Source organism: Myiozetetes cayanensis, unplaced genomic scaffold, assembly GCF_022539395.1.
Source record: "Myiozetetes cayanensis isolate MyiCay16 unplaced genomic scaffold, myiCay2020 scf1, whole genome shotgun sequence".
Classification (NCBI taxonomy): domain Eukaryota; kingdom Metazoa; phylum Chordata; class Aves; order Passeriformes; family Tyrannidae; genus Myiozetetes; species Myiozetetes cayanensis.
Genome location: NW_026086604.1, coordinates 33990409 through 34062497, shown reverse-complemented (window position 1 = coordinate 34062497; position 72089 = coordinate 33990409). Strand labels below are relative to the sequence as shown.

At 39.7% G+C, this 72089-nt stretch overlaps 1 long non-coding RNA gene across 1 annotated transcript; it reads left to right on the top strand.

Moving 5' to 3' along the window:
• Nucleotides 1-31287: 31287 nt before the first annotated feature.
• Nucleotides 31288-71797, top strand: LOC126638839 (uncharacterized). Its single transcript, XR_007628701.1, has 6 exons — nucleotides 31288-31484; nucleotides 37996-38713; nucleotides 62287-62411; nucleotides 65868-65989; nucleotides 70240-70338; nucleotides 70956-71797. It is a non-coding gene; the product is annotated as an uncharacterized LOC126638839 (long non-coding RNA).
• The last annotated feature ends 292 nt before the right edge of the window (nucleotides 71798-72089 follow it).

Here is a 72089-nt window from a genome sequence, read left to right as displayed (position 1 = left end):
TAAAGAATTTAGGATATTAATTGCTCAGAATTACATCTTGGATTACTAAAATAGATGGGGTAGGAAGTATGTAATCAGAAGTCGAACTTATTTGAATCAAAGGCAAAAGTTATGCTAAAGCTAACTCCAAAAGATTTAGCTGCATGCAGATTTTGTCCATGTCTTTTGAATTTCTTTAATTAAATAAATTGTGTCTCACTGTTGTGATGCAATCCTTGTTAAAGATCACAGTCACGCCAGTGCAGGCATCTGTGTTCAAACATGGGCTCTTTTACAAATTGTAGAAGATGCACCAGTTCAGCTTACTTTGCCTTGACTCCAAACCAATAATATTACACGAATTGCATAAATGAAGTTATTTCCATGCTAGTCCCTGGCACAAGCAATCTTCTAGCACAACAGCAATTTCTGTAGAAAAGATAAAGATCATCTTTGCAGAGAATGAAGAAGATCCAAGATTCAGTGAGCATCAAACGCCCACTTGCATTCAGAGAGCAAGGAGCTTCTCACTGACTTTGCCTCCTCCAACCAGCAGGACAAGGTGTGGACTCTGGGGAGGTCTGTATGGAACTGTATGTGAGTTTATCTTTTTCTCTCTCTTTAATACCTGCATGTGCAAACACGCCTATAGGAACTGAATATTCAGAAATGTTTTCTTGTAAGTAATTAAACATTTGATGAAATTGTAATGCATATGCTTGCCTTAAAGAAGCAATGTCAGCCATAGGCTATATGCCTTATTTTGCAAATGGAAGACACTCTCTTCCAAAAAAAGTCCCCAAAAAACTAGCCTGGACTAATAAAATCTGTTGGAGAGAATTTTCTGAAATTTTGTTGAACTTTGCTTAATTCAATATTTTTTCATTCTTTATCAAATGCTAGTAATGCTATTCTAGGCAATGCACATGAATAGCCAAACTTCAGAACTTCAACTTCTGCCAATTTTTATTTTCACTTGGAATTGCTACTTCTCCTCAAGTGGAGGCATAGGTGAAAAAAAAATCCTAGTATGAATTTGCTCCCCCAAATTTCATAAAATCATTTACACAGCAAAATGAATCATATAAAGAAGCAGTAGAAATTCGGGAGAGTGGGGATTTGAAAAGTAATGAAAAGTCTCCAAAAGGTGTTCAGTCAGCTGCATTTGTTTTTGGTAGAAGCTTTTCTACAGCTGTTTGGTCCATCTTGAAAACTGTGTATCTAAATCCCTTAAGTCCCTGGTTATTTGTTCAACTACAGTTCATACAAGCATCCACACTTCAGTTATATGCTCAGACTCATGGACATGCTAAGTTCATGGAGATTCAGCCATCATGGTTTTTTCATGGTCCAGTGGTAAAGGCGCGGCGCTATCACCGCCGAGACCCGGGTTCGATTCCCGGTCAGGGCCACTCCCGGGCAGGTGGGGCTCGTTAGCCCTTAAAGGCAACCCACCTACGTCCTAAGGACCTCGCTGCCACCGTCCAAGCTCGCTTGGCCCCGGCAGATGAACCTTAGGATTAAAGGGTGGGCTCAGTTCCGCGCACACTGTGTCTCACCTAAAAAATCCAATGCGCAGGCTGGAAGGTGTAAAAGACCTTTCCCGGATCTTCGCTCGCGAAGACTGGCTGTTATTGTTAATTCACACTCAGTGAAACACAAAAACTCTGAGCCAACATGGCTGCAAGTCTGGTCATCACTTTGGGTACCCAGAGGTCAGAGGAAATGTGAGCCAGTCATTCACAGTGTAAGGTGCATTTTCCCCTGGACAGTGATTTCAGAGCTCACTTAAAGGGCAACCCACCTGTCAGAGTGCAGGGCAGTGGTGGATTCACTCGTGTGAGACCCTTTCTGTATTCCCAGCCATTGAACTACATTGAGTTAGCACCATTTTACCTAAACCAATACCCAGCTCCACGTGGTACTGCCTGAACACACAAAACCATCTGGGGTCTGATACGTATCATACTTGAGACTGCGTGAAATGCACTGCCCCACTCTTGCCCACATTACTTTAAAAAAGGCTTTTTCAATGCCAATTATTTACATGATAAAATATCTATGGCAATTTTGGAGCTGTGGAGAAAGTAGCTGATGGGTAAGATTAACAGGAATTATAAACATTTTTAGATAGAAGATTAGCTCCCCCCCCCCCGAATGTATCTCAAAGTCCAAACCTTTCTTTTTCTTTTTTTTTTTTTTAGCAGTTACTGTTTTGTAGCCAATTACAAGCTGCTTGTAAATTAAATTGTCAGCATCCCAAAAATATACAGAATTTAAACTATCCCATGAATGAGTCACTACCCTTGTGTCAGACTGGGCTAAGCAGGGTGGGTAGGTAGAACTGCTAACCTCTCAGTCAGACCACTGCTCTGTGAGCCATCAGTGCCAAGTTACTCCTGATGATTAATTCTGACTTATAGAAATATTCTTGACCTTGACTGCAACTCTTGGATTTTGTTTCTTATTGTTGTATGTGCATGGGGTTGTTTAGTTTGCTTTTTGGTTTTTTTTCCTATTTTAACTTTATATCATGTTGATTTGATTTTGGATTTTTTTTTTCATCTAATAAGAAAAAAAGGAAAACCAGTTTGAATCATGTGTCCTGTTGTGGAGACCAAGTTAATTAAAATCCTGATGTATATATACAGCTGATACTCCTCACCCTAATGAAGAACATTAATTCTAGAACATGTGTGGCTGTAGTCACATTGCTACAAATTACTGGACTCTTTCCTTTATCTGTTTCCAAGAAAGTCTCCCCCGGTTAGTTAGGAAAAAAGAAAAATATGATGCCTTAGTTCTAAGCAGCATAAATTACATGCATCAATCAGAGGAAGCTTAAATTAAAATACACATTTGGCAAACAAATATGAATATGTTGATCTCATCTGTGAATCAAAATGATTTAATGCCAGTACTGACCCCCCACTGATCAACATGAAGGTCACTGCAAACTGCTTGATTCTCATTGAGAAATGTTGTTGTGTCTGTTAAAGATGCAGTTTCATACATTCCCTAATGCTCAATCTAATTGGTAATTCCAATGTAGCAGAATTGATTTATTTTAGAAAGAAAATACAGAATTCATTTTTTTTTTATTTATGTAATCCAAAACAGATAGCTAAATTAAAATGTTAAAAAAATACATGTGGTGTATGGGTCTGGGCTGAAGGCTTTCCAATGTGTTTATGATGTTTTCCAATCTAGAGGAATACTATTTGTTAAACAGAATGCTACACCTTTCAGATACCAAGTGATCGTAAATCAGTCTTCCCTTATCATCCTGTTCATGCTTTCTGGCTATAGGAATAACTAGTTGTTTAACTCAATTATCAGACAAAATGTTGCTCTGAATGGATAATCCAAGGCCAGCTGGGTTGTCACTGCTCTCAGAGGTCTTGCGAAAACTGATGAGTAGGGCAAGTGGTTTTATGGAAAACTTGAACCAGTCTTTGCCTTTTATAATGTTCTTGCCTGCAGTTAAAATGTCTTTGAAGTAGGGCTGGAGAAAGTCATCATAGCCCCAAGGTAAAAGGCAGTGGGAAGGAGAAGGGCCACACCACGGGGTGATGGCACACAAGTACAGGAGCTCCTGTCACTCAGTTTTGGTGCAGTCCCTGATGGGAGCAGAAGCTACAGGGAACAACATCAGAATTCACCTATGGGGACAAAGTCCCCAGTGAGGCTCAGGGGAAGAGGTCAGTCCAGGAAATACATCTTTCTGCAACAGACCCAATGGATAGAACTCATGATGTTTAGATACATTCATGCACGTATGGAAATGGGGTTTTCCCATAGGTATGAATGTTTTTACATGGTCGTTTGTGAAAAATTGCACTTTCTATGTAAACATTTCACACCTCTGTAACTGGGGACTACAGCAGTGGTGAAAGCCAGCTTCTCAGTTCTGCTAAGAAACAGAGTCCTTTTTTGGCTACAGTGTGAAATTATGACTTTCAATATCCAAGATTAAACATTTTTCTTTCTTATATAATCCTTGCCAGTCTCTCTAATTAAGAATTATTTCCATCAGAGGATTTTTTTCTATTTATTTTCCTCTTCTTCTCTATATGGAGCTGACACATTCTCCACTGATATTCAATAATCAGGTCTTAACTTCTAAAGCTCCCAATAGCCCATCTACAGTGTGAAAATCTGTTAAAGCAGACTCCAATTTTAACTATTTACTGGGAAAAATCAGGAAGAGACACCTTAAAAATGCATCTTGACAGGAACAGATCAAATGTTCACTAAGGAGAAAAATAATTTTGAAATTATTGTTCACCTTGAACAAAGCTTAATTCATGAATCTTTGGCATTTAGATGAGAAGAAATAAGAATTCACTCATCTTTTTGTTTAACAAAATAAAACCACCACAAGTACTTGCTACTGCAACGTTACAGTGCAAGCCATGAATGAGCTGTTTGGATTTTTGAGTTTATTTAGGTCTCACTGGCCTTGATGAAATTCTCAAATAAAGTATTGCGGAACAATGAGGGATAATACTTTTAAGCTTTTCCTACCACATAAACACACACTACATAATATAATAAATGATAAAATTATGAGAACTGCATCTTTCTCTTTTCTACTTTCCCTTTGCTGTCTTAGGTAGTTTCTTTCCTTAGTCTATCAGTCAAAAATCCCTGAGCAGTCAGAGGTAGCTTCTATCATCAACTGGATATAGAAATATTATGCCTCTTTCTATAAAGAAATGATTTTGTCATTATCAGCCCTTCATACCTTTACATAGAAGTTAAGTTGGACTTAACTCACTCTTTGAGTGAGGCATCTTTGAGTTCTAGGGATTAAAAACATTAATGTTTGCTTTGGAAGTTGGAGAGCAGGTAACTATGGCTCTCAGGGTGGTCTCTGGAACCTGGTTGCAGACCAAGGCTTGTTGTAATAGCAAGCCACTGAAACTGTGGACTTCATAACTAAAAGTCCATTGTAGATACACCTCAAGCAAGAAGTAGATACACATGATATGCATGTCCATCCTGCACTTTGAGGCAGAAAGACTTTTCCAATGAAGAAATCAAATACAAAAATCCAGCTGTTATGACAGAAGTAAGGCACTGCTGGACCCCTTCTTCACACCTCCAGTTACTTCATATTAAAGTCTGCTGGGACAAGGGCAAGTATCACCTTACCTCATTACCTCAGAATATTTCAATGTCCATAAGTTCCAGCACTTTTGACAAACCTGAAGGTCATGAAAATTATGTAAAGGAACAATGTCCTCATCTCAGTTTTGATTAAAAACAGATATCATAAGTGCACATAATGCACTTTCCAGCTCTGTGTCTTCGAAGCCAAAGCTACCCCATTACCAAGCTGTCAGAAAAATTTCAGCATTGATGTTTTTAGTCAAATTTCAGACCTCTTTCAAAACAAGTTTTTTTATCTTTATTCGGAAGAGGAAGAAGAAAGGCAGATTTTATCTGTTATGATATCATTAATTATATTAGCATTACATTAGTAATTTTTTGCTGAACAAATGCATCAAAACTAAGATCCCTTTACTCAACAAATTCTCTTTTGGATGAGTTTCGACATGCTTTCTCTTTGCTATCATTCATAGATTTAGTCAAGACAATAAATCCTCACAAAATAAACATTATCACTTGCAACATTGATGGATATTTATTTATCAGTAAAGAGGAACATTGCTCTTTTAATATATGCAGATTAGCTCCTAACTGATAAACAATTTCCCAGCTTTGCAGCTAGAACTGGTTGATCAGAAATAGATATATGTGTCTGAGTGACTTGACCTTCATCTATTGATCAAGGGTAGTTGGCAAGAACTTAAGTAATAGCGTTCTTGGCTTCGCACATCACTTTCATATTGATAGGGTGAATTGTTTCTGAGTCCAATACTTATCTGCTGGTGAAATACGGGAACATATGAATCTAGTCAGTCACACCCAAAATATTGTGGAAACTAGAAGCAACATATGTAGTTCCTTGAATTTCTCCCACTGGTATGGAGCATTTGGAAATGCAGCAACTCTTTGGAGAGGCTCTTGCTCAGTATCTAGCTAATGTGTGGCATCCCCTGCTACAATCTGGAAATTGCTTAAACTATTGGGGAAAATCAGCTGGGTTCTGTGACAACACAAACTAAAATGAGTCTCCCAGCTAAAGCTTCATTCCCAAGCCTTTTAAAATGTCTCTTGTTAAAACTACAAAGGCAAAATGAACTCATCTTCCTAAGTGCATTAAAAAGAAGGAAATCGGACCTCTCTTCCCTTGGGGTGCAACATATCCAGCTAACAAGGGTTAGTCATCTTCCTTCACCTTCATCCTCAAACAGACTGCTCTGTAGAGTGCTTTTGTGCATTGTTGAGGAATAAACAAGCCTTCAGCATCCTGCCTGGTACCCACGCTGCATGGTGGAAGAGGAAGAAATGCTCACTGTAGAGTTCAGCTTCTTTCCCCTTCCTGTCTCTTAGCAGAAGAACATCACCCTCCTTCTTCGAAATATATAGAAAATATTTTTATTTGGTCCAATCTATCATTGAATACAAATCAGGGTAAATAGCTCTGCAATGGCTCTACAGCTAAGAACTATTATCTATGTGTTTTGATCAGCTATAACAGTGATGGTCTGTAGACTGCAATTTCCTGTTCTGAAGTGCTAAAACTTATGAAAATAAACTCCAAAGCTTAGTAAGCATCCTTTAATCAAATAAAATTGTCAGTATGAATCTACCTATGCTAGCATAACCTTATAAGAAATGTTCGATGGTAGTTTTTTTGCGCTGTGAAATTGAAAACTGCAGTACACTTCAAAACGTGAGGGATAAATTTGATACATCAGTGATGCTTTGTGCTTATTTTTTCCTTATTTGTACCCTTTTCCTTCCTTTCTGTCTGTTTTGCAATGTTTTCTCATCCTTCTTTGTGAAATCCTCACCATTTTAATTATGTCTGTTTTATAAAATCATGTCTAATTAGAAAATTTTAAATTCCTCATTACAGCACATTCTCATGCAGAACTTGAAATAGGAGTGATTATGAACTATTCTAATAAGCACCAGATTTGCACTCCTTAAAAGACTAGAATTGTTGTTTATGTCTGTATGCACATTAGTTTACTTCAAGATGTGTTAGATTACATTAATTATGTTTGCATCTGCAACAGAGAACATTAACGGTCAATGCAAACCTCATTCCTCTGAATTTTTGAAGAGTTTTTTTTTGTTTTGTTTTTCTTCTTGACAACATGCATTTGTCTCACTGGGAAAATTTAAGAGGGATGAGCAGATCTTACTGCTGTTACCTGCAAGACCACTGTTTTCCACTGTGCTGCAGACTAATTGTAAATACCTGCACCTTTTGAAGAAGTCTGTAAAAAAGTTGTGATTTTGCAACTAGCCATACTTTTATTTCACTTCAATCCTCATCTGTCTCAAAAGCAGGCAGATATATTGCAGCAGTGTCCCCATGTGGGCTTCTAACAAAACAAATGGGACCAACTGAATTTTGGCTCCAGTTTTGATGAAAATAAATCCTTGCTAAGCAAAATACAAATAAATGGTTTTGATAGTTTTTAACCAAAGTGATTTATGTAGGAATTGAGAGAAATAACTGTCAGCCAGTATCTGGAATTAGCCTTCTGGTGCCTCTATTCTGTCCCTGCCTGCTTAGTTCAGGCTGCACAAATTCCTGTAGCTAGCAGACATAACCCTGCTGTTATCAGAGGCAGTGTGTCCCTTATATCCACAGATGCACATCAGGCATCCCAGCTGACCTATGGACATGGTTTTCACAGACTTCTAAGGCTGGCCAAGTGTAGAGGAGAATGCAATATTAAGTGGTTAAACCCCAGCTCCTTAACACTTGGTATAAGTTTATAAACAGACTCGAGACATAAGCAAAGAAACTTGCTTTATGGCTCATGAGAGTAAGTACATCTTTTCAGGTCCTTCTAGCCTATGGCCAGAAACAAAAGTACTGGGTAAAGCTCTCAAATTAAATTTCTTTTCTATTGTTTAGTATTTCCATGGTGAGATCTTTATATTGCAAATCATACCAGAACCAATCATTCCACTGAAATCAATGGGTTAAGTTACAAAGGAACTTGATGCTCAGAGGATCCAAGAGCATAGCAGTCTAAACCTTAATTAGCACCAAAGAGTTTATTTAAATAATTTTACCATATTTGCTTCTTTGTGAAACGTCTGTGGTCAGACCATAATTCCACAACATTTATTTGTTATTCAAAGCAATTTGATGAATAATTCTGCTCAGTATATTGTGAATATTCAGGATTTGAAACATGAACTGTGATTGCTCTCCTAAATCAAGTGCTGTTTTACTATTCCTTCGGTGAATGAGAGTCTTAGAATCAAGTGAATGACTGAGGGGGAAGGGATAAAAGAGAATTAAATGTGAATATTATCCAGAATTTGCATAAATTAACTCTTATGGTGGGCACTCTTGCCATGGCAAAAGCAAACTCATTTATGAGAAGCAAACATAAATGGCAGGCAGGCTTATTGTTAAAATACATGTGTTCAGCAATAGTACATGTAACCTGGAATTCTACTTTTTAGTTATTAGATGTGCTATAGCTGAAAATTTGATGGGAAACAAAAAGGGGAAAAGACAAGTAACAGGTCTGAGGAGGCATTAAAAAGAATTCTTGCACAGGAATTCTCTGTAGAGTTAAAATCAGTTTAGGTATTCCCCTCAGGCTCTGGAAAACAGACATTGCAACATTGCACTCAAGAACTTCAGTGTTTTATGTGAATGCAGATATATACAGGCTCTAAATCATAGAATCATAGAATCAGATGGGTTGGAAAGGACCTCTGAGATCATCCAGTCCAACCCTTGATCCACTATCACCACAGTTACTAGACTATGGCACTAAGTGCCACATCCAGTCTCATCTTAAAAACCTCCAGGGACAGAGAATCCACCACCTCCCTGGACAGCCCATTCCAATGTCTGATGACCCTCTCTGTAAACAATTTCTTCCTAATATCCAACCTAAACCTCCCCTGGCAGAGCTTGAGACCATGCCCTCTTGTCTTGCTGATAGCTGCCTGGGAGAAGAGACCAACCTCCACTTGGCTACAACCTCCACTCAGGTAGTTGTAGAGAGTGACAAGGTCTCCCCTGAGCCTCCTCTTTATCCTCCGGGCTAAACAACCCCAACTCCCTCAGCCTCTCCTCACAGGACTTGTGCTCAAGTCCCTTCACCAGCCTGGTTGCTCTTCTCTGGACCTGCTCCAGCACCTCAATGTCCTTCCTGAACTGAGGGGCCCAGAACTGGACACAGCACTCAAGGTGTGGCCTCACCAGTGCTGAGTACAGTGGAAGAATCACTTCCCTGGTCCTGCTGGCCACACTGTTCCTGATCCAGGCCAGGATGCCATTGGCCTTCTTGGCTCACCTGGGCACACTGCTGGCTCATGTTCAGCCTCCTGTCAATCAGCACCCCCAGGTCCCTTTCCACCTGGCTGCTCTCCAGCCACTCTGTGCCCAGCCTGTAGCGCTGCAGGGGGTTGTTGTGGCCAAAGTGCAGGACCCGGTACTTGGCCTTGTTGAACCTCATCCCATTGGAATCAGCCCAACTCTCCAGCCTATCCAGATCCCTCTGAAGAGCCCTCCTGCTTTCCAGCAGGTTGACACCCCCAACTTGGCATCATCTGCAAATTTGCTAATGGTACACTCAATGCCCTCATCCAGATCATCAATAAAGATGTTAAACAGGACTGGGCCCAGCACTGATCCCTGGGGACACCACTGGTGACCTGCCATCTGGATGCAGCCCCGTTCACCAGCACTCTCTGGGCCCGGCCCTCCAGCCAGTTCTTAACCCAGCAGAGACTGCCCTGTCCAAGCCATGAGCTGCCAGCTTTTTCAGGACTGTGTTATGGGAGACAATGTCAAAGGCTTTGCTGAAGTCCAGATAGACCAAATCCACAGCCTTCCCCTCATCCACCAGGTGGGTCACCTGATCATAAAAGGAGATCAGGTTGGTCAGACAGGACCTGCCCTTCCTAAACCTGTGCTGGTTGGGTCTGATCCCTTGTCCATCCTGTAGGTGCTGTGTGATTGCCCTTAGGATGATTTGCTCCATAACCTTGCCAGGCACTGAGGTCAGGCTGACAGGCCTGTAGTTTCCCAGGTCCTCCTCCCAGCCCTTTCTGTGGACTGGTGTGACATTCGCCAACTTCCAATCATCTGGGACCTCCCCAGTGAGCCAGGACTGTTGGTAAATGATGGAGAGTGGCTTGGCGAGCTCTTCCGCTAGTTCCCTCATCACCGTAGGATGGATCCCATCTGGTCCCATAAACTTATGAGGATCCAAGTGGCTCAGCAGGTTGCTAACTATTTCTTCCTGGATAACAGGGGAGGCTATTCGGCTTCCTGTCTCTGTCTACCAGCTCCAGAGGCCAGCTGTCGTGAGGACAGTATGTCTTAACTGTTGAAAACTGAGACAAAGAAGGTGTTAAGTACCTCATTCTCTTCCTCATCTTTGGTGACTATGTTCCCCCCATGTCCAACAACAAATGGAGGCTTACCTTGCCCCTCCTTTTGCTATTGATGTATTTGTAGAAGCATTTCTTGTTGTCCCTAACAGAAGTGGCCAGACTGAGTTCAAATTGTGCCTTTGTCTCTCTAATTTTCTTTTCTACATGTTCTAACTAAATTCCTAAACTCTTCACGAGTAGCCAGCCCTTTTTTGCATAGTTGGTAAGCTCTCCTTTTTCCCCTAATTTCCTTTAAAATCTCCCTGTTCAGCCAGGCTGGACATCTTCCCCGCCAGCTTGCCTTTCGGCACACTGGGACAGCCTGCTCCTGTGTGTTCAGGACTTGGTTCTTGAAGCATGTCCATCCCTCCTGAATATCTTTGTTTTCAAGGGTGGCTTCCCAGGGTACCCTCTGAACTAGTCTTCTGAGTATGCCAAAATCTGCCCTGCAAAAGTCCAGGGTAGAAGTTTTACTGATGGCCCTCTTTGTGTTCCTGAGTATTGCAAACTCTATTATTTCGTAGTCACTGTGCCCCAGACGGCCTCCAATCACCACATCTCCCACCAGCCCCTCTCTGTTTGTGAAAAGCCAGTCTAGCAGGGCCCCAGCCCTGGTATGCTCATTTACCAGCTGGAGCAGGAAATTATCCTCTATACACTCTAGGAATCTCCTAGACTGCCTTTTCTCCTCTGTGTTGAGTTTTCAGCAGACATTTGGCGAGTTAAAGTCACCCATGAGAACAAGGGCTGGTGATTTTGAGACATCCACCAGCTGCTTGTAGAACAATTCATCATCCTCATCATCCTGATTGGGTGGTCTGTAACAGACTCCCACCAGGATGTCAGCATTTTGGGCCTTTCCTCTGATTCTGATCCACAGGCGCTCAACCTTATCATTACTGACTTCAAGTTCTACAGAGATGTGAGACTCTCTAACATATAGAGCCACCTCTCCACCTCTCCTACCTTGCTGTCCCTTCTGAAGAGCTTGTAGCCATCCATGTCAGCACTCCAGTCATGTGAGTCATCCCACCACGTTTCTGTGATGGGGACTACATCATAGCTTTCTCACTGCATGATGGCTTCCAGCTCCTCTTGTTTGTTACCCATACTGTGTGCACTGGTGTACATGCACTTCAGCTGGGCTGCTGATATCACTTCTGACTCAGGCTTTCCACCCTTAAGCTCATCTCTGAAGAGCCTGGTTTCAACCCCCTCCCCTTTCAAACCTAGTTTAAAGCCCTCTTGATCAGTCCCGACAACTTATGGCCTAGAGTAATTTTGCCCTTGCTAGATAGATGAAGCACATCTGACTCCAGCAGGCTAGGTACCATGGAATTTGCCCCATTGGTCAAAAAACCCAAAATTCCACTGGTGGCACCAATCCTTTAACCACCTATTGATGAGTTTTCCTACTCCTCTCCTCATTCATCCCTGCTTCTGCAGGAACTGAGGCAAACACTACCTGTGCTCCTGTCCCATTAACTAATTGACCCAGCGCCTTGAAGTCCTTCTTAATTACCTTGGCACCTCTGTCATTAGTGTCATCACTGCCAGCCTGGACCACCACCAGTGGATAATAATCAGAGGGCCAGGTTAGCTCAGGGAGTCTCCCTACTAATATCCCTCACCTGGACCCCATGGGAAGTAATAGGGGTCGAGATGGGATTCCTTTACCTCTTCGATCAGGGACCTGTTTCCAATCCCCTCCATCTAGTTGGTTTGCTCCATCTGCCTGCTGGCAGGAGGGGCAGGGCTTCACTGTCTCTTGCTGGACTTCTTTTGGGGGTCGAAAGGGTATGACTCCACCAGTCAATTTCCTTTTCACCCTCCCTAATACTTCTTAGCCTCTCCACTTCTTCCTTGAGCTCTTCCACTAAGCACAGCCAATCATTCACCTGCTTGCATCGTACACAGGGGGCATCTCTCACACTGTCCTGATGCCAGGCTCAGCCAGAGACCTGAACAGCTGCATCCTTCCTGGGGTTTCTGCCTAGGATAGCACACCCCCCTGAGAGCAGCAGTAATGGCTTTTGCTCGCTTGGAAACTATTGCTGGCCACAACACCTACCTCACAAGCCACCAGGGAGAGCTGGGAGAGTGGCTGGGCCCTTCCTGCTCACCCTGCCTGCATAAACTGCCTCACAAACTATGACCTGCACTCCCTGGAGCAGTTTAAATCTCCCAGAAGTGAGCTCAGCTCCACCCCCTGGTCAGCTAATTAGGCCTTGCAGGGCAGCTGGGCCCTCAATTAGGAAGAGAAAGTGTAAAGCACCAGGAAGATTTTACAGGTGTGTTACCTGAGGACTCTGGCAGGTATGGCCCCACAGCACTTGGGCCCTTCATGTGGGTCTATATGACTCCACCATGCTGGGGTGTGAGGACCCTGCAGCCTGTGCATCCTCACAGCTGTCTTGTGAGCTGGGAAAATGCTATCCTTTCTACTTTACCGGTAGGCAGAGAAAAAAAAAATTACTTAAATAGGGTTTCAGGAGTCTGAAGCTAGGAGAAATTTATTCCTAAGTCAAAAGCAAATCCATTAATCACAGAGATATGAACTATAGAACCTGCTTGGGCAGGAGAAGATACTGTGTCTGAACACTCACCAGTTTGATGTCAGGAAATAAGCAAAAAATGGCCAGATCAGACTCATTTGTAGTTCTTGAGCTCACTGTTAAAGCCAGGGCTGTATGAAACACGCTACTCTTTTTTATTTCTGTAGGACAAACAGGTGGAAAAGCTGATTTATTTTTGACTCTTTAATATTCCTTTTGGAATGTCCATTAACATATGACCATTTCTGTGCTGATTGTGGCCATTTTCCCGAATAGTTGGATCCAAGGAGCAGATGGCACAAGAGGGCCACAGCTTTGTCAGGACATGAGGAAGGCAGGAGACCAGGCACTGCACTTCTGTGCTAAGGGAACACAGGGGCACCACCCCCAAACATATGTCACTCATCATTGCTAAGTCACAGATGTTTTCCCCTTAACCAGGAAGCCCTAGGTTAAATAAGTAGCAGCATGGTAAAGGCTCTTCTGCAGATTCCACCCTGCTTCTGGGAAATGAAACTATTGAAAGACAGAAACCGTGTTTAACTGTGTCTGAATAGCTTGGTTTTGAGGTGGTGTTCAAGTGTCTTAGCAGTGGGTAGGGCACAAGTCCTCAGTCAGGATAGATGCAATATAATAATAATGACAATAAAACCCCAATGTCTGTCACACATCGGAAAGATAGACTGCTTCACTACATTTCTCATAGCAAACATATCAGTAAAGGTATTCAGGTAACTGGTGGAGTGACACAGTAAATGGTGCCTAAGAAAGTAGGCATTTCTTTTTTATAAAAATCCTGCCCTGTCACAGGATTTGCCTACCAAATCCAAAAATCCCATCTTGGAACCCAAAGTTCCCATTCCAATTGCCTAAAATTTGCCTACTCAAATCCCATTAAAAAAAAAAAAAGTTCAGAAAGGGGAATGCTGCAGCTGTTCAACAGTATCTCTTTTGGCACAGTGCAGGAAAAGCAGGACAACAGTGCTGCGATGCTCTATCCAGGCTGGTTGCCGGCATTGCTCCTCACAAAGCCCGAGCAGTAATCTTTCACTTCACTTTAGATACTGGTTATTAATGTTAATTTAACAGTAAGTTTTGGCAGTGCCAGGTGCGAAGAGGTTTGTCACTTGTGTGAACAGAAGTTGTGGAGTTTGGATTAGGGCTTCCTTTCTACTTGCTAAAACGCCGGCAAATATTGATGCGAGGGCTGGGGAACAGGCTGCTCATTGTGAGCTGCAAGATCGGCTTGTGCGGAGCTGCCACAGGGATTTTCTCTTCGTTTCTAGCAGTGGTGCTTCATGCTGAGGAACAGTGTTTGCTCTCAAAGTGTTTTCTCAAGTTCAGTATTATTACCTCCACTGCCAAATTAGCTGTTTGCCCAAAGTCATGGAGCGGGCAGCTTTCAGACTGTGAGGAGTCTCTGGTGATGCCTGTGCTGTGCTACCTGCAGACAGCACTTTTGTCCTGGATATCCATAGGCACTACATACACAACACTGAACATTCTTTTCCTTCTTGCTTTCAGAAAAGCAAAAGGAAAATAAGACAGAAACTTTGCTTATAACTGGAACCAGGATTTCAAAGTCAGAAGCTTAAATTTAGGGTCCTGAATACGAACTGGGGCATTCAGAGGAGATCCTGAGTGTCAGAACTTCCCATGGAAGCCCATGGTACCAGAGCCCTGCAAAACATGCTTCAGACTGGATGTGGCCCAGAACTGTTTGCACACAAAGCTTCATATGCTTTCAGAGCACATTAAGGAAACAGCCTTCTCACAGTTTAGATGTGATTTACGGTCAAAATGATGTGAGCCACAGAAAAAGGTATGACCAGGTAGCAAGTCCCTGCAGCAAACCAGTGACTGTGGGACTGCTGAGGACACAGAAACTGAAGAAACATCTCTGACAGCCTTTAAAATGTGTTACATGATGGTGCTTGTGACCCTGCCTTTGCCCCAGGCTATGCTATAGCTGCTAGAATTTCAAATCTCTTTCAGTGAAGGTTGAGTGGTATCTGGGCAAAGAAAAGAAATAAATAGGTTTGGACATTCCACATTTTCCATTTGGGGAAAGTTAACTTTCCTCAACTTTTGTTCCCCTTGGTTTATTTTATTTCTTTTCCTTTCTAATATTTGAAAGGTGGTTGTTTTTTTTTTCACATTTAAAAAGTCGTATGATTACTGCTATCTCTGGTTACAGAATGTCAGGTTACAGAAGCCCAGTGGCTTAAAATGACTTCATCTGTAAAGGGTGGAAACTATGACTTTGTTATGGTTATAATACTCAAACATTTCAAGTTCTCATTAGAATCAATAGGGGCATCCACATTATCTGAGCATACTATATAGTAAGACCTAAACACTGACTTTGAAGTTGAAGGTAGAAGTTTTTGTGTTAAAAGCCAGATGTGGCACAACCAACATGACAGTGGCAGAGAATATCTTCTACCATATTCTGATTTAACCTTGTTCCTTTTGTCCACAGCTTTGGTTTTTGTTCCATTAAGTGTTCTTGGTAGATGTGTGTGGAGAGGGGGCAGGAGGCTGGAGGGAGTGTTTTTTTCCTTTTAACAATAATATCCTTCGTCCATAAAAGATATGAAGCAGAAGACTGAACAGAAAATCTAGCTATTTTATTGCCCCAAGGCATTATTCATTTTCCTGACACATTATGTTTTTAATTAAAATTGCACATGAGTTAATTAAAATGTTCATTCAGCTTTTTTTTTTTTTTTTATTTTCTTGCATGGGTGCCTTGTTACTCTCCCAGCATTTTAGTAGAAGGCTGTTACATTTCAACAAACTGCTGGCTTTATCAGCTCAGACTTCTACTGACAGACTGTCATGTTCTCTACACCTTTTTATCTCAGATGTTCTAATTTTTTTAAATACCTTCTCTAGTGTGGGGGTTGTGTTTTTTTACAAAATATTATTATTATTTTGCTACCAGCACCTTCCACTAGTTGTTTGAGCTTAGGTTTATTAAGGAGACATTGTCAGGAATGGGCAGAAAGGTTTCACAAATAGAGGTCACAGAAGTGTTATCCTACAAGAACAGGGAATATTGTCAAAGCTCACTCTTATGGAAACTGCTCAGATTAATCTGTAATACAAGTACACACTAACTTGGGAAGCAACAGTAAAGAAAAAGAGCATTCAAAGAAAATAATCCTCAAAATCCTTCAGACACCTTGCTTACACTGAAATATGTGTAATCCCTCAGATCTATCCATTACATGTACTGAATTTTTGATCACTAATTTGGAAAAAAGAAATGCTGTAAGACAGACATAGACTTTTGTCCATCTTGTCCAGTCTTAAACTCTATTTTGAAAAGATACAGTGGGATTTGAACAGTTTGAGAAAATCTTCCTTTTAATCTGAAAGTGTTCTTGGTGGTTTATTAGGAATAGTAAGAGAGATTTCTTAGGCTGTGGACTAGTAAAAGCTGCTTTATTCAGTTTTCTGGGAATTTATTTCTATGCTTAAAATTCCCAAGTCATGAGTGGAAGTCTGTCCTGGCTTCATAACATGCTGAAATGCAGTTACTTCCCCCAAGCACTGCCAGAATTCATTTTGGGAAGGGACCCACCATAAAAAATGTTCTCTGCCCCAGGTGTCAACCAGCTTCTAGAAAGGAATAGATTTCACACATGGGTCATCTCTGCATTCCACAGAGGTTGTAAACATAAATGGTGCACTTGTTAAGAGTTATCCTTATTGAGCATCGCAACTTAGAAAGGCATATAAGGCCAGTAAACTATAGCAGGGGTAAAAGATAGAAAGCGCATAAAGCAAATGTTTTCTGAATAGGTGTACAGTAAGCTGTTGTGCCTTTGATGAAGCCTTCAGATCTTGCAGAAACACATCGAAGTTTGTCATTAACATCTTGCATCCCGGCTGCTGAGCCACCACGTGCATGGACAAAACGGAGCTTTCAAGCTAAGATTTATGTTGTGTGTAAGTGCCACGCACGCCTTCTAACAGCAACACTGAAGCCAAGTTTAAAAATCAGACCTCAAAACAACAGCTCCCACAACTCAAATAGAGAAGGAGGGATGGGCTGAGAGGTTCAAACTTTCATCTCAGCTAATATGCATTAGTGCCATTTGCTTTTTTCACACAGCATGAGTTAAGGACAGACTGTCAGCTGTAACTTCGAGCTTCCTGGATGCTGTCAGCTCATTTCACAACCTTCATATTCTTCATCTTATTGAAGTGGAGCTTTTTACATTTTATTCTTTGACTTCTCGTTGTATCTTCATAAGAATAATGTGATTTTGAGAGAAGTGTTGAAAGGTTTGAATGTGGTAACTAAACATTTACAAAAGATCTTTAGCCTGAAATATGTAAATATATTTCTGTCAGTGGTTCAGATAGCAGTGTTTAATTTTGCAGAAAAATTGCAAAGGTTTCTTTTTATTTTTTTTTCTGAATTTATGTTTTGATGAAAAGCACTTCAGGAAGTAGAAGAAATTATTTATTTTTAAAACTCTCTTAATATGGCATTTTAGACATTTTGCAAAGGGTGTGAAAGATAAGGTTACCAGTCAAGAATAATGTTTTACAACATCATTACCCTGATAACACCCAAAGCGACTCTCTTTGAATCATATAATTTGGTATATATCTATATTGTGAATCAAATAATATCCTCCTTGGTTATGCTAATTTTGCTGTGCGATATTTATTTAGGCATCAAGAACTACTTCACTGAAACTCAGCTGAGAAACCTTATTGCTTTCCAAAAGATCAAGATTTGACTGGTTTGGTTTCAAATATAGCTTGATATTTCATTTGTTGTAAGACTGTACTTAGTTCACAGGCTATGAAAAATTTGCTCCTTTATTACTCTGTATTATCTACACATTGAGCAGAAAAGAAACCCCAAAATATTTCTTTTTAACTTTTATTGAAATTTCACATTAGTGGAAATTTTCTTGAAGAACACAAAAACAGAGAGGGGGAGAATATACCTCATGCCTGTTGTACACGTTGTACCTTATGCCTGTAAGCACAACAAAAATGGCCAGTGGCTGGTGCATTTATCACCATTGCCAGGCACAGGTTTGGGAAACCTTTACTACTGTGTAGAGTTCTGGGCCCCAAGATTTAAGAAGGATGTGAAGGTCCTTGAATGTGTTCAAAGGAGGGCAGCAAAGCTGGTGTGAGGGCTGGAAGGCATGTGCTGTGTGGGGCAGCTAAGGACTTTGGGCTTGTCTAGTTTGGAGGAAATAAGAAGACTGAGGGGTGATCTCATTGCTCCCTCTTGCTGAGAAGAGGAAGTGAAGAGGGGGGGTGAGGATCCCTTCCCCCTGTACCCAGTGATAAGACGTGTGGCAATGGTTCAAAGCTGCACCAGCAGAGGTTCAGACTTGACACTGCAAGCATTTCTTTATTGGAAGGGTGGTCAAACACTGGAACAGGCTTTCTAGGGGCATGGTCAATGCCCCAAGCCTATCTTCTTGCCTACCACCACCACTTGCGTCTCTTAGAACGCTTCCATCAGCACTGCCTCCGTAAAATCCTAAACATCCACTGGACTGACTATATGACCAACACGTCTGTCCTTGAACAGGTAGCAGTCACGAGCATTGAGGCCATGCTGCTGAGAACACAGCTGCGCTGGGCAGGGCACATCTCCAGGATGCAGGACTGCCGCCTCCCTAAGATCGTGCTCTACGGGGAACTTGCCACTGGCTACTGCAAGAGAGGAGCCCCGAGGAGGAGATACAAGGACTGCCTGAAACAATCCCTCAGCCTTGGCCATATTGATCACCACCATTGGTCTACCCTGGCCTCCAATCGGGAGGCCTGGAGACACACCATCTATAACGCTGCTGCTGCTTTTGAGAACACACGCAGGATCACTCTCGAGGAGAAAAGGCAACGCAGAAAGAATTGCGTCTTCTCGATATCACCTGGGGAGTCTTTCTGCTGTGCCTTCTGCAACCGGACTTGTTTATCTCGCACTGGCCTTTTTAGCCATCAGCGCGCTTGTAGCAAGCGTGGGTAGAGCCCCTCTCAAATCTTCGTTCGCTAAGCCTAGCCATGATGATCTTCTTGCCATTACCATTTTCCACTACTTTCTGACTTGTGCTGTAGTTTTTTTTTTTACTTTCCTGTCTCTATTCCCTACTTTTACTACAGTCTTCTGGTCCTAGTAAATCTTTAGCCCTTCACAGGCTAAGTATCTGTCCCTACCACAAACACCTGCGTAAAATTTTTACAGATAAGTATCAGTAAAACTGAAGCATTTCGTAGTGTTGCATTATTTTTACCAAATGTTTCATTTAGGAATATTAAAAGGCTCTAAAGATACACTGGAATGAAGTAAATTATTTCCTTCAGCACTTTTAAACACCAGTTTGAATTTGTGGGTTTGTAATAATTAGTTCTTCTTGATTTACAATGTTCTTTAACACGAGTGAAAATCATTTTTAAAACAAAGATTTTATTCAATAATTTTTTTTTTTTTTTTTTTTAACAGTTCATCATGCTACCAACATTACAAAATCACTGATTTGGAAATGGCCTGGAACATTTTTCCAACATTTTAAAAGGACTCTAAAATTAAAAAAAAAAAAAAAAAAATCCCTTTTCTCCTTATTTTTACACGCTGTAATCTGGGTACCTTGAACTTCCCACACAGCATCAACCTTTTGTGCTTTCATGTAGGAAAAGTCAATGTTTAATCATAAAAGAGTTTGAGAGTCTATATTAAGAATACAATCTAACTTGGTATCTGCTGTTTGAGATCCTGCACGCTATGAATTTCATACAGTAGGAATTAAAATCTGGTATAATTTCATGACCCATATCACCTTCTCCCTCACAGACTCCAACTGTGTGAAGTTATTTCCATAAAGAAATGTGGGGATATTGTAGGAAGCAAACTGGATTTACCAACAGTGCAAAGCTGTGGTGAATATTACATTTGAAGGCAACTCCTCTTATTATAGATATGTTTAACACTTCCTGAAAATTCCCTTCAAAAAAGTAACAGTAATTTTCATCAGCTCTGGGAAAAGAGTCATCAAGTATCTCCAGGTGTAATGTATTTTTAGTAGAACCACCCAAACTGTTAGCCACAGTTGTGAACTCTGCTGAGGAAGTCTCTCGGCGCTGCAGTGGCAAGCTATCTGCCCACAGGCAGTTTGAGTGCTCCAGATAGAGGTGCAAGACCTTAAAAAAAAAATCTAAAGCCATGCCATAAACAGTAAGCATTTTTAAAAATCATTTTTCCCCAGTTTGGAAAGGAATGGAATAATAGAAAGAGAAACAAACTGTTCTGAGAAAGGAACAGCCTGAGGAGACCAGCTTTGCTGCAGGGTCATTGATCCTCCCCTGCTCTACCTCTCATTTTCTCACGTAGGCGCTTACCTAATTCTGGACCTGCAGAGGCCCCTTGGCTTTTCTCTGCTCATGCTCTGCCTCCCTCACTCCCTTTATGCTTTCCTAGCAATTCCCAGGAAGTTGATTTCCAATAATCACCTAATTTCCTGCATGAAGTGGCACAGGACGCCCCAAGACTCCCATCATCTTGCATGACCACTTTTAGCATGCTTAGACTTGTAAGTCCTGCTGCTTTCTGCCCTTGTAGACACAAAGGTTAACCGAGATTAAGCAACTTTTCTTAATTGTCAAACTCCAGCCATGAGACTGGGAAAAGAGGATTTATAAGAAGGACATTTACAGCCCTCTCATATTTCCCACCATTGTGGGGCAGATCTGAGATGAGAAGTCCAGACTGGCTCCAAAAGCTGAGCTCTGTCAGAGCAGACTCCTTCTACAGATAGTTTCCTCTCCTAGAAATACAGGAGAATAAACGAGTAAACAAACAAAACTCCAGCCACCTTGGACACATTTCCTGCATGCTCGAAGATCATCCTGCCTAAGCACAGTAGTCCTGACAGCCCCTGGCCAGGCCACAGCAACACCATCCAGGCCTGCTGGAAATGCAGCAGGTGGTAACCTCTGCAAGGGAGATAAAGACTTGGAAATGGCAGTGATTTGTACCCTATGGAGATAAAGCAGAGTCACTGCTAAGAATGTATTTGTTTGCTTTTTTTTTCTATTTGTTCACTCAGCTTGAGTAAAGCCATTTGGGGAGCTTTTTGTTTGCTTTTTTCATGTTACTGCTCTCATTCTTCAACATTATACAAGACTAAAACCTTGCTATGTATGAAAATATGGAGCTGAAAGCTCTTTTTTTTGTGCACAAAGAGTGAGAGTTCCACTGTGCAGACTTGCATCTATCTCTACCTATATGAAGATGCAGCAGGGCCAAAGCAAAACTGTCACCCCTTGAACTCTCAAGCTGGCAGTACAAAATGGGTTTTCTTCTACACTGACACAAAGTGAATTTGTAGTTTCTGTGTATATATTTTTATCTTTTTACTTCTCAATAAATATGGATGGTGTCAGACAAATAGAGAAATAAGGCAATAAAATATCTAAATTTCATCTATGTATAATTTTAAGGCCTTTACTGCATTTCTTACTCCCATTTATTCCCCTCACTCATCAGTAGGTGTAGGTAGCAGGTTTACCTACTGACTTGCCAGTTGTATTTGTTCAACAGCTCTAACTCAATGACATCATTTATTAGAGAGATAAATGAGAGCAATTAAGCATCATGGCCATAACCTGGTGAAACTTTCTGCAATGAGAGCATTATTAAAATGACAGAGTGCTTGTCTGTGCCTGCCCAAGGTGTATGATTCAGCCTTTCCCCTTTGCCTGGTGGAGTGACCCCCAGCAGCACACCTCATGTGCATTGTTTCCATAGGGCTATATATAACCTCTCCTGTAAAATAGCAATGTCAATTGATTGATGTCCATTTAATTTTTAAGAGCCATCTTCCACTATGTTATTTAGAGTTAAACAGGACAGCTATTAAACATTACACTTTGGTTCATGTTTGTTAAACTACTCACTTGAATAACCTCCTCAGATGCTGATAAATGGCACCTTCAGAAAGAATAGCTGTTACTTTTTCACATAACATACTGCTGTTTAAGGCTTCTTATAGTATATCATGCTCACAGTCTCACTCTGTCATTCAAAACCCGAATGACATTTTATTAAAACTGTGTTTCTTTTTAATCCTACCTGGCTAATGTTTCCAATAATTTTTAATACTGGGTTTGGGGGAAGGAGGAAAATTGTCCTGAGGAGAAGAAACTCCATTCTGCCAAGCCAACTCGTTAGGTTTCAAACTAGGGCTTGTTTCCCTTAAAAAATTAAGTTCTCTGATTTGGGCAGAAAAGTGGCTGTAGAAGAAGTGCAGAAAGAAAAAAACAGCTGAAAAAATATGACCAATGAAGGAAAAAAAGTAGGAGTAATACATGGAAAGAGAGGTAAAGATGGTCAAATACAGCCTGAAGAAGAAGAAAAAAAAAACCAAAAACAGAGAGAGAGAGGAACTAGAGAAGGTGCTCTGGACTTCCTCCAGTATCACCAGGTTATAGGACTGAGCTGTAAGACAGCAGCCTTACCAGTCTGAGGCATCCCTGCTTGCTCCTGCCTTCCTGTAGTAGGGATGTGATCTGCAACCCCCTTGCCAGGAAACCCTATCATCTCTCATGGGACATGATCCCCATATGGGAGCCCTGTAAGGCTTCTTGGGAGTCCTGGTCTGGCTGCAGACATGCTATATATGTATAGAGCACACACAAAATGCATATAGATGAAGCAGCTGTGATGGCAGATCCTTGCCCTTTTCAGATGTCATAAAGTAAATGTATTGCACAGGCTGTGATGTGGCTGGCAAGAAAATGGAGACGATGTCACTCTACTCTTGGATCCAAATGCTTCATTTTATAGAGCATATGATTTACCTGTGGTTTGTATCCTAGCGGGCACTGCCCAGAGCATGGTGCCCAGCAGCCTGTTTCCAACATGATTCCATTGCCAAAAACGTCAGGGAGGTTGAAATGGGAGCCAGGACCAGTGGGGTAGTGCAAGCTGAGGCCAGCTGCACCCTGGCCCCCAAGGGCTGCCTGGGAGAGGAAACCTGAAGCAAAGCATCATTTCTGAGGAATCTCTTCCAGGTGTGTGAGGAGGGAGACAACCCTGGGGTCTCAAAATCTGAGAAGAAAAAGAGGCAAATTAAGGCTGGTTTTGAAAAACAGAGAGATATCTACTTTGGAAAGATTCTGCAGATATGTTAAGCAGAATTTAGAGTAACCATCCTCTTCCTCTGAAATGCTGCTCATTTTTCTAGATGTCAGGAAATCCTGAATGCATTTATTGCCACCCTTTCCATCCCTGCCAAGCCTGCAGCAGTGGTGAGCCTGTAGTATGAAGGTGCAGAGAAAGATGGAAATTAATTAATGCTTTATTATTTAAGAGTGTCTTTAAGAGTTGTTCACAGACTTGAAAGGTGTCAAAGCTTAAGGAGAAAACATACAGAGGGATGCTGGGGAGATGTAATTTGTTTACAATGCCAGAGAAGGCATGGAGAGCAATGGGATAGAGGCAGCCAAGGTATGTGAAGTAAAGAATATATTTTTATGTGCTAAAAATGTGCCTAAGTGATGAGAAGGATACTGCTGAAACAGACACAAAGTTAAGCACCTTCAGAAGGGATATAAGAATAACCATGCCAGGTCAGACCAACAGTCCATCTAATTGGCCTCTGACATGTCACAGCAAGGTTTAGAAACCAATATTAAGTCATCTCCTGCACTGGAAATAATGTCCTACCCAGGATGAGCAGGCAGTCAGGGTGTTTTGTACTTTAAGATAGGAGTACTCATACTGTTAGGAAATAATTTATTCTAATGTAATGTGACTGAATGGTCTCAATTTCCACAGAAAGGTTTTATACATTTACTGAATCCTGCTGATTTTTGGCTCAGTAATATCTGTGAAAAGAGTTACACTAGTTGTCAAGGAGTTACATAAAGACAACATTTAACTTTCATCACTGTTAAATTATCTGCAATTCAGTTTCATGTATTGTTCCCATTTTATGCTTCTAAGGAAAAGTATAGAAAGAGTGGACTGACACGTGTTTATGGGGAAAATGTTGCTTCTCTAACCTCCACTTTTCACTTACCCATCCAATAGTCATCTTTCTCTTCAAGGAGCCAGAACTTCTTTGCTGTCTATGGTCAACAGTTTTCTTTGCTGTCAACTTAAGCCAAATAAAAAAGCAAACTCAACCTTTGTATTTCTTGACAGGAGAAAACCAAGATGGCTGTGGTTTTTTCTGTTATCAAGGATGCTAGCCATGTTTACCATGTGATGCTATAAAAATGCACAAACCCATAATATCCATCCTTACTGTTTCCTGGATGAGATGATATACTGGAAAAAAAATGGATTCTACAATGAAAGCCAACATACATGGTCTGTATTTCCCCAAGTGTATCTGCATCTTTTAAATCAGACAGCCACTGGCATGAAATCAGTGTACCTGTGTCAGAGATGGACAGATTAATACAGAAAACATCTTCCTTCTAGGGAAAAGTATAACATATATATTAATTTTAAGTTTATAAGAAAGTTCTCACCTGGTTACTTCATCATACCCTTTAACTTTGGATGGTGCCTGTCACATCTCACTTGACCTGCATTATAGATGAGTTCCTAGTCCTCACAGACTGGGGAAGTTTCCACTCTCACCTGTGAAAAAGTTGTAAATACATAGATGCTGAAGGATAGGTACTGCACATGGGATACCTGAGTGCCCAGATTTAAAATGGGGTTGCTTTTTTCATCTAGACATCCTTCAGCTGAAAGTTTTCTTCTTATTGCTGTGAAAGAAAAAACAAGTTTGGATTATTCTTTTTCAAAAACATTGATAATGCGAGCCCAGGATAGGATGATTTGTCAACAAATTATAGCACAGGTTATTTCATAGAGAGTTTATTCAATAACAAAATTTCATATGCTAGTATCAAGCCATGACTTTATCACATACATTTATCTTGCAGTTAGAATTTGTCCTGCACAATGAATAGATTTTCATTAAAAGATTTTAAATAAACCATATCTTTTCTCATTAACAATGAAGAGAAGTGGGTGTCACATTTTGCCTTTCACCTCTATGCTTGTGCATTTTGATGTAATGCAGCAGAATGCCTGCTACTATTTAATTAAACAGGAATCTGGATTAACTCCAGCTGTGGGCCATGTAATCAGTGCTTGTGTGTGTTCAAAAAGGGGTGTTTTCCCTGGCTCATATTTCATTCCGGCATGGAAATCTGCTCTCACTCAAACCTGTCCACATGCTGCAGTAAGTGATCTTCCCTCCCTTCTGAATCATACACTTAGACACCCCCCACTACAATTCTTTGAAAGGAAACAAAAAAGCAAACAGCTTGACTTGCCCACTTACACTAAGTAGTATTTAATGATAAGGGGCTTTGCTTGTTCATGGATAAATCTACCATTTATTCAAGTTTATATTGTCATGACTGTAGAATCTCTTATATTGTTTTATTCAGATTCTCTCCAGATGACTACAATTTAATTGTCTGGCGCCAATCTCTTAAGATGAATTTTAGAAGTAATTTTTAGAAGTAATTTTACCTTTCCTTAAATAGGTATATCACCATCATGACTGACAGGCACACTTTCAATTCTTACTGCTTCTCAAGGTATTTTTGCTACTATTCAAATAATAAATTATATATAAAATAAACATAATAAATCTGACTGAAGTTGCAAATCATTTTTCCCCCATAGAGGAAAATTATCACAGACCCCTGTATATGTTTGGGTGAAAGTCTACTCCACCCATAATATCTACATCTTCTCAAGTCTGAATATGAGTGTGCAAATGTGTGCACAAATTAGTGAAATGACACATCCATGAGAATTTGTGATCATATTTGATTTTCAATAGTCTTTCTGAGTATGCACTTTGCCCCTTTAGATGTCATTCATCATTGATCCATGGTGGTGCTTTTGACAGAATATGTCTCGACCAACAGAAAAGACAATTGTCAAATGATGTTGCTCATTGTTCATTTCCTTAGACTGGACATGTTTTTGCAGTAATTTGATATGGCAAGTTTTCTCAAGCTATCAGCAGAGATTCAGACTACAGATGATAATGAAAACTAAATCAGAGTTCACCATGCATAAAAGATTCTGAAACTTTGAATTTTTAAAATTTTGTAGCTTATGTGGAGGTTACAGATGGGTAAACTCAAAATGTTTGGCCTTACCACAATATTAGATTTGCTGGCCAAACATCACCTGCCAAAACAAACTAGAAATAAATAGCTCTCCATTTTCAGCAGAACAGAGCCATTTTCCCTCCCTTTTTTATTTCTCTTTTAGTCTTTCTTCCAATCCATCAGCATGAAAAGACTGTTGAATGAAATTCTCGAAAATACATACAAATATTTTAGACTTTCTGATAAATTCCCTCAAAGACATTGTAAATGGCAATTTTGATCATCACAAATTTCCTTTTTGTTGTATAGGAATATATAGTTGTACATGGCAGGATGTTTTCTTGTATCCCATAATATCCATAGTCTGTCTCTGGGGGAACTGAAATTTTAGATCTCACTTTCTTTAGTTCTTTGTTTTATTTAAAAAAAAAAAAAAAAGAGAGAGAGAGGAAAAAATTGTTCTCATTTTCTTTTTTCTTTTCAGGGTGTTATCTAATTAATTTCTTTATGTTGTTCTTCAGTGATTTTCCACCTACCCTTCATGCCAGTCCTTACAAAGAAACTAGTCATTATGGTACTGTCTCTATAACATTTCTCGTCAAGACAGTGGGTGAGAAAGTTTTAATGTCAGTCCTAGAATCTGCTCTGATGAGATTCTAATTAAGTTGCCAGTATAGAGAAAATTAGAAAATCACAGCAGTTTAAAGCTTAACCTTCAAGGAAGCTTGAGCAGATATGAATAACGTTATTTCTGAAAGACAGTGTGAGTGCAGTTGCGAGTGCTAATGTGAAGCGATGCATGTTCAGTACATCATCTTTCCACACTGTTAAGTGGAACAAGTCATAGGCAAGTGTAGGTTTAAGTGCTTGAGGATCGAAGATATACTCTTATTCTTGAAGGAAAATGTGGTGACAAAGGCAGTTTAAATGAAATCATATGGTCAAAAGTACCCCCTGTACTTTTTATTTGCCTCCAATCCAGGTCGTGGTTGGGCTGTACCTACATCATTTCACTGTTACCAACTCTCACCAGCCATAAACAACCAGACAAGTTTGTACGACATCTGAATATTTGAAGCAAACTCAGATTTATGATTACACTTCTATACAGTTTTTCATTCTGGATGGAGAGCTGTTTGTCTCAGATTTTACATCATGTTCACCATTCTAATATGTAGCAGCATATAAATAAGTTGTGGCAACTACATATATGCTTATATTCCACTCATTTGGAGATGAAGACATCTAAAGCAAACTTGAAGTGAAAACCTGCCCATCCACATTTTTATTTATTATCATTTTATCCTTCTCCTGAGTGAATAAACATTGGGACTGCTCTGTACAGATATACCTCAGTGATAACTTGCAGCTTTAACAATACTCCAGATTTTTGCCTCCACCTCTGTTTTTAATACTCCTATGGATTTCAACCAAAAAACCAGTGCAAATCAGCCAGGCAATCCCATGACAAACTCCACTAAGGACTTCACAGTTAACAAAACAATGAATGAAACATCATTCTGGCACACAGAGCAGCTTTCTGCTGTCTTCTGCCGCCTTTACGTTTTTTTTATCCCGAGTGGAAAAGCAACTTCAAAAACAAGGTGCTGTCATTTTAGCAAAGGAGAATTAGGACTGTGAAAGGATGAAGTGTCCTTGCACAGAAAGACTGCAGCTAAAATTGTATCAATATTCCTGTTATAAACTGATAAACACAGAGCTCCGTGAGGTCAAGTTGTACATGCTTGAGCTGACATGCCAATCTGCCAGCAGTCATATGGTTCTCATATGGCGACACGCCACAGATGCCAGGAAAATGTGAGAAGTTTCTGGCTCATTTCATTTCACTCTCCTGAATGCCATGTTTGCCTGCACACACACACACACACACATACACACACACAGAGTAGATTTTCTATTTTAAATAGAGCTGTTATAGCCCATGTATTCCCATTTTCTTAAAGGATATGCGATAACTCACCCAAACCGATTCCCGAGACTTCATAGCAAGACTTGTCTTGGAAATGAGAGCAGGTTTTTTTTTTTCTTACAAGCCTTCAAAACACTCCCCTAGCCATTTTTAAATGACATCAAAAGACGGAATTAGAAAAAGAGACAGACAAGATAACAACACATCATATGCGGATGCATTTTGCACTCTTGTAATATACATTAAGGGAAAGGAATCTGAAAAGTTTTAGTCGTCTCAAAATGAGACTTCTTCTAATCTCTAACAACATTAAAACAGCTCTTATTAATGCTTGAACAGCAGCAAGTATTTCTTTCTTCGGTTCTGTTTCTTCAATGTGCATTTTTGTATCAAAAATATAATGCCTCTATCTCATGGACTGACATGATAGTACATTAACAATTGTCTACAATCATATTTGGTAAACAGACCACAATTATTCATTGAGTATATAATGCACAATTTACAAATTGCTGAAATATGTATTTCCACATCAGACCATCCTTCAAGCTTTTACATTCTTTTGTGTCAGGTTCAATTGTCTTCAAGATGAATTGTTTTTCTTTTCCTTCTTATAAACTGTTACTAAAGGGAAAAGGCTAAGACAAATATAACTACAGCCATTTTTAATGGAAAGACTTGCTTCTACAACAGAGAGCGTACACTTCACTCTTGCTTCACCAATTTCAGCTACTGTGGTTTTAAATTAACTTACTTCAAACTGTTAATGGAAAAACATAAACTGGTTTTAGGCCTAATACAAGAAAACCAAAAATTTCACACTCTGTGTGTGTGTGTTTGTGTGTGTGTATGTGTCCACACACATGCAACTATACAAGGAGCGGTGATTTCTCCATGCAGGACCATGTTTGAAATTAGTTCACCCCTGGCACCTCACCTACCTTTGGTCAGAAATTCGTATTTAAGAATATTAAAATACCACATTTCTGGCAGCTTCAAACATTTTAGATTAGTCTACAGGGAAATAATTTCTGTTTTTCCAGTGTTAAGACTTTCCTCCTTAGGATCACACTTTCTAGAAGTTCAAGAACAGTAACTTTCTCATGCATAAAAAGGCTATCATTTGATAGTAATAGCCTCTAAATTTACAAAACCTGAACAAAAAATTTCAGAGAATTCTTCGTGCTCTGAAGATGTGAACAATTCAATAATAAACATTTAGATTTACTTTTTTTAATTTCCATTTACATGTCACTTGTGAATCGAGAGAGGAGGATCACCTCAGGTATTAAGACAGTAGCCTACAGTTAAGGAAAAGCAGGTTTGACTCCTTGCTTGGCCTAAAGTTTCCTGCACAATCCTGCTCCTTAATCTCTAACTAACTTCCCCCCCTTATCCCCTTCCCCAAACCTGTTAAGGTTTGGCACTTGACCTATAAATGTAGGGAACCAGGAATGCTTCTTATCTTGTGGGTTCAAATTAATGCCCTATCTGCATCCTGATGCTGGAGAAAAGCCCTTATTGTTCTTTCCAGCACCCTAGGTTTCATGGAAAAATGAGTGCAGATGCCAGTGAGAACACAGTTGGGCTTTGGTGCAGTCCCACATCTTGTCTACAGGGAGGCCGTGACCTCAGGGCAGGGCATGTCAAATACCAGAGGTCAAAGTCCACACACCAATGTCTCAGCTCCTGGCATGCCTCACGTGGATGCTCAGGCAAAAGACAAATAAAATGTGACATAAGAGTTCTGCAAATCCTGACATGACTTCTGTTACGTATCTGAAAGACAAATACTGGTTGTATTAAAACTAAACCAAACAATTTCCCTACTTAGAAAGAGAGTACTACTGGAATACCCTTCAGTAACAAATCCCTATTTTCCTGCCCTCAAACCATGGTTTTAATATTGCTTGCATAGGTCTTTCTATTTTTTTTAGGGTCTTGCCTAGCTTATCAGGCTTGTCAAGGTAACTGCCCCATAGAAATTGCTTTTAAAAAAAGGCTAGTCTCAACAGAATGATGAAACATTCCTGAAATATTGTGGCTTGAAAGTATCATCAAAAACAGTATTATGTGAAGTAAGAGTCCTCAGTACAGGTTTGGAGTTCCCTCTTCATCTTTTTCTTGAGGTCAATATCTGTGAAAAACGTCACAGACACAAACTTGGATCTACAGTCTTTTTTTAAGAAGTCTTTTTTTTTGGCCTAGTGTATTTACTCAAGGGATCCTCATTATTGCAATAAGAATAATAAAGAAGCTGAGGAACAGGACTCCAGTTTGTTTGTTACTCTCTAAAACACATACATTTGCACAAACGTTTTGGAATAAACATTTGTGTTTGTGCTTGCACAGCAATTAACAGATTGTAAATACCATCCAAAGTACGCCATTCACTTCGATTTATTGCATACACAACCCCCACTTGGATTTTGGTACATAAGACATGGGTCCTGATTAGATTTAACTTTCCTTCTATTGTTAGCCATCAGTGAGTATAAAGGAGTTCTTAAATGCAGTCAGTCTGATTTAACTCAATGTACTTCCTCTTGAGATTATATTAATGGAATCAAAACAGCAGCAGTTTCAAATATTGATTTCAGCATTGCAGACATTGTATATTGTGTATGTGCTATCAATACTATGACCTCCTCCCAGTGATCAGAACAATTTCTGTCCCCAAACAAATTAAAATATTAGAACGTAATTCAGATGGCAACACACATTGTACATGTAGCTCTATCTTAATACCCGAATCATAATTTTTTTTAACTTAATTTGTCAAGTTCATAACTATCACTTGAAACTTGCTGACAAGGAACCTGATAACACATCATATCAAATTCCATTTTACAACTGTTTCCTTGGAAACACAGGCATAAAAATGGGCCATGCACAATGGAACGAAATCAAAGAAATTAAAATAAACCTTAAAGAATTCCCACTAATCAGAAACTCTTTGCTTTGTTAAAATTCATGCAAAACCAGGGATAATGAGTCTTTCAATAAGAACATCATTGGTCCCACATTGCCATAGACCCTACTTGTTTTGGCCCTGATCCATCAAATCACTTTAACATGTATGCAACTTTAAATGCATGAGATATCCCACTCAACAGAATGAGTCATGTGCATAAGGTTATTCATGGACTAAAGAACTGCACAAGAGGTGGCTTTGTCTCCAGAGGCTCACTGGTTATTAGAGAGAGTACACACACACACAGATATATATATATATAAATATATATATATATATGCACACAGCAGACTATGCATACATCCTTGGAAGCCATGCTCAAGAATGAAAATAACATATAAAATCCTCAAGTCTTCATATACCATAAGTTATGACTTCTGATTATTTAAAACTGTGAGAAGATAACTGGATAAAGGTAGGAAGACATTAATTTTAAACAATCTGTTAATATGGGGGTATAAATTTTATTTAACATAAAAATTGCATGCCAGTTCAAAGAAGAAAAATGACTTTTTTTGTTGACCTTTGGGATTTTCTTTCATAGGTTCATAGGTTTCATAACCTATAACTTCACAAAGTGACTTTAGAGTAAGATTACAGGTCACCTGATAAGAGAACTGTGATGAGATTTACAGCTACCTTCCTAAAAATTTCCTGCCCATAAAGTTTGGTTTTGTAAATTACCAAGCAAATCAACAGTTTTCCTCCTTTTTATTGTAATCATTATGATAAAGATGGGTATGCAGATTTTTGTGCTTGCATTTGAGACCTAGCGCATCAGATTTATGTGGCAGGACTATCAAAATGTAGATATTATGCTGGCAAATGTATTCTTTCTCCAAGTAAAACAGTTACCATGTACCAGATAACATGTTAATTCTACCACTCCTAGGATTAAAAAAAAAAAAGGCAATCTGATCAGAGGCTTTTCAGAATACCATTCTTCTTTTTTTTTTCCATCTACATTTAGGTAAAAATGTTAAGAATAAAGAGGGAATTTCCCTTGAGGAGTTTATTCCATATTGTACATCAAAAAGTATCTTCTGTCTTTCTCTAATATAAGTGGTACCAACAATTCACTACTAACTGATAACAAAAACCTGGTTATTATATAGTATGTTCAAAGATTTCAGATCTCAAGATATTTTGCAAAGGAGTTATATATTACTGTCTCATTTCTACAGAGAGGAACATCGATGTACAAACTGACTTCTCATCAGAATTGTTTATTCCCCACAGATCTTAGATTTCCACTGAGGTATTTTAATTTCATAGATTTTTCAAGGATCTCACAGCAATCGGACTGTAATGGATGTCTTACTTGACCTAGGCACAGCAAAGAAGAGATGAAACCTAAGCTTGCAAAGGGAAAGATATCTAATGTAAAGAAGAAAATGGATCTCAAAGGCTGTTCAAAATGAAGCCCCTTTAGTAGCGTGAGTCCTTCAATTTCAGAACACAAGTCCTAAGACAAGGAGAGAAAATTCATAAATACTTGAATATTCACTTCTTCTACCTTTTCTCTTTCCCCATATAGAAAATAAATGTTAAAAGTACTCAACTATCCCTCACGAAACTTTTTTTTCCCAGTATTCTTGCCTCATTAGCAGAAAATGTGGAATATTTTAGTCACAATTTTGTACTCATGAGAACTTATAACCAGATATCATATAGTTGATATTTCTTTGGTAGTATACATCCGACTTTCCGGAGTTCACCTCCAGTTTTAGCAGTTTTTTCTTATATCTCTTGATGAAACCAAACCTTCCTTCCCCAAAAATCATGACTATTAATTTTTTCTTGAATCTTATCTATTCTTTGCATGGCAAGTTGACCCTTAAACTTTTGAGGCAAAGGCTATCTCTCACTAAATATTTGTAAAATGTCTGCTAGCCCTCAAATTTCCTTGACACAAGTTAATGCATAAGAATTTATAGGATCATTTCAAAACTCCAGAATATATCTTTTTTTTTCCTTTTTTTTTCTTTTTTCCTGTTGTTACGTTTACTTTCCCTTCAACAGCAGCCAGCTGCAGGAAATCTGATTTCCAGAGCCTTAGGATAAATGACTGAAGGTGTAAAACATCTCAAATTCTCTTGAAAATGAGTTATTTATTATCTATTCCCTGGGTAGAGCGGTACTCTGTTATTAATGTTCTCAAATGTTTTCATACTGCTGTTTTCCTCCCATGATTTCTGGCAAAATTCGTACATATAAGTGGAAGACTGTGTGATTTTTGTTAAAGTTAAACTTAAATCAGGTATATGTAACATAAAGAAAACCATGAAATGCAGTTGCTAGTTGTCACCGTTGGCATAAATTCAAATTGGCCAAGAAGGGACACATGGGAAAGTGTTCTTCTCTACTGCCCTCACAGTTAAATGTGAATGCAGTTTCGGTGTTTGCTAACTAAAGGTTTAGAACAGGATTTGATTGAATTTGATTGAACTGTTTTAACAGAAGTCAGTAGGAACTCTTGCCAGCTGTAGAGATAATTCTGAGAGTGCCCAGTTTCTTTATTTCATAGGACCTAATTTTACGTAAAATTTCATGCTCATTCTTGGAGATCTTCTATGAACCAGAAGATTGTTATGTTGCCTGCACAGTAGAAAAATACCTTTGTATTTCTTGGTTAGTAGTAGGTGGCAACAGCAGGCAAACTGAGGGCTCAACCCATGGATTTAATTTTAGTAGTTGCTAAAATATGGGTACATGCTTCAATGAAGAATGTGTCTTCTCACAACTGCACATGGCCATCACTGTTTATAGCAAAAGTTACTGGTACTCAGAGATAATTTTGTGTTGAGAGATGTGCCAAAATCAGCATGTATAAGCTTGAATATTTCTGGAAAATTGCAAAATTAATCCCAGTTGAATATAGGATTTAATATAGAGCTGCCATCTCCTACCAGGGACTAGAGTGTTTTTTTCTGGCATAGTGGCTTTTGGTCTCTTTCTAGTTATTTTCAAATTTTATCCTACACGTTTGTGCCAAATAAGTAAAATGAACAGTTTCAGAAGGCTTTAAATTATGTTGGTAACTAAAAGCTGAGTACAGCAGATCTCTGTAAACATGATAAGGCCTTTTGGCCTGGAAGTCCAACAGCAAAAGTTTTAGGGCTCCTGTTGGAGATTTCAATCTTTTTTTGAAACTTACTTTTATTGAGATTTCTGTTGGCCCTCTTTCCTCACCTTGTTCCTTCCTCTTCAGCTGAAACCATCACATTTATATCTCAGGAGCATTCAACATTCCCCACCTGTGTGGGAACTGTCAGCAGTGTGGGAGCTGCCTTTCACCTCCTGATCCCAAAACAAATTGGTTTTCCAAATTCTCTGTGAGTTCTGCTGTGTAATGATGTGACTGCCCAAAATTTGTAGAAGGATCTCCAGTGTAGAATAAAGTGGTGTGGACCGTCAGCAAAGAACTCTTGGTATGACATGAAAGGGAACTGCAGGCACTGTCCATGTAACACCATCAGGAATCTCCCCATGTAAAATGTAGTTAGTATCAAATCACCAAAATTACACACATACACTTTTTTTTTTCTTTTTTTTTTAAAATACACTGCCTCTCACGTCTCTTTTGTTACTTAGTTTCTGAACCTTCTTCCCTGTCTCATGGTCCTTAAGCATTTAGCTAGTCACGCCTTAGGGAGAGTGATTCACAGTGACTGAGAAAGTCAAAAGTCACTAAATTACCAAAGGAATGAAGTATTAAAATAAAATCTCCCTAAAGGTTGTTGATTTCTAATTTTATGTACAGAGAGGAGGGGCGGTGGGGAAGGTTTTGCTTTTCCCTTAATTCTGCCATATTGTCTGATTCACAGCCGGAGACAAACTGAAATGGCCATCTGGTTGATGTGCATACAAAAGGAGTGGTTTGCCAGACAAAGAAAGTACCTTTTATCATACAAAGCAATGCTTCTCCTCTTATCAGGCTTCCATTCTGTGGCTTTGGTGGAGCTGCAGGTAGGTAGGAGCAGACCCTACATACCACCCAGATGTAGCCCCTGCTGTTAAAATAGTAATGCAAGGACATAACGGTCCAAGGGCTCTGTGGTACATTCAATAACATGAAATATACTGCAATCAAACTGAATATTTTCAGCTCCTGGTTTCTGATTTTAGTTAAACCATTCTGAGTTCACTAATTTTCTCCTATCACAGGAGCAATTACAGCATTTTATGTTCAAATAATCATTAGAAATCAGGCTGGGACCACTGTGTAAATGGACCTTTCTGAATAGGGACATGTTTTTTGTAGCTATTCAATACTGTCCACAAATGTATCTGTGTCCTTTTTGGGATGGTAATTCTGTGTCCACATGCATAAAAGAAAAAATTGCATGAAAAACATCCTGGTTTTGACCAATATCAACTTTTGCATTTTTAATCAACAAACCCAAATACTTTCAAATGGACACTCCATAGTAGTTTGATTTAATCTATATTTTAGTTCAAACTGCTGATTGCAGTGTATCCACCACTCAGACATGACATATCACAGAAATTTTAAAAGAAAAATTGACAGTAGAGCATTGTGATAGCCATTCCCCTTTCATGGTGATAGCTGAACAGAGGAATGCAAGAAATTCATGTTTGTTCACATGCACAAGATATCTGCTGTGTTTATGACTTATTTTTCCCCTCTATGAGGTACATTCATTAGATGAAAGAGAGTCATATGTATGTAGCACTGGCGTTGTTGTTCAAAATCAATCCTTTATTTCAATTTTCTCATCCTCTCTTCTCCATTGAAACCTCCTGCTCTTGATACTGGACTCTGTTGATCTCCTCTTAAGGGGGTATTTCATTGCCTTTGCTGTGATGATAACTAGGGAAGTAGAACATCCCATTTCCCCATAAAGCTGTCCAGGGAACAGGAATGGAAATTGCCCTGAACTGCCAATGGAAGAGACTCCACTCCAGAGAATGGGCTGTTTGATGCTGATATTCCTGTTCTCCTGATTTCCTTTCATTTTAAATGATTTGTAAAAAAGATTGAAGCAACATGTTTCTGTAACTAGAATGAGGGTCAAAGAGATAAAACCTGCAAACAAACAAAAGGAGGGTAAGGAACGATCCCACTTTTTTAGGCATTGTTGGAAGTTCATTTCCTTGGTATATGGCAGGCATGGCAATATTATTAAATGTTCCCCAGGCAACAATTGCTAGGCTCCAAATTCTGTATTTTTATTCCAGAAAACAAAACATTTTCCTTTTACAATCAACTGTCCCTGCCATCAATACATAACAAAATAAAAGCTGTTTCATTTCAGACAGTGACTTTCACTGTATTTATGCTGTTGTGATATAAGGTCATATTAAAACAAGGAACAATCACCTTAAAGGTTGATCACAGAATACAGGAGTGTAATTGCAGCAAATATTCCAATAAGATTTTACAGGTCCAATGCATTATTTTGAAATAAATGTGCACAAAGGATGTCTTGAAAGATGTTACTGAATAGTAAGTGTCAGTCATGCAAGACGTAGAGATTTAAAAGCAGTCTTTGTATTCACAGGTCCATGACACAAAGTCCCTATTTGGAATGTGATGAAAGAACATTCAAGGACAAAAGCATTTCTGGCCCTAAATTTCCCTTCACTTCATTCAATTATCTAGAAACCTATCCTTTTCTCCTCCTCATAATATATTACTTCAAATTTCTATGCATTAAGTGCAACTTCCCTCTGTTGGGGAAAGACCTCCAGATTTCTCAGCCATGCAGAGGCAAATTTCAATTGGGCCAGGCTTTCTCTCCATTGATCTAACGTTTGTCTGTATTGAAATGTGCCGTGCATTACATGTCATGCGTTGTCACCCACTAAACAAGAAGCAAACCCATTCATTCTGCTCAAACCAGTCTCTAAAGGTGATTTCACATTCATCTTCCCACACAGGGACCCCTTCAAGCTCCTGTTCCAACAGGAGATAGCATCCTTGTAGAGGTCCACTGAAGATTGTGGTAGGGGAAAACAAACTCTGCAACAAGGGCTCTCCTCACTGTAGCTGTGGTTGGGGCTTGTCAGCCAAGTTACCTGATTTGGACTTTGCCCTCTTCACCACAGGAGCAAAGCAGACTCTACTACTCCCTTTGTGATCACCATGAGAAACAAACAGAAAATAAAATACAGTGAGGAGGTAGCCCAAAACAGAAAACTACCGGGATTTATCTACAATTTAGAGAGATCCCAGTTTGGTGTTGATTATGGCAAGTGCATTAATTTTTCAAAATAATCGAGTTCCAAAACCTTAGTGACCAAATGTCTAAATGTCTCACCGCTCAGGTTGGTTGCCATAATAAAGATGTCACGTATTCAAATGTTTTGACAAGGTCCACACAAGAACATCAAGGTTATAATATTGTATTTATTATTTTGTGCTGTTATATCAGCTCTATTTTGGAAATCGCATCATAGGAAATGCCCCTGCAATACTCAGATGTTTCCCTGGATTGTTGTCCTGGATGAACTGGACATTAGCAGCACAGTCACCTGTGAGAAGGTTCAGTTCTGGGAGAAGTTGCTCATACACCTGGTCTGCTGTGCTCCCTGTTACCACATAACAGGAAAAAGCAGGGCAACACCTTGTAATCCCAAATCAAACTTCTCAACCAAGAGAGCAGAAACCCTCAGGAGTTTACCTCCAAAATTCCCTCCTCGTTGTTCTAGCAGCACCTCTTTGTCATATCAAGGTTTTGCCACTACCTCTTTATCCAACCCCCAGAGTGCTGGAGCAGTGAAATACCATTTTGCCAGGTCAAAACAATAGGCTTACACTGGGCCATTTCTGTCACAGTCTCTTGGCACCTGTGTACTGGTGACAGGGAGCATAGCTCTCCTCCCATGCATGCAAAAAGTCACGTTGGTAGAGTGGAACAGAGGTAGCTAGTGCAAAGTCAACCTATTTATTTGTTTTGCAGGCATAAAATGTGCAAGCCAGGATGGTCAGCTGTATGAGCAAAATCAGTCAGATGGAACAGAAACCTGGAGTTTAAAATGTGACCCATGGTCCACACCTAATCAAAAAATAAAATACAAAAAAAATTGCCTTTGATAATGCTCTGTTTTACAGAGAAGTATGTGCCAAGGACTTATTCAGACCCAGTGAAGTTGTTGAAAAGACTCACTGCTGTTAACAGACTTTGAACCAGGCCAAAAGACTTTCTAGAATATTTCACGAGTAACGAAGCTAAAAATGAGTAGCTGGAAAAGCTAAGGGCGACAGGGACACTTTAAAATGTGGTGGTAGAAAACCAAACATGCAAGCGAGCAAACCGAGAAAGACAGTGACCATCTGCCACACGGAGCAGGGACGCAGACGTCGATCCACTTCTTGTACCAAAGCAGGCCGGGAAGATCTCGGGGCAGGATCCTGCGGGCGGGAGGAAGGCTGCCCTTCACTTCCTCTGTCACCTCTCAGTGTGTCCTTCTTGCTTCAGCCTGGCAATAGAACTTCAACCTGGAAGTCCTCATGTGCAAACTTGAAAACAGTTCCTTCCTCTAAAAAAAAAAAAAAAAAAAGAAGAAACCATAAAAATTAAGGACACCGTAAAAGGTCACCATAAAAAATAAGTATAAAAAGTAGAAAGAATTAGGAAAAATAAAGGAATGGATACTTTTCTTTGTCACCACGTTCAGGTAAGCTCACCTAAGACTCTTGGCTACTCACACAGTTGCACAAATGACAGAAAACACCTGGCAGGTAGCACCCTGTCTGTATGAGGGAGGAAACTGGGCGTTTCGGGCTGCTGGTGGCGTGGGTGGTTGCCAAGGAGGGACAGAGTGCTGCAGAGAGTCTGACCCCAGCAGGCTGATCCACCTTGTCAGGGGTGTTGGGATCCTTGCAGGATTGGGTCCTGAATGCCTATATTTTATAACTAGTCATGGCAAAAATGCTGTAGTCAGATATTCATACAAAACCAGGGAAACAGGAATCACTGGAATTAGGAGTAGATGTGAAATTTTTAGCATAAATGGGAAAACCCAGCATTTAATACATACCGCAAGGTTCATTTGCAGCCATATAATTGCTGTCAGCTAATGCCTGATAAACCCTGCCTAAATTGTGTTTTTATTATATCTATTTTATTATATATCTATATTTACTCTGACAAAAGTTGGACAAACTTGTCCAAAAGACTAGGGGTCCATTTTATGTGCTTGGGTGTCCAAGCACCTGCCAGCTGTTTGTCCCTTGAATTGAGGACATCATGTTTTCAATTTCCTTCAATAAAGCTATGAATCTGGCAATTTGCTGGCCTGCTTCAGCTAAACAGAAAGGACAATTTGAGAAAGATCATAGTTCAGGCTCAGTCAGACGGAAACGATTGAAAACAGAGAGCTGGCTGCTATGTTTCCCCAATGCAGCTTGCTGTCGCAGTTTGACTGACAAACTGACTTTTTTGAGGTGCTCATGCCCATTTCAGTCAGAGTTTATTGAAGGTGATTTTGATCTTCTCCATGAGGCCACAGCAGCGGCCATGCCATCTGTCACCTTGATTGCATCGTGGATTCTCTGGAGAGAGTGCGATGGCTCCTGATCATTTACAGATTGTGCTGCTTTCGCCTCCATAAGGACCACATGCACAGAGCCAGATGGTGAACATACACGCTTATTATAAGTCTTTATCTCTGTGCAGGAAGGAGAGGCACCATTAGATCTCCCTCAGGAGCTCTGCTCCTCTCTACCATCATGCTGCTCTTCAGCAAATACAGTCTTCTTCAGCTGTCATCAACCTACCTCTGAAAATTAAAAAAATAAACAATAATTCCATCAGCGCAGGCACGAGACGTACAGACGCTGCCACAAAGCAGCTCCCCCCGCCCCTTCCCCCGGCACACACACACACTCGGGCTCCTGCGACTGTCAGCGTTAGGTGGAAACAAGTTTGTTCGCGAAAAGACAGTTAATGTGCAATTAGGAGAGACTTCTTTGTGAAAATAAAGCAATGCCATCCTGGTTGTTCTTGGCACATTTTTAATTCAGCGCTTTCTCTCTTTAAAGCAAAAGCCTGAGCGCGCGATTGCTGTTTTTCCAAAGGCAGCTTTGTGTTTGTGTCTGTGTTTCTCCTGTCGGAGAGCAGTGATGGGATTCTGGTTGCCACGGGTTGCGTGGCTGAAATCTGACTGTCAGAGCTGGGGAAAGGAATGGGCTGCAGGGAGCTGTGCCGGGGCTGGGGCCTGTTGGGTGAGGGAGCAGGGCAGCCACCAGAGAGGCAATGGCAAATGCTGAGCTTATCAGTGGGCCACTGTAAATAGATTTGTTGAGTCCTCTCAGCAAAGAACGATCCTACAGTAACTCTTTGCAGAGGGAGAGGGGAGTTCTGGCAGCCTGCACGTCGCACAGACACTCACCTCAACTCATTTAATACATGTACCACACGCATGACCTCGGGTAGGGGCTGCCAGATTGCACAGTTTGAGCGTTTCTCTCTCCGAGAGTTCCGTTTTGGTTTTGCGGTTTCTGCATAACAAACACTTAATTCCTGGTAACACGGTTTTTCCTTGTTAGCTGCTGTGTTCCCACTAAGTTGCAGTTCCTCCTTTAAAGAACTGTAATTATTAAATTTCAAAATCTTAGCAGAAGAACCATTGCAGACACACATTTCTGGGCTTTGCCAAGCACAGAGCATCCTTCAGAGTGAAAACCTGGCCTACTTCCAACTACAGTGTCTTTCCTGAAGCACATGGAGATTAATTTGTTTGTTTCTTTCTTAAAAGTGCTTCTTTTCTGAAGACTGGATGTCAGGCAGATAAGATTGAGACACGAGACTGACACCTTCCAAAATGCTAAGGGAACTTGTTAAGGTCACTATCCCAGATATGGAGATAAAAATCAGGAAAATGAAAAGCAATGGAGTAAGAAAGATGAGGGTGATAGATGAAGATGTCATCAGTTACACTGATTTTTATTTGCTCTTTCTCTTTACATGTAAAAACAGGGCTCATATCAGTGTTGTCTATAATTTGCCTATATTAATTATTGGTAGAAATACTACAGTTGTTAAGTAACTTCTACTATAGGAAAACCTCAGCTTCAATATCCTGAGATTCCACTCCATTTTTCCCTTTATTCAAATAATGGGGAAGAGGAATGCATGTTTTCTTTAAAAATAGTTAATTTCTCCACAGGTAAAGCCATGTTTAAATGCTACCTTTGGCATCTCTCACAGATGATGACAAATCCTTTCTTTTCTTCCTACTTTTGATTAACTTACTGTATCAAATTTCCAATTTTGGCACAAAGCTTTTAATACTTTACAGAGTCCCCACAAATTAAAAACAAGGCTTCAAATACAAAATTAAATGAAATATAAATAAGGAAAAATAAATGCATGTGTTTACTGTATAGCAATCACAAGCTTATATCAGTTATCAAGCTTATATCAGGGCATTATATTAGTCATTCTGCACAACTGCATAGGCTACTAGCCTATGGTGTTATACTTTGTAAATTTGTAATTCCACTAGAAAATATAAGGCCTCTATGTTGGTATTACAAGGGCAGTACATAGAAAAATCCCTGTGATAAGTAGCAATTGTTTTTACCCTCTTTTGTCTGGGTCTGTCCATCCCTAGTATCCCTTCCAAATTAGGCTAGCATGTGGCTATCATGTATTCCCTCTGTGGATAGAATTATATATTGTGTTCAAAATCTCTGATTAATCTGATTAAGCTAGTGAGTGACTAATCCTTTAATCTCTTTGAGAGCACTGTTATGTCTGCTGTGTGTCAGATTTGTAACTAGTAATCAGTTAAGTAAATGCTAAAAGTTAAGCAAAAACTATTTTGGACCCACTTTAGCAGCTGCTTTTGGTTAGTGACCTTTATAGTTGAAATTGTGTGGAGAACATAAGTGAGAAGAAGAAATTGCTTGTGGTGGCAAATCTGCTGTTGCAACCATATCAGTCACTAGGACCAAGTTGCTGGTGGTCCCCTAGTCTTCAGTTAATTATAAATAAACAGGTAACTTCCCCTTTGCTTTGCTTCTTTTGCTCTGGAAAGCAAATACAACACATGGTTTCTGTGTATTTATAATTTAGAAAGGAAATTCTGTTGCTAATTAATTTCCAACTGTTTGATTTACTCTTTCTGTTCATTAAAGTTGTCATTACTGTGCTCGGTTTTGATGGGATAGAGTTAATTTTCTTCATAGTAGCTGGTATGGGGCTATGTTTTGTATTTGTACTGGAAATAGTGTTGATAATTTAGGGGTGTTTTCACTATTGCTGATCAGTGCTTACACATAGTCAAGGCCTTTTCTGCTTCTCCCCATCCACCAGTGAGCAGGATGGGAGGTGCACAACGAGCTGAGAGGGGACACAGCCAGGACAGCTGATCCTAACCGACCACAGGGATATTTCATCCCATATGGCATCATGCTCAGCATATAGAGCTGGGGGAAGAAGAAAGTGGGTGACATTCGGAGTGATGGGGTTTGTCCTCCTGAGTCACTGTTACATCTGATGAAGCCCTGCTTCCTGGGGATGGCTGAATACCTGCCTGCCCTTGGGAAGTGGTGAATGAATTCCTTGTTTTGCTTTGCTTGTGTGCATGCAGCTTTTGCTTCACCTACTAAACTGTCTTAAACTCAGCCCACAAGTTTTCCCACTTTAAGTCTTCTGATTCTCTCCCCCATCCCACTAGGGTGGGGTGAGAGAGTGGCTGCATGTGGGGGTGAGTGGGTTTAATTGCTGGCTGGGGTTAAACCACAATTGCAAAACCTTTATGTGAGTAAACACAGGCACATTTTGAAAGCTGCACTAAAAAAAACCAAAACTGTTTCACCTTAATAAAAGGAAACTGTGTGGAAGGAGATCTGGGGCAGGGGAAGGAAAATGTGCAATCTTCATATAAAAAAAAACCGTGTAGACCTATTGCTGGCAGATGTAGAAGCATCAAGTCAATATGGTAACAAGGATCAATATGCCCTCAGGCAAGATATGACTATGACAATGCTGAATGCATGTATAAATTTACCACTCCATCTAGCTGCCTAGGAATAAATTCAACGGAACCGTGCAGAGAGAAGTAAATCTTGAACCTGGTATGAAAGTCAGAGAGGTGGCCAGGGCACCAGGTGACATTCACAGGGGTCAGTGGGAATATTCCAGAGGACCTGGCCCTTAGCACTATCCTTTCTGTTGTCACCCAGGTCCACATTCCCCACAGTAGTACCCATTGGGAATGCATAAGATATGTTCAGTCTGATTTTCATGGGGGCTACATCCCAAACTGGCTTTTCCTGGTATTTTACATTTGCAAGTTATTTCATCCAGACAATCCTTTATTCCCAGACAGGCCACCTGAGTGAAGAGGGGCGTTGATTTTGTGTCACAGAGGCAGTGGAATGTTTCTTGAATGTCTCCTTTGAGTCATTTTCTTTGGGGAGGGCAGCAACTTATGGGCAGCTGAGGACTGGCAGAGTAAAACTTGTGGTGAAATGACCATGTTTGCTCACTTTGTAGAAGAGATCATCCAGGCCTGTCCAAAAGTTAAAAAAAAAAAAAAAAAGCAGACACACCAGATTTCTGTAAACTCACTTATATAATGGCTTTTCAAGGAAACCTTGGATGAGGAACATCCATTACTTACAATCACAAATAAAACCATTATAGCACTAGAGGTCTTTTATATTTTATTTTTTGAAGAATATCTTTAAATGTGGTTATTTTGCCTCAATTAAAAAAGACGGTAAGTCAAGTAGACATGAGAAATATCTAAGTAACAAGGAACATGAGCACAGGAGATTTTAGGCCAGGTTCCTCTTTGGATGCTCGAGCTGATGTCCCACAGATTTCGATGACAGCCACATTGACAGCAGTGGGAATCAGGCATACTCATCCAAGGGCATAATTTGGTCCATAATGTGTGAGGTTTGTCCAGCTTGTAAAAGCAGCAAGCAGTGTACTACAAATACTGCCTGTGTGTAGCTTACTGGGGGTTTAAATCCTCAGTGGCATTTCCTGTGCCTCTAAAATACATTTGTTAAAAATAGCAGAGGCTGCTTGACTCCGTACCTGTTGAAAGAACGGACCTGCTAAAAAAATTAAAATTTGTTGCAACAAGGTTATCCATTTAACAGGTTTCTACTTGAATAACCAAACAATCTTTATTTTATATCCTAGCTAAAGCCATGGTGTATCCACTAGAGAAAGTCTATTTTCCATCCTTCTTTCTTAAGCCTGTCTTTGCAAATGTTTTCTACCCCTGCTTGCAGCAATTTCTTTTCACCCATACAATGATAATGGCTTATGTAATTATGACTTTGTACATGAGCTGAACTCCCTATGGATGTTTAGACTCTTATTATCTTTAACCTCACCCACCTCTGTCAATGAACTCTCACCTCCATGGCTTGTTGGAGGGATCATCTGGTGGCTGAGAGGACAGCAGGGTGGTTACGGCCGGGAAGTTGGGCAGGCAGTTCATTAACCCTTAATGGGGTATGATCACTGAGGAAAGGAAGACTGGAAAAGGTCCTTTTCTCTCCAGTTCTGCCAAGTTAACTGGCATCACTAGAAGCTGTTTGCAGCCACCTCTGAGAATCCAGTCCACTCAAATGTAAGCTTGGTCATCAAGCTCACCAAGCTGTGGTTTTCCTTTGCTGAGAGATCTCATTTACTGCTTGGGAGACCTTGTCGAGCTGTTGTTGTTGTTGTTATTATTTTTCAGCTCCCATAAAATTAATTCCCACTTTTTTTCCTTGCTCTGGAGAAGAGATTTAGGGAGCCCTTATGAGTATAAACTGCCCACCCCAGGATGCTATTTGCCTTCTCCTTCAACCCTTCTTTCTCTTGCATATCCTTTCAACCTGTGCCATTAAAAGCAGCAGTAGAAGAAAGAAGTGTCCCCATAGCACAGGGGTAAGGCTTCCTTCTGGCTAAAAACGTTGTTTGGGAAACTGGTGAACTCAGCACAGGCTGGTCCTTGTAACAGGCACAGAAAAGTCCTGTTGCTATGAGGGACTGATCCCCCAGTCTGAGCTGACTGTACTGAAGTCAATGAAAAAAAGTAGGTTTGAGTCCAAGAAAAACATAGTTTAAAGCTATTAAATGGAAACCCATGGAAAATTTTTCAAACCCTTCTGAAGCTTTTTGCTCATTCTGAGGTTTCCTAGTTCTTTTAAAATAATCTTCTCTTCTTATAGCTATATTGCCCATTATATGAGAAATAAAAATCAAAGTAGAAATGTTACAGTAGAAGTTTTCTGAAACTGAAAAACAACAGGAGGTGTGATGAACCATCTGTAAAATTTTTGACAATTAGTTTGAGATCTCGGTCCAGTTTCTTCTGGCCATATTAAACACTGAAGTAAGTGGAGGTTTTCTTTCCTCGGGAAAAAAATCACCAAGACTGAAAGATGGGAACTTAGTTAACAGGGATCCAGACTGCTAAGATCCAACCTGTGTGCCTTTTCTGGTCCCACTGAGCTGCCGGCATTTTTCAGCCACAATGTACTTGATGATGATTTTCAACCCTCTTCAGTAACTCTGTGTTAGTGCACGAGTTCTAACTCTTTTTCCTGGAATTTTGAAACCAACACTGAATCCTGATATATAACATTGAACATAAGCTACATACATGGCATGTTAAGTGACCATTGAACCAAAACTCACAGTGATGTAAGGTCCAGGATTTCACCAAGGTGTGCCCTCATCCATATGGGCAAGAAAGATCTAAAGTCAATAAAGAAATTGCTTGTTTTTCTTTCGGACTTTACTGAGCTTTAGGTTTTGTGTACGTCACCAGAAAATAAAATCAACAAAAGCAAATCAGCCTACATTGTGTTTTCACACTGTTAAGTATATAAATGACCTCTCTGTGTGAGAACCACATGTTAATACATTTTTGGTAGTCTAAATAACTCCTTTTTTTTTTTTCTGTCCAAAGCAAAAACAATTCAACTACAGCAACAGCAATAATGATCCATTTGAATATTATTAGAGTAAACTCCTAGATCAATTAAAAATCACACTTCAGTGCACCATTAAAAAAAAAAAAAAAGAAAAGAAAAGAAAAGAAAAGAAAAGAAAAGAAAGGAAAAGAAAAGAAAAGAAAAGAAAAGAAAAGAAAAGAAAAGAAAAGAAAAGAAAAGAAAAGAAAAGAAAAGAAAAGAAAAGAAAAGAAAAGAAAAGAAAAGAAAAGAAAAGAAAAGAAAAGAAAAGAAAAGAAAAGAAAAGAAAAGAAAAGAAAAGAAAAGAAAAAACCCAGTAAATCAGATTATACCTAATTCCTTTAATCTATCAATTTTCTTAATTTTTTTCAGTATGAAATTTTCATTACTTTTTTTCTCCATCCACCTTTATGCAATTGCAACACTGCATTGCACTGTATTCCTCTTGTCTTCTTATTCAAGGATGAAGTTGCATGGATATGTAGGAATGGCTTGACAAAACATTTTAGGATGAACACCAGTGCAATGTGCAGAGCATTGTTCTTGATGGTGGAATTAATAGCCATATATTTAGATTTGCTTTGTGCATCCCATTGTCTGATGAGATTAAATGCCTATCACTGGTGCAGCAAATCTGGTTCATTTTCCTATGAACTTCTGCTTTAATGGCCAGAGAGGTTCTGTGGTTGCACTTCTCAGAACTTTTCACCCCAACAGGATCTCCCTTCTTAGGTACTCATCATTCACATGTGCCTTTCCTCTTCAGTGTCAGCAGATGTGGCTATTCTGTACTGAACACTAGTTGGATATAAGAGCACAGAGGGTTGAGCAATAACTGCAATAGTTAGTGCTGATATGTGGTGTCCATATGGACAGTATAACTTAACATTAAGGCCTTTCTTTCCTGGGTTTGATCCTGGCCCCATGAGTCAAACTCTAGCTGTCAGGGGATTTGTTGTAAGTAATGGTCATTTGTGTTTCATAATTATCTTGAATAAACACAATTAGTTCCACATTCTGCTGTTTTCTTCCTAAGGCATCTGTAAACATTCTGTACTATTCTAGCAAATGGCTTTTGGCAATCATTAGAAAAAAAACCCAAAGCAAAATGGTTCTCAGTGGATCCTTTTAATTTATTCTAAGGAGCATGCCCAGAGGAGTAATGAGACCTACTAGACAATAATGGCAAAGGGATATTATCTTTCACTTAGTTAACCATTGTAACCCACTTTGAAGTATCTCCAATCACAGTCCTCATGTGGTTAAATTAGAACACAGACTCACAAGTTTTCACTTCAGGGTTTCTCCCATAAGCCAAGCTAATGTATTTGGTATAGAAATAGTGTAGGCATCCTAATTCCATTCTCCCATTAAAAAAGATGTCCAACAAGCTAGCTGAAAGTGTTATTAAAACAAAACAAAAAAAAGGAGTGCAGAATTTTTTTACAGCAGCAGGCAGGCAAACATCTGGTTTCTTCCCGAGGCTGCTGATTCTTTGTAGCCTTTGGGCACTGGACAGTTAACTTGTCCTCTCTGTGCCCCACTTATTCTATCTGTGACACAGGGACACAGAGCATTTTTCTGCTTTTGTAATTCTCTTTCAATAGAAAGCATTGCAAATTCATAGTAATACTATCCCCTATATAATATCAGCACCAGGTTTATGTACAGTTGAGATAACAGAATAATATTTCTTCAAGATAATGGACTCAGGTCTGGTTTTTTAGATTCTACATTAGATAAACAGAAAATCAATAGTCTCTGTCCATTAAAAAATGAATAAAATGTTGAAAAAAAGGGTTATTGAATAAAGAGAAAGAAGCACCGTAGTTGTCGTTCTAGTAAACAGGCAGTTAAAGCTAGGAGGAAAGTGTCAATTGGTAAAATTAGCTAAAAAAGTTACTCTGAGTTTTTGCCCTACATTTGGACTATCAAAACTGAGGCAAACTTTTCAAAGCAAATTGCTGAGGATTGCCAAGTTAACAAGCTGTTCTGTGCTGCAAGGGACATATTTATGGACATACTTTCAACAAGACGTACCTAGTGCTACCAAGCTGTGCTGTACTAAAGAGCAGTAAGTATCAGATAAACTGATTTTTTTTTTAATAAAAGATTTCACACATGAGAATGATTAAACACAGCTCAAATATTCAGAAGTGTACAAACCTTTCCCTCCCCCCAAACCCACTCCTCTTCTCTGCTACAATAGTGTCTAAACAAAGTAAGAAAAGTCAGGAAATTCAAAGATAAGAAGATACCGAATTTTATAATTCATGCACTTGTGAAGAAGACGCTGCAAAGTTAATTATGGATGAGTACTAGGTCTTTAGTAGTAATTTTTATTTTAGTGGGGTTGTGTTGTGTGTAGCATATTTAATGACCTTTCAGAGTATGCCTTTTAAATCTATCAGTTTTTTTCCTTAAGGGCTGTGTTTTTACAATGTTTCACAACCTTTTCTGAAGAAAACCACTCTAAAAACTATTTCCAGCCTACAAGACTAACAAAGCTAATACAGCAAGCAAGAACAGCTAGGCAAAGAGCTAACTTCTGGTCACTTTTTATAAGGAGTTGGGATTTTAATGGCAATTTTCTTGAAAATCAACCTTAACTATCTGTATGCAATGGGCCAAATACCCCGCATTTCACTGTAAGTGACTACCGAGGCAGATAGGATGTCCAAACACAGGATTGTTTTGTACATCCAGATTCCTTTGCAGCTCCTAGGCCTCAGGAACATTACTGATCCAAGGTGGATAAAGGACTGAATATGCATACCTTTCCAATTACTAAGGACATGTGCATGCAAGGTATCTGTAGCTGGGAGGACACTCAGTATCCAGGTATCATATGTCTCAGCACACCAGTGGTGTTGCAAAACCTGCTAGAGAAAGTCTACATAGCTGGTAAACAAAGACAACTTTAACTAAATACACCATTTGCCTTCAACCTCATTTGTGCTCCCTGGTTCAAATTAGAAATGATGCTGTAAATAGACAAAGATTTGTGTTTGCAATTGTGTTTCAAAGCTAGATGGGCATTTTGGGTCTACTTTGTATGTCCAGAAGCACTGTGAGCTTCACTGGTATGTGTTAGATATTTTTCTGCCTTAGAAAAGACCTATTTTCTGGCGTTGTGCTTCTCTGAGAGTCTTGCCATGTCCTTCACTAAAGTGCAGGAGCTCAAGATGAAGCTTATTCCAACCAGAACCAGAATGTCACTCACCAGTAGGTAACTCCAAGATTTTAAAAATACCTTGAGTAATTTCATTTTTTCCTGTAACCCCTTTCTTTCATGTAACCTTAACCATGTTTCTGAGCATCTGCAGTCTCCCATGTCATTAGTACATTGGAAATGCCATATAGAACCTATATGTGCATCTTCATTTAGCCTGTGTATCAGATGAAGCAATTCTACTCAATATACCTCTTAATACTTCTGAAAGAAGTAAGAAGTTAAAATTTTTGGGTTGTGAACAAATATGAGGTTATTTTTCATTATTTTAAACCACAAAGCTCCTAATGGATTAAATAGGAGAAAAGATAAAAAAGGAATTTGAATTACAGGAGTGCAAATAACAGAATTAATCTAAGTAGGAAATCTGCAGGCAGCACAAAAACCAGAACATTGCAGAATGTTTTCTTGCTTTCCTTCTGGACTCCTACTGTTCTCAAAAAATGGTTTACTATTTACCTTTAAGAATAACCTTAACCTTAGGGGCTTTTGGGGAGATACATTGGTTTACCTATAGCAAACATAACAATATCCCTTACTAAAATATCTGAAAATACATTTATTCCTGTGCCTGTAAGTCAGATTCCTGCTTTTTAAGTGCAAACTTGACTTTTAGAGGATTTTTCCCTCCTAGTTTTGGTAAGAGATATTTAAGCAGAAAGAGCAGCTTGTTTCCTTGACAGCAGAGAAGCAACTGTTTTGGTTTTCTTTGTTCCATGTCTGCTCAACATACTGTATCCATAGAAATAGCTGCTGTCCCAGAAGTTCAAGCATTTTGTATTATATATACTGAAAGGCTGGGTTAATGTTACCTTAACTTTGCAGAGTTTGTATCATAAAATTTCAGAAATGAAAGAAATTATTAAAAAAAAAGAAAAAAAAAAGAAAGCAAAGGCTCCCAAGGCAACTCTGTACATTCTGTATGTTTTCTGTTTTATATTTAACATTTCAAAAATATCAGTATTAAGCTACACATTTAAGAAATAAAGACGAATGTAATGTGTTACTTGCAATCCATGTTACTGAGTGCCTGTGACAGTAGAAACTGCTGCTTTTGTTTTTGCCATTCCTGTGATGCATAACATGATGAACTGCTTGTTTGCACCAAGCATGCTAGTTTGCAGTAGACCTAATACTTCACCAAACATTCCCTCTTGTTTCAGAGGTGAAGTAATGTAAAAACAGGTACTCTAGGTTTTATATTTGAGGGCCAGGGTCTCACCTCAAGAGCAAAAATGCAGCTGATGAACAGTACCTGCAAGCACCCCTATCTTGCCTCCCTCCTTCTCAGCCCCATGCACCACCCATCCCCACTCCTGCACAAGAAACACCACGTAAACTGCAGAGCTTTTTGCGCTCTCTGAGATGAGATGACAAATATTTTGATGATTAAGGTTGGAAAGGTTCTATCCAAGACAAGGAGGAGAGCCTTGGGCTCCATGTTCTCCTCTAACACGGCATTTTACAGAGACACTTTCCGCCATGTGACAGGTTTCGCGGGGAAGGATGACTCCCAAAGAGCTATGAAACAGTGAGAAGGGATATGGCAACGAGGTTATAACTGAAACAGATTTGTAACTTCTGCTCCCATCTCCTTTGCCTGTAGTTGTTTACAAAACACTTGGGTGTGCATGCAGAAACCACAAAAGCAGCTCCCACCCTCCTGAAGAACAAACCACCCTCCAGGTTTCAGGATTTAGATAGTCCCCTGCTGCAAGCGCCCAGGCTGCTCCATGATGGGTGGTGTATGGAAAGGGGCTTAATTAAATCACAAATCACCCAATTCCAGGACGAGGCCTAATTGCTATTTGACTCAGAATAGACTTGTTTTTCCCCCAGAAAACAAGCCATCTCCCAAGCAGTTTGCTACCCAGCTCAGAGTGGCTCTCTTGGCGACCCTCGGGTGAGGAAGTGAGGAGGGGGATCTGTGATGGGGCTGGCTGTGCCGTGGGAAGTGTGAACCCCCATGCATGCCTGGCCTTCCTGGGCAGTGGAATATTGATGAGCTGAGAAAAAAAAGCAGCAAGGCTTGTTCCTGTGATTTGCTGTGACTGCTAGCTCTGTCTCTCTGTATATGTGTATACATGTTTACATGCATGCTAGTGTGGGTGTAAGTACATTGTCTCAAAATATAAATAAATATAAATAAGTACACGTGCACATATCTGCACAAATATTTATAAAAGATGTGGAAGGGAAACGGTGATGAAGATCAGCATTTTTGCTCAAAGGACTCCCTGTGCATGGAGGAAAATGTACTGGCAATGGATTTTTTTTCCTCCTAAACCCCAGCTCAACTTCACGAAACCTGATTTCCAACATGGCCTCATACAATCGCTTTTATCACTTTCTCTCATTGTGTCCTTATGTACAAGGGTAAAGACTATTCTACTGCATCCAAGTACAGTGTGCTAAAGGGAGGGTGAGCAGTGGGGAGCCGTGCCTGTGCCACTGTCCTTTGCCTGTTCCTGATTCCATGGCCTGAGGCAATGGTTTGCATTTTTAGGACAACAGCCGGCTATCTGCAAGCAGGAGACCACTCGTCAGGCTTCATTACTGCACACAAAATGACACTAGTGAGCCTGTGGTCACAACTGTGCTTATGGTGCGCTGAAAAGCCATTACATCTCATTGCAACAAAAAACTGCACGAATGTACAGGCTGACCAGCCCCATAAATTGCCAAAAACCTGACAGGTCAGCTTATTTATGCAATGTAGTACCTGCAGTACAAATTTCTGGATAGAAGCAATAGTGAGGGACTAGGAACTAAGAAATCTGTTCATCAAAGGTGTTATAATTTAATAGGCAACGCTCCTGTTTTCTTTATTGAGTACTGAGAAAACAAAGAATTTGATTCTGCTGCATGCTTGCAGCATTAGGCATGGTCAGCTGAAGTGTCTTCCCCTTCTCCACATTAACAGCCCTACAGCATAGTTAAAATCTAATGACTAGCATGAATGGATTTTCATGTTTGATAGTTATTTGTCGTTGTTTAAATTTTTTTGTATTATACAGATCACATTGACATATCTGATACATAACATTTTAGCTTAACCATAAGTGAACTGGTTTCTGCTATAATTATGGATATTATTATTTGTTTTAGTCAGGCAATGACTGTGTCTAATAATGTTGCACGTAAAGGGTAAAACTTGAAGAGACAAAGAAAATGCAGCCATTAGGATTCTGGAACATTCCCTTCTAAAGGAAATTCATATAATAATGTGACTAGGATTTATTTACGTTGCATATAGTTGGTACTCAGTGGCAAGTGCTGTGAACAAAAGAATTGTGGGCCAGATTCTGATCTTGTGTGAATGCTTATATGTACATATAAAGAGAGAGGAAATAATTTTATCCTAGTGAAGCAAGATTGTGAAGTTAGAAGCTATAGCTGGGGGAAAGAGAGAGGCTTCCAGATCAACAGTGGCTTTCTCAAGTAATCCTACTTCCCTAGTGTAATTTGTTGATTACAATTATGGAGGTGTTGAATAACTTGAGATCTCTGATGGAATTGTGTCAGGGCATGAACATTGCAACTGACACCTACAACAGGGTGTTTCCTTATTAATAAAAGTGTTCTGCACACATCAAATATTAGTACATGTTTTCCTTTCCTTAAAATATGTTCCTCTTTGTATTCTAGGCTACCAATGCTCACAAACATGCATGTAGCAGTAGGTTATTGCGATGGGGAGAAACTTGTTATTGTTGTCAAAAGTCCTAACAGGTTCTTCCAAGTGTAAGGGCTTAACTATAGGTCTTGCACCCAGCTTCTTAGTGGGAGGCAAAGCTCTGTAAAGCACATATTCCTATTACAATAATATCTGGCCTTCTAACTTAGCCTTTCGTTTTCTTCAAATGTAAAGGACATTGGGTATGTTAAAATGTGGAGGAGGGGAGTTCTCTGCAGAAAATACTTCAGGGGACTCAGCCATGTGGATTGAACTTTACCTGGAAGCTGCATTAAACTTTTCCAAGGCCTCTGGGGTTCAAAAAATGTAGGATGCTGTCACATTGATTAAATATCTGGGTCTTGACAGAAGGTCCATCAGCTGTAACTTTGAAGGCCACGGATATGATGATGGGAGTATAAAAGCAGCCCATGGATCTGTGAATGGTAATGCATTACTTTAAAAAGATTGATATATTGTCACAGTAACACCTACCAGTAAGAGGAACTAATATGTCAGAGGTTTTTCAGCCTTAAGTTACTGGGTTGCTCCTGTAGTGACTCTTGCTATAGATATCGAGTTATGTGGATGTTGGCATCCTGTAATGTGCTTCTTCCCTCACATATGGAGCAATGTGTAGGTAATTGATTTCAGCAGTTCACACTGGTGGTAATAAGTGTAAATTTTATTGAAAAAGGAAGTTTTCTTGTTTGATAGTTATTTTTCATAGCATTACTTTTATTTTGATAGCTTACATATGACCTCTTATGAATAAGTGCCATGTTCTCTAGAACAAAGGTGGAATGTGGGCAAGTGCACTCATGGTTAAAAAGATTTCACCAGTGAGCTGAAGATCCCTGGGCTCAGCTGAGATGCAGTAACAGAACAGGTACCTGGTGCTAACTAGCAGTGCTATGAAAGATTCTGCATAAGCCATCTCCATGGCACTCCATTTTCAGCAGAGATGTGATCTGACCCATTTGCCTTATGCTGTGCCTGATAAGTGCAAGTATCACGTCTGGATATCTCCACTGGCATGGGGTGTGATGGGGTGTGTTGTGGAATTAACCACTGAGCAGAAAGCTTTACATACAAGGCTAACAGGAGACAGGGGCTTGTCTGGTCACAGGCTCAGAGCCCTTTGTAGTCTAATGATTATTTTAGTTAATTTCAGAAGTTTAAACATAGATCCAACTGAGCTCAGAAAAACTACAGGTATACAGACTGTAGTCTATTAGCCTCATCAGTTTGGAAGAGAAATACCTGTGAGTATATCCACTGTGTATGTAATAACATATGAGATAGCTGCTGGGCAGTAGGATAACACCAAATTGATTAAGGAAAAGGAATATCAGCAACTGGTCCTTTGTCATCCTCCACCTGTAGCACCTCCTGGAGCCCAAGATTCTGGAGTTTAAAGGCAGGAACAAGAGTAGCAAATACCACTTGTATAGTGCTACAGCTTACATGTTAAATATGCTGCCTGTATCTTACTTGAAAAACAATCACAATGTCCCAGTGGAGGAAGTGGCTTTCAAGAGATGAGAAAAACTTGAAGTAGGTAGCAAATAATTTGTATTTTCATGCAATAGAAGCAATATTTCCTAGGCCTGCTGAATATCTTTCCCAAGCATCTTCCAAAGAACCTATAGCTCTAAAGCCAAAAAAAAAAAAGCCTTCCAGGAAGACCAGCAATGCAGACAAGGCTCCTTGCACAACTTAGCACCATCGTGATTTACCTTCTGGCATTTGTCCTGTCTTCCTCACTTTGCTCTAAAATATAAGTTGGGATGTATTTTTATATTTTTATGAAAAAGTTAAGTTGACCTATTCAGTGAACCAGTGAGCAAGCACACATGCACAAAGAGACACGATAATTTGCCTTCTCAGTTTCTAAAGTTGCTGCACTACTGGGCCTCTGGAGCCACTACAGTTAAGCCAGCAGCTGAATTCCCTGTCTGTGCAATGGGATGAGCATCAACATCCTAAGCAAAGCAAGTGGGAAAAAAAAAAAAAGTAGATTTGCAGAGGCTTGTGGGGGTTGTTGGTGCAATACTAACCTGTGTGCTAATTAGGACAGGTATCACATTCAAGGCTTGGCAGTTCAGTCTTTCAGCTCAGCTGTGAATTATACCACCACACATCACCCCAGTTCCTCAAAAACTAGCTACTATACCCCAGTGCAGCTAATTTTAAGAAAATAAAAAAAAATGTAGTCATTTCACTTCCCGTTATACCTTTACAAAGCATATCAGTTATGCTGTGTGATGGGAAGGCTGTGCAACCTTCGGTTGAATTCAGGATGTTTTCTCCATTAGAAATATGGGTGACTAGAGCCGTCCTTCTCTCTAATTCCACTTAATGTAGTTATTCCCCTTCTAGAACAGACACCCCTCAAGACACCACATACTACAAGTCAGCAGTAGCTGGTTCACAATGCCATGGCCCCACAGAGATTTCCAACAGCTGGCATGAGTAGAGAGAACCCAGAAGAAGAGAAACCCAGAGCCTGGTGCACTCCTTCCTCACTTCTACTCTGGCATCAAATCCTGAAACATTTTCTGCAGCCAAAAGGTCTTGCTGAGAATTTGATTGTCATCAGTTCTCCACTCATCCATGCCTTCAAACTTTTTAATGCTGTAGGGATAGGAGATTGTTACACTACCTACAGAAAATGATGACATAATAGTGGTGCTGTAGAAAAATCTCAAATATATGGATATTTCAATTTATTTTAAGTGTTCCATCTGGAATATCATAATGCACTATTTACTGCTGTTCCTATATTTAAAACTGATAGGCTACACTTAGAGTAGCTGTTAAGATAATAACCAATGGGGGACAGATTGATATATAACTTAATATGCTAGCCTTTTAAAAGCTCTTAAAATAGTTCAAACCAATTTCAGCTTCAAGGTTTACACATGTGCAGCCTTATCATTTCTGGGGTGAAAATTCCTTATGACTTACTGAGCCTTTGAAGCCCAAGGTTATCACCTAAGACAATCTGACCTAGGAATACTGTATTTGCTAAATACCCTGATGTGTTACCTTTAAAAATCCTAACAAAACATGAGTTCCAGATATGGTTTTTTTCATCATATCAAAAATTATTCCTCCTTTCCCTTTTCTCTTCTACCCTTTTTAATTCTGAGCAGTTAGGTTTCATCACTGGGATTGATTTTTCACTCAACCTTATACTGAAAACTTGCTGAAGTAAAGTCAGCACAGAGATGCAGACCAAGACCCATTTTTGCAACCTCAGAATTCTTCATTCTTTTGTCAGGGCACTAGTCTCCTCTCAGGAACCAAACATGGGGCAAACCCACCATGTTGTTATGAACTAGATGAACATCATGTTGGTGCACAGATACAAATTTCTTGCCCAGAAGACACCTGGAGTCAATCTTTACCTCTGCTTTACCCTACCAGGACCTCAGAAAATATGCGGAGGAGCAGCACTAGGGAATTCCGTCACCACCTTTTTCCATGACAACTGACACTCCAGAAAAAAACATCAGGCTTTAAATTGTAGAAATGGAAACAGATTTTATCTTGGGAAAAGTCTGATTGGATCAACTTTACTGTATCAGAAGGTTTTAAAGAAGAAATTAGCTAAACACTTGCTGTCATTGCCACCTGCACTTCATGGCTGTGGCATAAGCAGCCCTGTTTGGGGACAAGCTACTTGGACTTTTGAACTCTCTCTTGTTTTTCGTTTGTATTCAATAATACTTGTGGGGAATTTAACCCATTACTACATGGTAAAGTGAAATATAAAGCTAGAGATGATCAAATACTGGAACACAATAGTCTATCTTCACTTTCTTAGCCCACAGCTCCTTCTTCTATCATTGCTATCATTATTCATCTATTCATTTCTTTCACCCGATTTTCAGATGCTCTGATCTCTGGCTTTCCCCTCTGGCTTGAACGGGAGCAGCCAACACCCAGCACTCAGGGTTTCTGATGAGACTGGCTTAAAAGGAATTGCTTCTCTGTCAATGCAACTGAGAGCACATTTTTCAGCTCCTTCTCTCTCGCACCCTCTTTTTCTCACCACTCATCCCCCTCCTGCTTTAGGGTACTTTGATGTGATAAGGTGCGATACACAGTTAATCTAAGCTGCTGTTTTAGAGTTGTTAGTGAGAGCTAGCTAACACATGCACTGTGCAGACATATTTTAGTATTACCTTTCCAGCACAATCAAGTCTGTCAAGAGAAGTATGGCTTTATTTTACAGTTTTCCATTATATTTAATGTTTTACACCTCAGGAATGTTTTATCAGTAGGGCATAAGTTGTAGGAGCAATTGAATTCGAATCAGATGCACAGTCTAACTCCACGTCCCCTATTAACTTTTTTATCTCCCTGCAGAAGTTGTTTCTGTCCATATTTTTATTTCAGCTGGGCTGAGTGGGAGAAAGAACTCTAAGGGAGGTCTTAGCAGATGGTTGTCACAAACTGCATACGGCAATTGAGAATTAGTGTGCAAGCATATGCAACCTGGTACAGTATGAAACATTCCAGCATATGAACACTGAAGTAAATCAAGCTTGGACAGGATTTTTTTTTTTTTATTATGAAAATTAGAATTTAGTTTCTCTTTTCATCTATGCATATGGATCTCAGGGCTTTGCAACATATGGGGTCAAACTCTGGACTTCAGTTTGACTCCTTGCAAACCTAGGTAGTTAAACTAAGTACAAATTTGATTCGCTAAGATTGATGTAAAAATAAAACATGCACAAATACAAACACAGCCATTATGTGTGTCTGTGTGCTTATAAGTATGAATATACGTGTATGTATAAAACACCTAATTTAAACTTCATTATTTCCCCTGCTCTGCACACTCTCTAAATAATCTGTGGAAGAAACCTAGTGAAGAAAAGAATGGAGAAGAAAGGCAGTTCCAAAAATTGTAACTTGAGTACATACATTGCTGGATTTTCTTTTTCTTTAGAGAAGCAGCACAGTTTCTGGAAAAACTGATTGGAACAGAAAAATATCAAGTGGGTGAGCAAACACCCTTTTGTAGGTCATGTTTTAAACAAGCAGGAGAAAGGTTTTTGGTATTTTGCCTTGAGATACAGCAATGTTCAGGCAGGTCTCAGCCTGAGCAGGGTTTCAGGTAGCATCTGTTCCCCCATGTCCTGCTTTCCAGGCTGCAGGAGTGACCCAGATCCAGGCTGGTGACACCCACTTCCCCTCACCTCCCTCCCCCCTGTTCTCTCTGTGCTCAGGGTGCAGAGCAGGAGAGCAGGGGAGGGGTTTCAGGAGTGAATTTTGCTGTGAGGGGGTCTCCTGGAAAACATACCTCGATTCTTTCTTAACCTTCCCACTTGCCCTTCTTGGTAAGTTATGGTGGACAAATAGAACTGAAATGGAGAGAGAGGAAAGAATGAAAACACTGGCACACAAGGAAATACTGAATTACATATTGGTCGACCAAAACACAAATCAACTCAAAACTACAGGAGTCCACCAACATGCACATAAATCATTTATAACGATAATCCAAGGCTAGGTCCAAATCTCATTAAAGTATATGAATCCTTAATCTATTTTGGCAAAAAAGAGCCAATACACATTTTTTCTTTTTATCATAAATTACAGTTCTGTGGCACTGTGCAAATATTACCAAGCTGTAAGACAGCTGTGCTCCATTAAAATGTGTAATGGTCGCTGATTTCTTACAGCACATGGTCATCAGGCTGAATCTACAGCCAGTAATTAGGAAGATGAAATGTTTAATTGTGCCTTAATTTTGATAAAATTTATCTGTCACACATCCCGTAGTCAAGCAGTATGCTCACAAATCAATGTCATCAGGCCTGAGCAAGAACTGAAGCACCACACTCTTGTTTCTGACAGATTCATTTGAATATCAAACTGCTCCGGATGAGCCACCAGACTGGCAAAACAAATAAAAACTTTCCTGATGAGCACAGCTCCTGTAGCACGTGTCTCACCACCTAGGCTAAAAGACACAGAGGTCAAAGCAAAAGGCAGATAGTTTTCTTTCATCTCTTGCTCAGCAAGTTCCCCGGGCACAGCAAACCACCTAAAATTTTTAAAAAGCAAAAAACTTATTGGCTACTTAATCAAGTCTCAAGGGCTGGGAGATGGTGGAGTCAGGCAGTGGTTTTCATTCCTTATTTCTTCCCCTCTTATTTGTTCTCCTGCTGAAAAATCATGCGAGGCAAAGCCAGTGCCCATTGTGTAGGCGAGAGGCAATCACTCACTTCCCTGCTGGCAGTACAGCAGTGCACATTACAGCAACCAGTCATGTGCAGATTATTACCACACATATGCATTATTATTTTTTTCTCTTTTTTTACACTGGAGTCCACATGGCATGTCAAAATGGTAGCACAATTCCTGAATAGTGTCCAGTTCAATTTTTTAAAAAATGCATGCTTTGCATTTAATACATCCAAATATGGGACCCATTTTGTTCATTAATTATTTATTCTTTCTTTCTTTCTTTTTCTTTCTTTCTTTTTCTTTCTTTCTTTCTTTCTTTCTTTCTTTCTTTCTTTCTTTCTTTCTTTTCTTTCTTTCTTTTCTTTCTTTCCTTTCATTCCTTTCTTTTCTTTCTTTTCTTCCTTTCTTCCTTTCCTTTCCTGTCACTTTCTCTCTCTCTCTCTTTCTGTTTCTCTCTCTCTTCCTCTCTTTTTCTCTCTCTCTTTCTCTGTTTCTCTCTTTCCATCAGACTAACAGCAACAGAACCCAAGATAGACCAACTCACTTTACCATGATTGTGGGCACAGTGGCCACTGCTCCAAAACGTTTCCTAATTGTTTTCAAAGAGTCACTGTTGATATTGCCCAGTGTGTTACTGGAGGATACAGCTGTAGCAGCTGTAGTGTAGTAGTACCCTGCTACAGGGATTGAACACAGCAGAACTGTGTTAATGAACATAAACCTTCCATTGCCTGAGGGAAAAGACAGTGCCTGTAATTTCAGATGCTATAGCTGATCCAGAAGCATTGATACATGATCTAGACAGACTCAGGGAAGGAAGGATAGTATTGGTCTTCCTGTGGGTCACAATGCAAGAGAGCCTACATGGTGGCATGAGTGAGAGCAATTATCACCTCCCTGATTTGGAGCAAAGCCACACCAATCCTCAGTTATTGTCATATGGTATTGGGGTTAGAAAGCTTACCACCATGTGTTCACGTGACCAAACCTCCTGGTATTTGGAATCTGGTTTTTCCCTTTTGCACCTATGAAAGGACGAGCTTCTGTGTGTCCTAGCAGACCAAGAGTCCCATTTTTGTTGCTCTAATTTACATCCCTATACATACAGCCATGTATTCTGCAGATAGTTGTAAAGAGAAGATTAATGAAAAACTGTCAATGAAGGCAACTTTGGTAGCACCTGTAATTCTGATAGCTAACTCAGATGAAAACTTAGGACTGTTTTTAAGGCAGAACATTGTATATAATGGGTTGCTTCCTAGTCTCATTTTGTCTGCAGTAGTCAGGTGTCGGTCCTTCTTCTAAATCTAAGAGCAGGGTTTGCTAACACACCCCATAACATCCTGTTAACTTACTCTCTGACTGTATTGCTTTTGCAGCTTTTCTACCATTTGTACCCTAGAATCTGAAGATCCTCTGAAATGATTGATCAAAGGTCGCAGTTGGGTTGTCCCATGAAACCTTCTTATCCCTCTCTCTGCTTAACCTTTGCATGAGTTTGATTTTTAAAAGTGTAAACAGATGAGCGACTAGAAAGTTAACATCTCTGCAGTAGCAGTCATAATTAAATGTATGAAAATGTTCCTGTCTTGTTTGTAATCACCTCACTGTTGCATTTCTGCTGTGAATATAAAATGTGTATTTCTTCTCTATGACCTCTCTGACACTGCCTCAGTCTTAATCTGAAGCATGCCATCTATATGAAATGAGTTATTTTGTCTCTGTTATAGAGTTCTCATATTCTTTTTCACAACCAGATCCCATCTTCAGCAAATGTTGGAAGATCAGAGACCTGGACTCTGTTTTCTTCAATAACATCTCACATAACATTTTGATTTAATTTTTCAATAAAATGTTAAATAATCGGATTTGCAATCTAAGAAGTAGTTACATTCTTTAAAAATCAGTTAGCTGCTGTGAGCAGGTCAGTTGTTGGGATTTTTTCCCTACTTAGAAACATACTTGCTGATAGATACTAACTGCTTATATCAAATAGAAAGTTCTCCCCTTTTTTTTGTTTGTTTGAGGTTTTTTTAAGACTACATGAATATTGAAGCTTCAAAATCTTGTAAAAATGTAATGGGTGACAAAAGAGCACAAAACCACCTAATGGTGTTTTATTCATCAAAAATCTTGCAATTTTGTCTGCAAAAACAACAGTAACTGAGGTATATAGTCTAGCTAAGCTCACCAACTCCTTATATCCCCAGATAAAAGCAAAAGTACAAAGATACTGATTTGGTGCTTCTAACCTATGAGGGAATTTTGATGTAAACAAGAATGTACTAGAATAGTCATTTGATGTAAAAAATCATTGAACACATACGCAGGATTTTTAACAGTGGAGAAAATTATGAGCTCCGCCATTCAGTCTCCTCTGGTTTTATTACTGTTATGCAACATTTGGATACACCCGTGTCCCACATGACAGAGCACTCTTAATAAACATTAGTTTGGAGTAGATGTAAGATCTTCAATTGTAAGTGCTGGAAAGGAAGGCTGGAGATAATTCATCACAGCTTTTATTTCATCAACCTCTTCTGAAATGTTCTTGTTGTCCTTTATTCCCTCTTATATTTCACAACAGTACTGGAGGCTGTATTAAAAAAAAATTATCTTATTTTTAATAATTTTTCAGTTTTGTTCGGTTTGGTTCCAGTTCTTTGATGTTAATGAGATTACAGATTTTAATAGTGATTATGACAGTGTTAGCAGCCTGTAATCTGTCAAATCCTTCTGAAGTCTGTTTTAGCTAAGGTTTCTTACATAATTGTCTGTTTTACTTATTTAGTTTGTTAATTATATGAACTTAGTGCCTTTTTGTAACATCTCAAGAGATAAAGCTGGCAATCAAAATATTTTTGATTACCAATTTTAATTTTAAGATCTTTGACTTAGTCAAACATAAAGTTATAAATCCCTTCTGAGGCAATCAGACAGGCAGGTAACTGTGTTGCTACTATTAGTGTTATCAGAAGATGATAGTCCTTCTTTTTATTTTTTGGAATTGTGTGTGGTTTTTCACCAGACAATCCACAACAGGGGGTTCGGTGGGGGAAATTTTGAACTCAGCGTGAATAAACTCTGTAGTAGTTTCTTCATGGGTTTCTAGACTGATGCAAATGATCTGTAGACAGAACACTAAAAGTTTCATTGTCGAGGAGCTACAAAGATCTTTTATTATTTATTTATTATAGTACCTTCCTGCACAGATAATGAAAAATGGGTGCCTGCCACAGACAGGTCACAGCCTGGCTTTCTGAAGAGACAAAACAGATGACGGAAGGAGACAAAACAGATGATGAAAAGAGACAAATTGTGGGTAAGTGAGGAAATGGGAAAAAAAGTATGTTTTACTGTGTAAAAAATAGACTCCTCTCCCTCTGCTTAGTCATTGTCAAGTGGCATTCTTCTGCTGACATTGTGTTAAAAACTAATTGTAAAGATGAAAATACAGGAGCATAGCATGGCAGATTTCTGGATTTAGACAAGCTTTTCCCCAAGCATAATGAGTGCTGTTAAGAAGAGAGTAATGATGCTCATTGTCGAAATCACTGAATTTTTCAGACAATATCAGCACTTTCAATGCAGTAGTCTGTGATCTGTGATTATCCTTCCAAACCCTGAAGTGTGAATTCCATCTGATAACTTCCAATTAAAAACAAGATGCTCCTGTAACCATAAATATGATCATTCTGCAATTCAACTAATGTCAAAGCTAATGCCTTTAGCTATTCCTTTGCACCATTCTAGTCCAGTTTCAGTTTACAAGGGAAACAATCAATGTGAAATACATCAAATACTGGCTTGGGCTAGTTTGTGTCCATCAATCTTGCTTGCATATTATGTCTCTTCCTCTGTCTTTTTCTCCCAACTGGCAGAATATGAGAATACTGGTATTCCCATGGGAGGCTCGTTTAAGGTCAATGAAGTGCCAGTGGATGCAGTAAGCTTCTTTAAATACCAGCAATGGCAGAAATGCTGTAGGACTGTAAACTCTGTGATGTTAAAAATCAGTGCTTGTCTAGTTTTTGTGTTTGCAAATGGGGTAGCACAACAGTACCTCATTGATCAGGAGATGCATGCAAATTGATCATCAGTAATGTAACGATGTTATACATACCTACATTTCACTTGGTAGTAGCTGAACCAAAAAAAGTCATTAAAATTCAGCAAACATGATAAAATAGTCTGTAAATGAGCATATGAGAGGTCATAGCTGTCACAGCCAATATCCTAGTCTTCCTTCAGAACAGTTCATCGTCCTGCTAAAATACCAATGGAAGGAAAAAAGCCAAAACTATGTAGCTTTAAATCCTCACCTATTAGGGAACTTTTTAACTAATTTTTTTGCAAGACCTCAGGAAACCAGTATCAATTTGTCACTAGAATGAAAGGTGAAATATACGGGAATGACTGCAAAGTGTAGAAAGTTCACTTCAAAATCATTTGAAAGGCAAAAAATGTACTGCTTACATAAAACTCAAATTAGTCATTTTACAATTGTCTTTTAGCATGTTTTCCTTACCCATATCCTGTGGTCATTCCTTTATACATAAAAGTACTACTATTAAGCTACATATGTATGCAAGTACCAGTATTAAGAAACTAGTGATAATTGATGTCCTTTTTTTGTATTAATTTTTTTACTCATCTAATCAGAGAGGAGGAATAATGCAATGTAATTAGAAGACCTTGAAGCCCCCCAAAGAGTGAAAAGACGTTTCTAATAATTTGCAATTAAGTAAACAACTTTCCCTGTTTGTAGCATCAGCATACAACATTTCACATGCTGAAAAAATCTACAAAACATCAACTGTTTTTAGAAAAGCCCTTAGAAAGAGGGGTGAAGTGATGAACATAAACTGTTCATCCATTTCTATTTGGGATTTATTTCTTAGCACCCTGGTTTAGAAGGCTACAAGCCAATACTTGGTTGTAGTCCAACAACATCCCACATCCTCCAGGCAGATGATTTTACATTATAATAAATTAATATATTTTAAAACAAAAACCACACAAGAACCTAAAAAGCCCTCTGCCAAATAAGGTGCCCTTACTTCTAGGCAGCATTTGAAGCCTGGGACAGAAAGGTGCAGAGTACTCTAATTTTAAGGAACATGCTTAAATTCAGGATTTTCTGGATTATCAGAAACTGGCACGACCCCAAATATCTGAAAGCTGCTTCCTCAGAAAAATGGGCTCCACAGTACTGACAGCAGGAACAAAGCCTCATCTCCAGCCTGCGTAACGCAGTGTCCATCTGGACTGTGGCCACGGTGGCAAGTGACGGGGGCGAGCGTAGGAGTGGGTCCAGCCTACAGGTCCCCACTCGACTGAGCCGGTGGAAGTGCACCTCAGCAGAGGAGGCTCCGCCTGGGCCAGCCAATCTGCCTCTCTGCAGTTGTATGGGCTACATACCATAACGCCACAAGCTGCCATACTGCCGCCTGCGCTGCTCTCCCCCAGCAGCGCCTGCCTCTGCAGTTTCACCCCGACCGTGGAGGGGGAGCAGTGGGTTTGTCCTAGAAAAGGACAAAAACCCCCTCAGACCTGTTGGACCATTTCTTACCAGCTGTAAAAACTGAAAGTAAGGAGGCAAATGCAAACCTCACGGATCAGTTCCCTGGTTACAATAAAAACACGTTGAATTTATGCTCTATCTTAAGTCAGGCTCGGTGTCTAAACTCCCAACCTGCCTGGTGAACGTGACATTGCCCAATCCAACGGTGTGTATCTGCCAACGTATCTGCCATAGAATCGCAGCGTTGCTTTCAGGGAGCACTGTTAAATTTGTCGTATGCGCAATAATTGGCTTTTGTTTGAGCTTCTTGGACCAGAAAAAAACACACAACTTCTCCTGCGCTGACCCTGGGCACCAGCCATATTGAAGAGTGAAGGGTTGTTGGCCTGCGGTGCCAACATACTCCACCTTCACGGGGAGGCCATGCCCCTCACGCTCCAGCAATGCCAGACGGCGCTCGGATGAGGCGGGCTGGGTCTGGCAGGTGGCGGCACAGGAGGTAGTAAGTGAGAGCAGCACAGCATAACTAGCTGTAGCATAGCAGTAGAATAATATTCTCGCGTCCTCAAAACTGTAGGAGTGTTTTTGACATTGACTGCTTCCAATACCTAACAAATATGAGATCATGGCTTCTGGCATAAAAGGGACAAATTCGTAGCCATGCCAGTAGGACTGCCAGTGGTGGGAGGAGGTGTCACCTACCCTGTCCCAACAGGTAGTCCATTGACTTCAAACCAACATCAATTTCCCCTCTGTATGCTGTCCCAAAATACTTTATATTCACCCAGTCTACACCCATGCAAGCCAGCAGTTCCCCCAAAGGCATCTTTCATCCCTTTCTTTTGAACAGGGAAGGGCAGTGTGGTATGCAACCCCCTAGGTTGGCTTTGTTTGCTGTTTTAACTCTTTGCAGTAAACAACCCTTTGTTCTCAAAATGTGTTCCTTCTAAGAAACACAGATCTGTGGAAGCAAATCAGCAAAAACTAAAATATGAACAGAGGCAGATGAGCTTACAAGCACTGGGCCCAAACAGCCAGACAACTTCACTATGCAATAAAAGTCCATGAATAATTGATTTCACTAGCTGAAATGAAGATTCGTTTTTGAAAAGCTGGTTTTGGTACCAAAAATAGAAATACACTGGACTGGAAAATGTTGCAGTGCAACATTTTAACAAAGTTGTCCTCCAAAATGTGTACAAATGCCCCATTTTCTAATTATGAATATTTCAACACCTAACGTTTTTTTGCCAGAAAATCATTGTCTCTGCCAGCTAGTTTAAAGAAGAACAAGTTTGATGCAGGAGTTTACACTCTGGAGGATCTATCTATCCCATCAGTAACTGTCTGTGATTCATGGGTGAGACTGCCAGAAGGTAGGATTAAGCGAATGGCTCTAAACTTCAGTGACACATATTGTTCTGTTGGATGCATGCCCAAAAAACAGAGGAGAGAGTGTATGTGTGTATGTATGGGAGTGTGTGTGTAAAAAATGTTGCAAATTCATATAATCATGATGATCTTTGCATTGTTTCTTCGATACCAATGGAAAAATAGGTATATTTGAATTCAGTGCTGTAGTGAGAATATATGAACTGTGTTTTATGACTCCTCCAGACTAATTTGGCCTTTCATTTTGTCAACACAGTGGTGAGATGCTGAGGTACAAAGAACATGTCAGAAATGTACAAGTATAGTAATAGCAGGATGACTGAGACATTCTGTTTACATCAGGTAGCAGGGAAGGGCATCAGCCAGTGGGGATTTTGGATCACTTCTATACACTCTAACTGAAACAAATGAAAGGTCTGAAAGGTCTTTCATTCTGTTATTTGGTGTCTAAAGCAAAGAGACAAAATGACATTGATTGAAAAAGCTAATTTCTGGCTGTTCCTGTGCAAAGAATTCTCCCATCAAGACAGTATGGTCTAGGCAGAGGAAAACAAGTATGCCAATGGAAGGTCATCTGGGAGTTTGCCAGAAAACCAATACATGACCCATAGGAACTTCATCCAGAGAAATTTTGGTTTATCCTAAAAAATCCACTTGCAAAATGGAAACTGGCTGCTGTTTTCACGGTTTTGCTGCTAATTCATTCCATTTCCACTTGCAAAGCTTCATCGGTATTGACTGTACTGAGTTTGCTTTTGAGATCAGGGTAGCAGCAGCTGTGTGATTCTCTCCTCTCATGGTTAGTACGGAAACATTCAGCAGGAAAGCCTGAGGAATTGTGTTGCACTTTGAGGAAGCAATAAAAGGAAGGGAAGAAGGGTAAAGCAAATGACAGATAAAACCAATGAGACCCACCCCTTTTGGAGAATGAGCCAAATGTGAATAGAGCAGAAAAAAGGTTAAAGTCTGCAGAAGTTTGAAAGCTAATGTGCAGCTCTGGGCACAGGTTTCTACATTTCTTGCACTTTATGCTTCTCCCTTCTGAATCCTTCTGCTAGCAAGTATCATACATTATTATCAACTTCTGTGTTACCATGGAGAGAAAGAGAGACAGGGAGAGAATGAATGAAAAAAGAGAATGATGAAGAACAATTTATTTACAAAAAAAACCTCTTTGCTTTTAGAGACATTTGTCTTTGAAGGTACAATGGAATCACTCAAAACCAGCTCTTTACTTTTAATGGAAAATTGGCATTAAAAAGTATTTTTAAAGTAATCGCATAGCAGAAAGGTACTTCTGAAGAAATTCCTTGCAGTTATGGAGTTATGTAATTGTGATTTTGGCCAAACGACACTCTGTTCTGCAGAAATATGATAAAAGATATACAGTGGTTCTCTGGGCTTTTTATCTTCTAGAATTCTCAACTGAATTTCTTTAGTTCCTAAGTAAGAAGGCACTGGGCATTTGTTGCTATTTATAAATACAATTTCTGCAAATGTAATCATAGACCTGAAAAGAAAAAGTTATATTCTTTCTGGTTTGAGTATCACTACAAACAGAAAAAGGGCTGAAAGGCATATTCTGTTCCTAATTTACCTCCATGCAATGCCATAAAATTCAGATAATCCAGAATGCAAGACACAAGCAAAAATCCATTTTGTACTGATATCTGCACTAATACTTCAGTGAGTATGAAAAGAAAGAGGAGTCAAAATCATAGAATCATAGAATCAACCAGGTTGCAAAAAGACCTCTGAGATCAAGTCCAACCCTTGATCCAACACTGCCGTGGTTACTGGACCATGGCAGTCAGTGCCACATCCAGTCTCATCTTAAAAACCTCCAGGGATGGAGAATCCATCACCTCTCTGGGCAGCCCATTCCAACGTCTGATCACTCTCTCTGTAAAAAATTTCTTCCTAATATTCAACCTAAACCTCCTCTGGCAGAGCTTAAGCCTGTGCCCTCTTGTCCTACTGCTGATTGCCTGGGAGAAGAGACCGACGCCCACCTGGCTACAACCTCCTCTCAGGGAGTTGTAGAGAGTGATGAGGTCACCCCTGAGCCTTCTCTTCTCCAGACTAAACAACCTCAGCTCCCTCAGCCTCTCCTCATAGGATTTGTGCTCAAGTCCCTTCACCAGCCTGGTTGCTCTTCTCTGGACCTGCTCCAGCACCTCAATGTCCTTCCTGAACTGAGGGGCCCAGAACTGGACACAGCACTCCAGGTGTGGCCTCACTGGCACTGAGTACAGTGGAAGAATCACTTCCCTGCTCCTGCTGGCCACACTGTTCCTGATACAAGCCAGGATGCCATTGGCCTTCTTGGCCACCTGGGCACACTGCTGGCTCATGTTCAGCTCTTCTTTTTGAAGAACTCTTCTTTTTTGATAAAATACATGTGGTTCTTATTCAAAGTAGACAAAGATGTGATGCACAACAAGGTTCTTGATCTAGAATGAAATCAAGCTTTATGATGCAATGAGATTACCAGGTCAGTTTTATTACTTCCTGTGGGAATCATGCCTTCTCTTGTCAGCATATTTACAAATCATAGAATCATAGAATCATTTTAGTTGAAAAAGAGCTTTAAGTTCATTGAGTCCAACCATTATCCTGACAACGCCAAGTCCACCACTAAACCATGTAAACACCTACAGGGATGGTGACTCCACCACTTCTATAGGCAGCTTATTCCAATGCCTGAATATCCTTTCAGTGAAGAAATTTTCCATAATAACCAATCCAATCCTTCTCTGGTACAACTTGAGGCCATTTCTTCTTGTCCTATCTCTTGTTACTTGAGACAAGAGACCAATCCCCATCTCACTGCAACCTCCTTTCAGGTAGTTGTAGAGAGCAATATTGTCCCACTGAGCCTCCTTTTCTCCAGGCTGAACAACCCCAGCTCTCTCAAGCTGCTCCTCACAGGACTTGTTCTCTAGACCCTTCACCAACTCCCTTGCCCTTCTCTGGGTATGCTCCACTGTCTCAGTGTCTTTCTTGTAGTGAGGGGCCCAAGATTGGGGTGGGCTGAACACAGGATTTGGAGTGGGGTCTCAAACGTGGTGTACTCAGCACTGCAGAGTACAGGGAGAGTGCTGAGTACAGGGAAACAATCACTGCCCTGGTCCTGCTGACCACAGTATTTGTAATGCAAATGTAGGCAAGTACTTGCATTTGCCTACAATTCTGCACTAATAAATTTTTTTAATGTAAAATATTGCATTTGGGATAATAACTATTTTATTAGGAAATAAGTAATGCAAGTTTGACTAGAGTGTTTTACTAAGATTGGGCTCCATGAGTGTACGTTGATTAAAATGTCACATACTGTAGCTGATAGATCTAGTCTGGTATTTGTTGAAACACTACATTCATCGGGTGATGAAGCCCTGCAATAAAGGGAAACTAATGGAAGCAATTAAGAAAGAACACCTGTCGGTGGAAGACTGCAACCCCTATATTGACCATAGCCAGAAATTGTTCCCAGTTGTTATTCACAACAATGGAAGACCTCTGCGCTGTGAATGCAGGCAATGATGGACTGCAATAAAATTTGCAAATGAGTTTTCACATTGTCCCATAAAATTCTATGACTTTGTCAATCTGTGTTGACACAGACCAACACATGGCTAAGCAATGAAATGATGGAAGAAAGGTCCTAATTGCTGTTGTTGGTGAAAAGTATCTTTGCGCTTCTGGAGGACCTGGGTCCAAATTTTCCATTCGTCACAAATGGGACTGGGTATATTGGTTCTATTCTAATCACTGGTGGAAGTTTAGCCTGATGAAGCAGGTTAGGTCAGCTAGCATTCTCCATTCCACATCCAGGACCACACAACAAAGTTATTTGTAAGTCAGCCACAGCAGCAAAGTTGTAAGGAAAATGTCTTTCTGCACTACATGGCATTAGCCAGCAGATAACACAGAACTGCACGTTTTACTAGCAACACATTTTACTTGTTACCTGAATTATTGATATGAACTGTCCACAAAAGGATCACCTTTTGACTTTAAGAACCAGAGGGATTGTTAGAAAGAGTTATTCAGGTAAAAGCATGTGCTTCTCTTCCAGTTCTCAGTTGGACAATAAATATTTGACACCCATTTTAAATCCTCAGCTTTCCCTGTGAAAATAAGGAAGGGAGGAAGATGCAGTAACAGTGTTAGAGAGGGAGGAAGGGTTGTGGGGAGAAAAGCAAAAGAGATGCTAAGAGGAGTCTGTTTGCAGTGTCATCCACAGACTCAGCACACTGTAATGCATGGGAACGATGAAAGACCTATGAACACCAGATCTTCCTGTCCTTCAAATGACCATGGTGTCAGCAAGGTAGGATTGGCACAAGACCTCACGTAGAAATCAGAGAAGTCAGTCAAATGTTACTTTTAAAATTCTTATCACCAACACATCACAGAAAAATATTCCTCCTAGTTTTTAATTGTGCAACTGTTTTTTAAAATTATTATTGTTATTCTGTAAAATGTATATTGCAATTGTTTTAGATAGAACGGGCAATTCCATTTCCCTTAAATATTCTTCCCCTTACTGCTGTAATGTAACTAAATGAGACTATTTCATGCCTTCAAAAAAGCCCAACCACAGAATGAAGGTTTAATCAATAGACTTAATCTAATTCCATAATGATGAGCTGACTCTCTTCAGGACCTAATTTTCTGTTCTCTACAGATAGTAGAACTAAATTTTTTTGTCAGTGCAACTGTTTACATACAATAAGACACAAATGTATATGTAGAAATTGATCAATTAGAAATCTATTAGAAAAATATAAATTGTAAAATAATTAAAATTAAAACAATGCTGGGGTTGCTTGAGTAGAATCCTGCACCCGTAATTTAGATGTGATTTTCAGAAAGTAGATAATTACTACTACATTTCATTCTCTCTCCTCTTCTCTCCATCTTCTCTCTTTTTATTTCACTTTTTAGGAACCAGGTACAGAAGAAGTTTCTGCAGATGTGCTCACAGTCTGAGATATTCCACAGGACCTTTTGATTGAGTAGACTGCTTCTGAGAATAGCTTTTACTCATAATGTAGAAAGCATCGGAAAGAGGTACTAAGACAATGATCTCTTAATTATTTATTCAAAGCCTAACAGTGTAGAAGAAACATGCTTCTCACTCTGTGTTTCAACCAATCCAAAGCATGCAAGGCTATACCTGTCTGGTAATTGTAAAATTTTCACACAGAGTAATACAACATTTTATTGAATTTGTCTGAAACTGTGTCTTAAATTCCCACTAACTTTGAACAGGAAAATAAAGGGTTCCTTGGAAGAAAAGTTTTCAATAATGAGGAATTCAAACAACAGATTTACTGAAGGTTCTGTGGTATGAATATGTATATATGTATGTATGTATGTATGTATAAGGATTTTGTGTTTCCTCTGCATTAGTCTTTTCTTGTAGCAAGCTATGAAAGTGAGAAATAGTAGAAGGGAAATTAACATGTTCGCTTCCTTCTCCAAATGGAGAAATTCTTCATGCATTTTGTGAGATGAGACAAGTGCACAAACAGCTGTGGACCAGTCAGCACTGCACCCATTCAACAGAGAACTCCAGACACAGGCAGTCTGGAAAGCAGATCTTAGCAGTGCACAGCAGCAGCACATGGGCAACAGGCACAAGTCATAATGAGGAAAACTGAAATGAGATACCAGGAAGCAGTGGCCTTTTGAATTAATTTCCTTCCTAAAATGTTCTATGACTTTTTATGAGTCTACAGAGACTCAAGTTGCTGGAAAGGGAAAGCCGTGCCCCCACACTTACAATAGAATTTCTTTTAAAAATCAGGAACATCACCCTTTTCTTGAGTCACTGTGAAACAAATGAAAATGGTGTTTATAATGTAACAATCTGCCTATCTGTTCATGTCCACAAAGTTTGTTGCAGTTAGGAGGAAGATGAAGCCAAATTACTCACTGTTAATGCTTGAAATAAAAAAAAAGACTGAATATGAAGCAAGAAAATAATACAAAACCCTCTCTTTTCGAGAGAGGGAGATCTATCAGAGACGTCTGGACATGCAGCTCCATAGTGAGACCATGGTGAGAACACATGAG